This window comes from Cricetulus griseus, chromosome 2, assembly GCF_003668045.3.
Source record: "Cricetulus griseus strain 17A/GY chromosome 2, alternate assembly CriGri-PICRH-1.0, whole genome shotgun sequence".
NCBI classification, from domain to species: Eukaryota; Metazoa; Chordata; class Mammalia; order Rodentia; family Cricetidae; genus Cricetulus; species Cricetulus griseus.
In genome coordinates, this window is record NC_048595.1 from 116,190,115 (window position 1) to 116,262,203 (window position 72,089).

Genomic DNA, 72,089 nt, shown 5'->3' on the forward strand with positions numbered 1-72,089 from the left:
TTCAGTTTTGTGCATGTTTTAAAACATACATAATACACATAAACCAGCAGTTCTCAATCTGTCAGTCTTGAACCCTTTAGGGATCACATATCAAATATCCCATATATCAGATACTTGCATTATGACACATATCATTACAATACATAACTGTAGCAAAATTACAGTAATGAAGTAGTGACAAAATAACTTTATGGCTGGAGTTCACTACAGTGAAAATGACCACACAGAAAAGTCCTGAAACAAATGAAAAATGAGAATAGTCATCAGCTACATTCTAGCAACTCCCCTGAAGTGAAGCACAGAAAACTAAAGCATTTCAGTTCTAGAAAACCTGCAGTATATTTCCCCTCAAGGATCTCACCCACAAACTCTTAAGATTGTGATGCATTGAGCCCTATGTAGTAAAAGTGCACAAACCTTGATCTTTGAATTTTATTTACTTGTACATCCTATGTCGACCCCACTATATTCATTATTCCCAATTTTCTTCTTTATGCACCTGTTGATAACATATTGAGCTAGTTAGTTCTTTTCCTTATTACCATAATGACTAAGGCAATATAAAAACCATTGTTTATGGCATTCTGTGTATGATACCAGATCACAGCCATGACAAAAATAGTATTAACATCCAGAGAAATGCATTACAGATATTTATCTATAGATTCAGCCAGCATGTTATTTTGTTAAAATGTCAGCCCTAACCTATTATAGTAGCCTCAATATTATACTTTCTATTATCCGAAGTTAATACTATGAATCAATTGTTCACAGTTGTTGCATTATTATATACTTTAATTCTCTTAGTGTTAAATTCATCTGTAACAAAGCCATTTTGTCTGTAATCTTCATATTCTTATATTTCTGCTTCAGACTTTATTCATATCTTGAATTTATTCAACCTTTTCATGTTTTTCTGAGAAATAGAAAAATAATCATCATATATGATTCTGATTCTTGTCACCTGACTTTTTAAAAATAGTGTTTTTACATGATTATTTGACAGATGTATAAAATTGAAGCTGCTTAATTAAACTAATGAAATAGGCAATGAACTGGTCAAAGCCCTACCTTTAGTTCATCCACTCTATTATTTACTGACATTGTTTCTGTCTCTGTTTTATGTTGTTCGACATTTCCATCTTATACAGTCCTGAATATCAAGTTGCAGTGAGACTATGCACCTGCTTTCCTATTACAGTCAGAAAAAGTAATCCTATAGGAGGGAAGGGTTCCAAAAGCAGGCAGAAAGTGTCAGAAACAACCTCCAATCCCACAGTTAGGAGTCCCACAAGAACACCAAGCTACACAACTGTAACTTATATGTAGAGGACCTAGGTCAGTCCCATGTAGGCTCCCTGGTTGTTTGTTCAGTCTCTGTGAGCCCCTATAAACCCAGGTTGGTTGATTCTGTGGGTTTTCATGTGGTGTCCTTGACCCCCTCTGACTCCTACAATCCTTTCTTCCCCTCATCTGCACTAAATGCTTGACAGTGGGTCTCTGCATCTGTTTATATCAGTTGCTGGATGAATCTTCTGATGGCAATTGACCTAGACACAGTCTATCATTACAGCAGAATTTCGTTTTATTTACTTTTTTGCCAGTTTTCTTTGATTCTATCCTATGTCTCTGGGCTGTCCAGCCACTAGGTCCTGGATCTCCAGGCAGGGTCAGGGATGAATTCCTTCATATGATATGGTTCTCTTTTTTAATTAAACTAGGGCAAGGAGATGAACCCTCAGAGACATCATCACCTAGTTGGTTTGACAGTACCTGCCTTAGATTTTCTATTGCTATAATGAAACATCATGAACAAAAAGGCAAGTTGGGAGGAAAGTGTTGACTTTGACCAAATACTTCCACACCACTGCTCACCATCAAAGGACTCACAGGCATCAAAAGACTCACAGAGTAAGTGACACAGACTCTTACTGCTGCATGGCTGTAGACCCAGACATGGCTTTCAGCAGCAGAATGGGCTGATACTTCACCATGGCCTCTGGTGGTTTCTAAGGCTATTTGCATCAGGCTGTTCCTCTCCACACATGAGTCTCCAGATTTGCCTCTCTTCATAGTGCTCAAACTGTTCTGCTTCTCTTCCTTGCCTATCTCTCCACCCCATACTTGCACATTGTACTGGCTTGTGCTACAGGCAGGCCATGCAATGAACAGGATCTCCAGAGTGTCTTCAAGCGTTTGTCCAATCCAATACTTCCAAAGGAAATAAAGCCCTGGCCAAAGATAGATGCAGCATTATAAAACTATAATTCAACATAGTTGTCCAGTCGCATGATTGTACTGCCACTACAACCAACTGGAAATTTTAACAGATAGACCAATGGTGAGAAGTAAACACAGCAGGACATATCCAGTCATTTGTAGGTCTGCACTCTGCAATACTGATCTTTTACCTGGGCTAGGTTACAACTTTGGGAATCACAGCATCTCATAGTATGGTTGGTTTTCTCAGAGGAAGAAGGCATAGGCCCACTAGCACTAGTGTTTGTTACTGGCTCTATTGATGGGCAGTGTAGTTCACCTTTTCTCAGGGATCAACAGCAGCAAGTACCTTTGCATCTCCTGTTTTGCCTCACTTCATGGGCATACAAACATCTACTCAGGCTGTTGCAGCTACCGGTGCCATCTTAATTCTTCTACTTTCTAGATCCAATACTTCTTGTGCCAAAATATCATCCTTTTAAGTCCCCATTATGCTACATTTTAATTTAATTTACATATTATTGAAATAACTATCTCATATTACATCCAGATTCACTTTTTTCATTTATGCCTGTGTAAATGAAAAGCATCTTTTTAGACATCTTTGCCATTGCTCTGCTCTCCTCAATATTTTCCCATTGTATTTGCCCAATTTCAATATACTGTAGAATTTACCTACTCATTTTATTTGCCATCTGTCTTCCCCAAGTTGAAAGATCAAAAATAGTTTGAGAAGATCTTATTCATCTGTGTTGATCCCTCTGTACCTAACACCTAGAAGAGATGCTGACACCTGGGAGGCATTCCACAAATATTTGTTGAATGAATAAATAGATACTTTCATTTTCTTTTGTTGAAATGGCACGTCTTCTAGATAGAAGTTTGACTTACTTATATTTATTGTAAATCCCTCTCCTTACATGCCTCTATTATGCTATGTGTTGAGGGACCCGGAGTCTATAAAGGACACTTTCAACATCTCTCACCAACTGTCTCCCTATCAGCACACTGTGAATGTGTCCTGCTAGGAATTTGTATTGTGAAATGCCTTTCATCTGGCTACCAGTTTTTGAAAGATTTTAGTGATGACAGAGGCAGTGGCAGCAGTGAGAGAAGGAAAGTGGCTGCAGCACAGTTACAGTGACAACATTGATGATAGACCATCAGTTCATCAAATGATGATACTGTGTGTGATACTCAGGCTTTGACGCTCCTGTCCAGCCTGTGGCAGCAGGCAAGGTTTCAGTCTGTTTCTCTCTCTCTACCTCCCTGACCATCCTCTCTTCCCCACTTTCTCTGCCCTCTTGATATGTGCTATTAAATATTGCCTGCATTTTGCTCATCCAATATTTGAATTCCCAATTACTGCCATTAAGAGTCTTCTAACACAGATCATGATAGCACAGGTTGTAAACACTAAACTTCTGAGGTAGAGAGAGTGAAATCAGGATTTCAGGGTCATTCTTGGCTACATAGATAGTTCAAAGCCAACCTAGGGTACAGAACATACTGTCTCAAAATAAACAAATAAAATAATCTCTTCTAAATACTTAGAACATTTTCTTGATGGTATCTTAATTAATAAAATATCATATTACTAAACCTTTTTTTTTACTTCAAGTTTTATTTATTTTTTTTGGCATGGTCTTTAGTTCATTTTCCACAGGAGCTGAGATGTGATCCAAACAATCAATGAAATGTTATCTCAGTCTTAATAAATGTACATAACCATGGGAGATGTCCTAGCACTTTATTAAAAAGCAATGGTGGTATACACCTGGACATGTTTCAGTTATGTTCAGAAGATGATCCAAAGTGAATACTGAAAGTAAGCATAAAACAAAGAGTATCTCATTTACAATTCCTGATTCCATATGATACTGGTTGTGAAATCCTCCAATTAAAAGGCTATAATTCCCTCTAGGGTATGAGATTATTCAGAGAAAGATGAAGGACATTAAATGGTCTTAATATCTAGTGACAATTTTGCCCTTCACTTCAGCTTTCAAAACCAAACTAAGTTTTCAACACATCATATCACAGGTTAATACAATCAGATTTTGTTCCTACATAACTTACATGTTGTTTTCAACATTTTTCATGGGGAAAGGATTGTTTTCATTTCCCATTGTTCTTCAGGGATGATCTGAGGTCTAAACCCCCACATCTTACACATTCCCACATTTTTTTCCAGAGTCAGAGACATGAAAGAAACACCAGGGAAAAAATGGAGAGCAAGGTACATTGAACCCATGCATTCTGCTGATATAGGAGAAGTTAATTACATTGGAAGTCCAAAGCAGAGTAAGATCGATTACAATGTCATTATTAAAGGTCAGCTAATTCTGAACATGTTGACTACACAGTATGGAAGGAGAAGAAATACATAGTTTTAAATGATTCTAAAGCATTTTGCTCAATTACAGGTTGGGTGAAAGTTTGATTTGCAAAAGCAAGCTTCCAACTGTGTTTTTTAAAGAAATGATTCCCTCATGCTGCAACAATTAAAATTATTTGACAGTAGCCCCATGCTAACTTGGAATAGAACACACTGTGTACTTCACTTGTGTATTTGAGAATGTTAAGACAGTAGGATTAAAGTGCTGATTAGGAAAAATTAAGTGTATAAGGTTTTTGGACATAAAATATCAATAATTAAGTATTGAAATGATAGACAAAAAGGAAAAGGAGAAAAGAAAATCAGGAAGTAAATTATAAATGTGGAGGAGCCGGGCGGTGGTGGCGCACACCTTTAATCCCAGCACTTGGGAGGCAGAGGCAGGCGGATCTCTGTGAGTTCAAGACCAGCCTGGTCTACAAGAGCTAGTACCAGGACAGCCTCCAAAGCCACAGAGAAACCCTGTCTCGAAAAACCAAAATAAATAAATAAATAAATAAATAAATAAATAAATGAGGAGGAAAGTACAGAGATTAAAGGTATGAGAAACAGTAAAGAAAATAGTGTACAGTAGGTACAAAATGAAAAACAGTAAAGTGGTAAGTCTATTCAGACAAGATGCAAGCTAAAACAAAGCAATGAAACAAGTACCAAATTATAAACAAAAACAATAAAATAATTGAAAGTTAAAAAATATTACAGGAGTTGACAAAATGGCTCAGCAAGTAAAAGTGCTTGTTGGCAAGTCTACAAACCTGAGTTAGATACCCAGGACCTGCATGGTGGAAGGAAAGAACTTCATCGAGTATCCCCTGACTTCCCCAATTGAGCACAATCTAACCCCTCTGCTCCCACTCAGGCATGTGTGCATGTGAGACACACACACACACACACACACACACACACACTCATGAATGCACACACAGATTCACACACACAGACACATGTATACATGACTCACACCCCACATACACACAATATAATAAATTAGAAAGAAAATGATACTGTGTGTGTGTGTGTGTGTGTGTGTGTGTGTGTGTGTGTGTGTGTGTGTATGCAGTATTTCTTTCTAGTTTGTGTGAATCGTGAATGTGGCTTCTCCTTCCCACTCAGTTTTGTTGTTGTTATTGTTGTTCTGTTATTGTTTTGCTTTGCTGTGTTTTAATAGCCATCTCTGCAGCTCTGCAGGAGGGTGACTAGTTTCAGTAATTCAAGTTACTTCCTGCTGCTAGGGATTTCTGTGTACAAATCCACTCCATTATAATTTTATAGAATGGCAATTACAATTGATAATTGTACTGTTCACATGCTGGGGGTGTGGTAGGGAGGCTCTGATTCAGGTCGTGAAGGTTGGGGTAAAAGGTCCACCTGCTTGGTTTTGCCTTTGTTCCTTGGAGATCTCTTGACAACTTAAACATTATACTATCTTTCCCCTTTTTTAGTTATCCAAGGAGTGGCAGGGAGGGTGCTTTCTTGGTCAATTAACTCTAAGGAAAACAGTGTCTGAACCTGTGCAGCTCTGTCTGCTCCAGCTGCCCTCTGTGCACTCTCTGTTTAGCCTTGCCTTACCTTGTAGAGGAGGAGGTAACTCCTCCCTGTCAGCTGACCACAGCTCAGCATGAGGTGGGGTACAGGCTAGGCTGCTGTTTTACAGAAAGAAATCCCACAGGAGCTTATTTTTTTCAGCTTCCTCATGTAAGAGTGGGGTCTATTGTACCAGGCACACAGAGACTTATTATTAGTTTCCAATGCTCAGCCTAGCTTAGCTCATTCCTTTCTAGCTCTTATAACTTAACCTTTGGGATTATTACCTTTCTTACTAATGTACATCTTACTTTCACTTTTGTCTATGACTGTCTGGCATCAGAATCGTTTCTTGTCTTGGGCTTGTCCCTTGTTCTCTCCTCCTTTTTCTCTGGTTCTACTTCCCTTTCTTCTCTGGAGCCTTGATTTTTCCTCCTATTTATTCTCTTTGCATGCTAGCCCTGCCTATCTTTTCTCCTGCATAGCTATTGGCGATTCAGCTCTTTATTAGACCAATCAGATGCCTTTGGCAGGCAAGTGAAACAAATGCAACACATCTTTATACAATTAAAACACATCTTTAACATCCTTAAACAAATGCTGCATAAACAAATGTAACACATCTTTGCCTAGTTAAAATAATAGCCCAAAGCAGTCTATTACTTTTTATACTAATTCATGTTTGTTTTTAAACACAGAAGCAACTTCTTATCTGTCATATTATTCAGAAATCTCTTATCAATTAGTAGATCTTCCCCCAGTTGATAGTGTTTTATCTTTCACACTATTAAGCAATGATGGTGCATTTTTAATCACTGGGGTTGTTGTTTTGTTGAATCTGTGGCACTTTGAATATGAAGTCCCCTAAAACTTCAGACATCCTAAATCTTTTTACAGATGGTGGTGATGTTTGAGGAGACTGGGACATCTTAATACTTTGTTGCAAATAATGGCCTTGTTTGGGAAGGCTTAAGAAGAATGGTCTTGCTGGAGATGTCACTGAGGGAAGGCTTTGCGGTTTCAAAGCCTCGTGGCTTTCCCAGTTTGCTCTCTCTATTTTATGCTAACAGTTTGTCTTAGTTGGGGTTTCTATTGCTGTGAAAAGACCATGAACACTGTTATGATAAATCTTTCCACCAAAAGCCTCGGAGCCCCACTGCCATGTGTATGCTTTATGCCAGCCCACTGCCTGAGTTAGGGCCCAAATTGATACACAGAAACTTGTATTAGGTTCAAATGCTGCTTGGCCAATGACTAGGATTCTCATCTCTTAGCTCAGTCTTAATTATCATAAATCTATATATTTTATATGACTTATCTTATAGAGGATGCCTTCTGCTGGCACCCTCTCTTGCCAGTGGATCACATTGCGCCGCTGGAGGAAGAGTGGAGGGGAAAAAGGACACTTCCTGTTTCTCCTTTCTTAAATATGAGTCTCCTTGCTTTGTCACATCATTTCTCTACTACATTTCCCAGAATACTCTTTGACTCCTAATCCTGTCTAACTTGCTGTCTCATTGGCCAAACAGTATTTTATTCAATAATCAATAAGATGAACATACACAGTACATTACCCATCAGAACATGGCAACTCTTATAAAAGAAAACATTTCATTGAGGTGATGCCATATAGTTTCAGAGGTTTCATTCTTAGCATCATGGTGAAACATGGTGGCCTGCAGGCAGATTTGGTTCAGGTTACATTTTGGCTTGCAGGGAATATGAAATAATATCATACTGAGGGAAGTCTGAGTGAAAGAGACCTCAAAGCCAACCCCCACAGTGACATACTTCCTCAAACAAGGCCACATCCACTCCACCAAAGCCATGCCTCTCACTGGTGTCACTCCCATTGGGAGCCATTTTCTTCCAAACCACCACACAGTTCAATGTGTGAGCCTTCAGCTTCTTTCCGTTGCCACTATGCCTGTCACTTGCTGTCAGGTATCTCTGCCTCACAGAGTCTTATCCTTTTGGAAGCATAAGCCCAATAAACTGCTTCATTAATAAGTCACATCAGACATGATATTTCATCACACAATAGGAAAGTAACTAATCCAAATGCCTCATATAGCCTTCTTTAATTTAAGAGAATTATGTATAGTGAATTGAATTGATAGAGTGATTATAGCACAACACCCCCTCCTTGTTTTCTGAGTATTTCATACATGATTATCAGGTCGGAAAAAAAAATAATTTCAGGACAAATGACTAACTGTGGTGCCTATTAGCATACCAAAGCTTATGCTGGTCTGCAGGTTGATTCAGTATCTATGGCTACTCTCAGTTCTTCTCACACCACCCCGTTGGCTTTGCTTCCCTTTCACCAGCTTCTGATTCCTATATAAGCCTGCCATTTCATCCATGAGCTCTTTCTGAAACCCTCTTGGTCGACTTGACCCATTCTCTGGTCTCTCCCTCTCTGTTCTCCTCCTCTCTCACCCTCACCCTTCTTTCATGGCCTGGTTCAGCCTACCTGTCATGTTTAGTCCATTATTTTTCCTACATGCTCTGGGCTCTTCCAGATGCCTCCTGAATGCTCTCTCTCTTATATCTACAATAAAAACTTCCTCAACCATACCTCCTGTCCTCATTTTATTCAGCTGGTGCCATCACCAAAGAGGTGTTGAAAATGAATGCACAACATACCCATACTTATGGGATGCTTTGAAATCAGTACTAAGAGGAAAGTTCATAGTACTAAGTACCCACATAAAGAAATTGGAGAATAGTCCCACTGGAGCATTAACAGAAAACCTGAAAGCTCTACAACAAAAAGAAGCAAACTCACCCAGGAAGAGAAGACACCAGCAAATAATCAAATTGTAGACTGAAATCAATAAAGTGGAAACAAAAAAAAAAACAATACAAAGAATCAATGAAACAACAAGTTGATTCCTTGAGAAATAAACAAGATAGACAAAAGTTTATCCAATCTAAACAAAAGGCAGAGAGAGAATATCCAAATTAACAAAATCATAAATGAAAAGGAGAACATAACAATGGACACTGAGGAAATCCAGAGAATCATCAGGTCATACTTTAAAAACCTGTAATCCACAAAATTAGAAAATTTAAAGGATGCCACTCAGATTGGGATGGCCCCTGTGTTGGCATTGCCTTCAGGCATCAATGTGACCACATATGGAAGCCCAGACCCTGAGCATCTTCACAGACCATGGGTGGTAACAGGGGTCATGGATATCAACACAGAGCGTGGCTGCTGTAGAGCCAAGAACCCAGACATGGACCCTGGCAGCAGCTGATGACTGGACTTCACCATGGCTCTGAGTGGCAAGTAGGCCTCCTATATCAGCCTATTCCTGACCACCATCATGTCTTCAGGTCTACCTCTCTCTAGAGGATATGAACCATTCTTCCTTTTGTAGGGGAAGCTGTAGCCACGCCTTCTTAGGGGCTGGCTGCAGGAGTACCTGAGGGCTTGTGAGGGTGTGGTCAGAGTGAGTAGGGGGACTGCGTTTCGGTTTCGGTTTCTCTTTGCTTCTTGCTGTACAGACTACCACCAGCTGGCTGGTTCGCTCTGTAAGTAAGGCTTTTCCCTATTAAATACCCTTATATTTCTACCTGACTCCGTATTGGTAATTTCCTACTATATCTGGTGTCAGAAGCAGGATATTGGAAACCCACACCCCATTTGGGACAGGCTGTGGGTTCCATCGGGCCCTCGGCCTAGGCCGGGAAAGCACCCTCTCTCCACAGGCGTTCCCGGCTAGCAGCCGACCCACGGCAGCTGAGCTGCTCAGAGCCATCCACCCAGTTTCTAGCTGCCTAGAGGTGAGTAAGTTTCGGCTTTCAGCAGAGGCTTCCCCTGGCCGCTGCAGCTGCAAAGCCGTATACTCTATAAGATAAGCGCAGGAGCTTTTGTGACCTGTCTCCACTGCTGACCGACTGCTGCCAAACGCCTCGGAATAACTGAAGGCCTGTGCTACCTGCTGGTCAAATATATTTACTGCATCTGGAGTAGAAATCAGGTAAGATCATGGCGGAATATTTATCATTTGCTAAAATTGGTAATGTTTTTGCTTATTACGTGAATTCACTGTTTGAGGAGGATGCTAATTTGCCAATTATTGGCCTATATGCTGTCATGGCAGTTAGCTTGCTGGTACAAATAGTATTACTAGCCAGAGGACTCAGGAATAGAGATAAGGATAACCTCACCACCTGCTTACAGGAAATAACAGCTTTACGATTAGGTCAGACCACAATTGTGCAGCAAATGGAACAGAAATTGGATGATAAGCTTGGCTCTGTGTCCAATACACTAAAGACAGAGCTGTCTGATGAGATACAGCGTATTTATGATAAGATAAACACAGAGAGATCCTCCATGTCTGAGGCCTTAGAGGCTAGGCTGTCAGAAGACCATGACCAGCTAAAGAATATCTGTAGCCAGCTAGAAACTCAGATAGGCAATGTTACTCATCAACTAGATGCAACGGTGCAAAATACCCAGCATAGGGTTGAAGAATTGGACAATGCCATTCAATCAGTTATTGAAGCATCCAAGGTAGCAGATCAGAAATTTGAGTCTAGATTTGAATGTTTGGAAGATAATTTACAGTACAGGGCTGACAGATTACATAGGTCCATACGGTCGATTGCTGAGGACTCAAAATCAGCAAATCATGACCTGGAATCTAGACTCCAATACCTAGAAGGCAGTTTCCATGCCATCCAGATGCTGTCTAAGGATGATCGTATGAAAGACCTAGAAAAACGTGTAGATGAGCAGTTAGAGCAATTTACAGATTCACTAACGTGCTTGGAATCTTTTATGATTAAGGAGATTGAAACTTTTCAAAAGGATATCATTGCTAGGCTTAAAGATCAGTGGGATGCCTCAGAAGCAGAATCACTCCAATCCCAGGCACCTACTCCACCCAGGTATCGTGACTATTCTTCTAAGGTTGTTACTCGTACACCATTAGTGTACCCAGCTACCATGGTAGAAAAGCCAGCTTCTAAGAAACACCCTCATGGACGAATGGTTTATGAATGGCAACCTATACAGCCGAAGGATCTTAAGAATATTAAAGAATCAGTTGTCTCATATGGTCTCCATAGCCCATACGTAAAACAGCTATTACATTCATGGGCAACCTTTAACAGGGTGACACCCACAGATTGGGAACTATTGGTAACAGCTGTACTTGAGAATTCATGCCAAATCCAGTGGAAGGCATTGGTAAGGGAAGAGGCAAAGCTCCTTGAACGTCAGGGCATAAAGGAAGGTTTTGAAGCGCCTCTAGATAAGCTTCTTGGTCAGGGTATTTATGCTGACCCACAGGTTCAGGCTGAATATGATGACGATATACTGTCTCTATGCAGGAAAGCAGCATTAAATGCCTGGGATAAGGTTCGTGAGCCAGGAGAACGTCTAGAAGCTTATACCAGAATAGAACAGGGACCTACAGAACAGTTCCAGGACTTCTTACAAAGGTTAACTAGGGCAGTAGAATTACAGGTAACAGATCCAGAAACAAGACAATCAATTATATATACAATAGCTTATGAAAATGCAAACCCTATATGCAAAAGAATACTTTTGCCTTTAAAGATCAGATCAGCTCCGTTAGAAGAATGGGTTTTGTATGCAGCCAACATTGACTATAATGTGCAAGATACTGGAGCTTGGGTAGGAGAAGCCATCTCCAAAGTTTAAAATGCAACAGGAAATTAAAAGTTCTAGAGGTGAGGATGTAAGGGCTTGGCAAGGAGAAGCACCTTACAGAGGTCAACATAGATACCAAGAGGCTAGAGGTTACTACTACTATGAACCAGAACCTTGGGTAGGAAGAGCCTTCCCCTGGAGACCATGAAGGCTCCAGGAACCTAGATGTTTCAACTGTGGTAAAATGGGACATACTAAGAGAAATTGTAGACAAATGAATTCTAACAATGCCTCATATGGAAGGCCACTGCCTTCTGGATTGTGTAGAAGATGTGGTAAGGGCAGACACTGGACCAATGAATGTAGATCGACCAGGGACATACAAGGAAACCCCTTAAGGTCGGGAAACCCCGAGGGGGGACTCAAGAAGGCCCCCACATCGAGAAAGGTCAGGTCATTTCCAATAGCAGTGGAAGACAATCTCTCACAGGAACAATAGACAGTTCTTTGCATATTGTGAAAAAAGATATTGCTCTAGATGGTAGTTTGAATAGTGATGAAGAATCAAGTGTGAATGGACAAAATGAGAAACGCATATTTTGGCAAGCTTCTATTAATGATAAAAGGCCTCAGTTAAAAGTTAAAATTAATAATAAAGTTATTTCTGGCTTAGTGGACACTGGGGCAGATGTAACTATTATTACTCAAAAGTCTTGGCCTCAGAAATGGCCTCTTAGAGAGGCAAATGTACAATTTTTAGGAATTGGAACTCTATCTAGAGTTCGACAGAGTGTTAACTCAGTGGTCTGCATTGGACCGGAAGGACAGAAAGGGATACTGAAACCATACGTGGCAGATATAGCTATAAATCTCTGGGGTCGTGATCTCTTACAGCAATGGAATACTCAGATTAATATTCCTCCAGTGTCAGATACAAATTATGAAAAAGATCTGGTAAGACGCTATGGAAAACGGTTACCAACCATCCATGCTGTACAGAAACTAGGTACAAATGATGGACCTTCAGAGGAGCCAAAGGCCCTGCCATTGAAGTGGCTTACAGATGAACCAGTTTGGGTAGGACAATGGCCTATGACCTCTGAGAAGCTAGAGGCTTTAGAAAAGTTAGTACAGGAACAGCTAGATGCTGGACATATAGAGGAATCTACCAGTCCTTGGAATTCTCCTGTATTTGTCATCAAAAAGAAGTCAGGTAAGTGGAGAATGCTGACAGACCTGAGAGCTATAAATAAGGTAATTCAACCAATGGGCTCTCTGCAACCTGGAATGCCATTACCTTCCTTAATACCTAAAGGATGGCCTATCATAGTCATTGATCTAAAAGACTGTTTTTTCACAATACCGTTACAGGAAAATGATAGAGAAAAATTTGCATTTACTGTACCAACTCTTAATAATTCACAGCCAGTTAGGAGATATCAATGGAGGGTTTTGCCACAAGGAATGCTCAATAGCCCTACTTTGTGTCAACACTTTGTACAGCAACCTTTGGGAATAATTCAGAAGAAATTTTCACAATCTCTTGTTTATCATTACATGGATGATATTCTTTTATCAGATTCTAATAAGGAAACTTTGGAACGTATGTTTGAAATGGTGAAGGAAGTTCTGCCTCGTTGGGGATTACAGATTGCACCAGAAAAGATACAAAGAGGAAATTCTATTAACTATTTAGGTTACAAGATAGACTTACAGAGAATCAGACCTCAAAAGGTACAAATTAGGAGAGATCGGTATCAAACTCTTAATTCTCTTCAGAAATTATTAGGGGAAATCTCTCAATTACAGACAATTATTGGTGTAGAAGGACATGACTTAAAGCATTTAAAAATGGCCCTTAAAGGTGATAAGGACCTAAACAGTCCTAGAATATTATCTGCTGAGGCAGAAAAAGAGTTACAATGGGTAGAAAACAGAATATTGAATGCACATGTAGATCGGATAAACCTTAATTTAGAATGTATTCTGGTTATCTTGCCATCCAGAGAATACCCTTCTGGAATTCTGATGCAGAGGGAAGACACCATATTGGAGTGGATATTTCTGCCACATAAACAGAATAAAAAGTTAAAGACATATATAGAAAAGATTTCTGATTTGATTTTAAAGGGTAAATTAAGACTTCGCCAGCTGACTGGAAAAGATCCAGCAGAAATTATAGTACCTTTAACTAATGAAGAAATTTCTTCCTTATGGAAAGATAATGAATATTGGCAAATAGCTCTTACTGACTTTTTGGGAACAATTAGCAACAACTATCCCAAAACTGACAGAATTAAATTCATAAAAAAGACAGTCTGGATTCTTCCACGTATTGTAAGACAAACTCCCATTTCTGGAGTTCTTACCTTCTACACTGATGCCAACAAATCAGGTAAGGCAGGTTATAAAGCAGGTGAGGTAAGTAAAGTAGTTCAAAGTCCATATACATCTGTACAGAAGGCAGAATTATATGCAATTCTCATGGTACTTAAGGATTTTACAGAACCTCTTAATATAGTTACTGATTCTCAGTATGCAGAGAGAGTCGTGTTACATATTGAGACTGCAGAATTTGTTCCTGATAATACAGAATTAACTTCTCTGTTTTTACAATTACAGGAAACTATCAGAAACAGAAGTAATCCTATGTATATTACACATATCAGATCCCATACGGGTCTGCCTGGCCCACTAGCACAAGGCAATGATGAGATTGATCATTTATTAATTGGAAGTGTGCTAGAAGCCTCAGAATTTCATAAGAAACATCATGTAAATAGCAAAGGTTTGAAAAAGGACTTCTCTATCACTTGGCAACAAGCCAAGGAGATAGTGAAAAACTGTCCTACTTGTTCCTTTTATAATCAAACTCCATTGCCAGCAGGTTGTAATCCTAAGGGCATTCGGAGAAATGAGGTTTGGCAGATGGATGTCTTTCACTTTGCAGAGTTTGGAAATTTGAAATATGTGCATCATACCATAGACACATTCTCAGGGTTCCAATGGGCTACTGCTCTTAACTCTGAAAAAGCTGATTCTGTTATTATACACCTGCTAGAGGTGATGGCAGTTATGGGTATACCTGCACAAATAAAAACTGACAATGCTCCAGCATATGTCTCTACGAAATTGGAACAATTTTTCAAATATTATAACATAAAGCATGTTACTGGTATACCACACAATCCTACAGGACAAGCAGTGGTTGAGCGATCTAATAGAACACTTAAGGAGATGCTCAACAAACAAGCTTGGAAGACTAAACCCCCCAAACATAGGTTGCATAATGCTTTATTAACACTAAACTTTCTTAATGCCAATGAAAAAGGACAAACAGCTGCAGAAAGACACTGGACTACGGAAAAAACTGCTGAACTCAATCAGCCAGTATACTTCAAAGATGTACTAACCTCTGCATGGAAACCAGGACATGTATTACGTTGGGGTAGGGGTTTTGCATTGGTTTCTACAGGAGAAGAAAAACTTTGGATACCATCAAAGTTGATCAAGATTCGACTGGAAAAGGAAAAACCTCTCGACAAGGACAAATGACAGGTATTCTACTAAGGTATATCTTATAAACTAAATAGAAACCTCCCAAAGGAAAGGGAAGTGTTTTGCTTTTATCTTCACAGGAAAACTCATCTTCAGAAGGCAAAAGACACTGCATGGATAGATACTTAAGAAGACAAGGTAGCTATAACCATCAAATAGAAGGAATGTGCCATGCGGTAAACTTTACAGCTGTCTCTCAAAAAACTCTATTTCTCTTCATTTCCTAGTCCCTATTCAATTAAACCAATGCTGGATTTAGAGGTGGATTTGGCTTTCCTCCTCTAAAATCCAAGCACATTATTTAACTAAGCTTTAGTGTTTCTGTGTTGTATCAAGAAGCCAATTGATGTAATACAGAATAAAAGAAGAATTTGGGGACTGTCTTTGTCTTTTCTTGGATCTTTCTCTCAAGGTGTACACCCTTTCATAATTGTTATGCTCTCATGGTTGCATTCCTCAGCATGTGTACATACACAAGCAAACATTTCTCTGCTAACTGTTCATGTTTGAGTCCCACACAGCCAATGAAGACCTGCCTGACAGCAATCCCTGGACACCCTGGAAAGAAAATGGGCCACACCTCCTCGACTGCACTGGATCCAACTTGCTCCATTTCAGCTGACACTCTGGCCAGAGGTTCGGGTACTGACTTCAATCAAGTTGAGGATTTCAAGCGAGATCTTCAATCAAGTGAATCCCATCTAACATGGACTGGATACTAACATTTTCTTTCTACAGGACCCCACATGACTATCATCGTCCCATTTCAGCAGGAAGTAACTTGGAGAATGCTATGCCCCCTTTCCCCATTGTTGTCACTTAGGACAGTGTATATACCTAGTTAGGAATAGCTTCCTATTGTTTATGGTTCTGTTGGGAAGGAGGTGTTCAGGCTTGGACACCTCTTTCAGATGACTTTAGGGTTTAGTTAAAATAGATAGTTAGGAGGTGACATAAGCAGATTGTTGTATCTTCTTATATTTTACCTTTATACTGTTAAGTTTTAATCCTCTTTTAGACTAAAAGGGGAATTGTAGGGGAAGCCGTAGCCATGCCTTCTTAGGGGCTGGCTACAGGAGTACCTGAGGGCTTGTCAGGGCGTGGTCAGAGTGAGTAGGGGGACTGCGTTTCGGTTTCGGTTTCTCTTTGCTTCTTGCTGTACAGACTACCACCAGCTGGCTGGTTCGCTCTGTAAGTAAGGCTTTTCCCTATTAAATACCCTTATATTTCTACCTGACTCCGTATTGGTAATTTCCTACTATATCCTTTCTCTCTCTCCCCCATACTGCACCATGTATTTCCTCACCATAGTGGTCCCCAGTGGTCCCTTGGTTTCTTCTCCCAGTCCAGGGCAATCCAATTCTAATGGTGCCAAGCTGGCCTGTGTATTATTCTCCTCACTCAGGGTAAATGACAAGGACTAAGAATTTTTATAATTGTTGTTTCAACTGATTTATACCACATGATAACCTTAATCAAAATGGTGGTGAATTTACATGGCATATCCTCTTTTTAACCTTAGTAAAGATGGCTGCCAGCACATGATTGCTTTCATACTTATAAAGTCTCAGCCAAGATGGAGGTGAAGTTCCACTCTTCAGCTGTTTTCTCCTCTACTTTCTCTTACCACCTGTCTGTCTTCCTCTGCTAGGTAAGTGTCACCATAGAGCTGCCTGCTTTGTCTACTATTACTACCAAAGACACACACCAGTGTGCCTAGAATCTCCTTTTTCCCCGCTGGGCCCTTGTCATATGAAAAGGAATGTCTCTCCTTAGTGATTTGAGGCATTTCTCTCTATCAATTCTCTCAGTCCACCTGGGGATGCCCGGGATTGAAAGGTTTGTCACCACAACACATATCCTCCTCTGAGCCATTTGTTCTCAGTGCCTCCGTGGAGCTTTCTTGCCTCCCCTTAGAACCTGCAGGGATCTACACCTTTCTAGGCCTCTATGATATTGGAATCTTCCCATTCCTGCCTTCTCCCACTAGGAACTACCTGTTTGTCACTCCATCTACCTCCTTCAGTCTATATTACCTTTGTTTTTTACTCCTTCTACCAAGAGATTTCTTTGAAGTCTTACTATGTTCCTGCAAATACTTTGGTTTCAGTACATCTCAATCAGTGCTCCAAAATGGCACACCTGGTTTTCAAATTCTCTCTATGGAAACAACTTCTACCACTGCAAAAACAAATGGTTCCCAGATCTCTTACATGTAAATTTTCTCTGTTCTATACTTCCAAAAGTCTCACATCTCTAAGGTTTTTCCGCTTTCACTCGTGAAAATTTTTTTCTCTATAATTTCTTAGAACTCTGCTCTCATGAAATCTTTTAAGACTATTGTGTAAACTCTTTAACTCAGGATTTGTAAGTACACTGGATATGGCTCAAAAATCTGTAATGAAAAGTTAACCTACAGCTTATAACAAAAGGCTGATAGTTAAAATTATCTATATTCATAGGTAATCTTAAATTGTCACAGAGTATTTTATGCGGGATTCAGCTCTTGTTTAAAGTCTAACTTGAATTCAACTCTTGTTTAGTAAAATAGATGTTTTTAAATAGTACTGATTTTAAAGTGTCCCACAAGTATGGGTATGTTGTGCATTCATTTTCATTGAACTCTAGGAAGTCTTTAATTTCTTTATTTCTTCCTCGCTCCAGGGGTGATGCAATTGAGCATTGTTCAATTTCCATGAGTCTCTAGGCTTCTGCAGTTTGTGTTATTGTTGAATTATGACATTAAACATTGGTTATCCAATAAGACATAGGGGATTATTCCAATTTTTTGTATCTAATTAGGTTTGCTTGGTTGCTGAGTATGAGGTCGATTTTAGAGAGTGTTCTGTGGTGTGCTACGAAGAAGGTATATTCTTTTGTGTTTGGATGGTATGTTCTATAGATGTCTGTTAAACCTAATTGAGTCATAAACAATTTGGTCATTGCCAAACTTTTTACAAGGCTACAATTACTTTGGTACCAAAACCACACAATGACACAACAAAAAAAAAGATATATACCAATCTCCCTCATGAACGTTGATACACAAGTACTCCTTTATTTCTCTGTTAAGTTTCTGTCTACTATTCTTTTCAGTACCCTTTATTCTGAGCTAATGTCTTTCTTTGAAATTGAGGTGTGTTTCTTGTATGCAGCAGAAGGATGGATTCTGTCCTCATATCCATTCTGTTAGTCTGTTTCTTTTTATAGGCAAATCAATATCACTGATATTAAGTGATATTAATGACCATTTATTGTTGATTGATGTTATTTTTGGATTATTGTTGATGGTGATATTTTGTGTGTGTTTCCCTTTTGGTGTTTGGTAAAGTGGGATTATCTATTGCCTATGTTTTTGTGAGTACAGTTAACTTTCTTGGGTTGGAGTTTTCCTTCAAGAACTTTCTGAAGGTCTGGATTTCAGGATATATATTGTTTAAATCTGCTTTTGTCCGGGAATGTCTTGTTTTCTCCATCTATAATGATTGAAAGCTTTTCTGGTTATAGTAGTCTGGGCTGACATCTGTGGTCTCCTGGTGTGTATCCAGGACCTTCTGCCTTTTGGGAATTTCATTCAGAAGTCAGGTGTAATTCTGATAGGTCTGCCATTATATTTACTTGGCCTTTTTCCTTTGCAGCTCTCAATATTCTTTCTTTATTCTGTATGTTTTGTGTTTTGATTATTATGTGGTGAGAGGACTTCTTTTATTGGTCTGATCTATTTAGTGTTCCGTAAGCCTCTTGTACTTTCATAGGCATGTCCTTCTTTAGGTTGGGAAATTTTTCTTCTATGATTTTATTGAATATATGTGTTGTGTCTTTAAGCTGGACTTCTTCGTACTCTACTATATCTATTATTCTTTCTACATTTTATTAGTTTATTTTTTATATTCCAATCCCAGTTCCCCTCCCTCCCCTCTTTCCACTCCCCCAACTCCCAACCTCCCATCTGCTCCTCAGAGAGAGTAAGGTCTCCCCTAGGAAGTCTACTAACTCTATCCCATAACCTCATTGAGGCAGGACTAAGGCACCTCTCCACCCCACACCCCTGTGTCTAGGCTGAGCAAGGTATTTCTCCAAATAGAATGGACTCCACTAAGTCAGTTTGTGCATTAGCTTTAGATCTTATACCCACTGCCAGTGGCCTCATATATTGTCCCAGTCACACCATTGTCACCTATATTAAGGGAGTCTAGTTTAGTTTTAAGTAGATTCTTCATTTGTCAGGCCTGAGACAATGATCTCTCACTAGCTCGGCTCAGCTGATTCTGTGGGTTTCCCTAACGTGGTCTTGACTCCTTTGTTCATATTATTGCTCCTCTATCACTTAGATTGTACTCCAGGAGCTTGGCCCATTATTAGTTGTGAATTTCTGCATCTGCTTCAATCTGTTTCTGAAAGAGGGTTCTAGCTTCTCTGTGGTTGTGGATTGTAGGCTGGGTATCTTTTCCTTTATGTATGGTTTCCAGTTATGAGTGAGTACATACTATATTTGTCTTTCAGGTTTTGGGTTACCTCACTTAGGATGGATTTTTCTGGTTCTGTCCATTTGCCTGCAAATTTTAGGAAGTCATTTGTTTTCTTACCAATGAGTAGTACTCCATTGTGTAAATGTATCACATTTTCTTTATCCATTCTTTAGTTGCGGGGCATCTATGTTGTTTCTAAGATCTGGTTATGGATATCCATTATTATGGATAATGTTGCTATAAACATAGTTGAGCAAATATCCTTGTGGTATGACAGTGCTTCCTTTGATTATATGCCCAACAGTGGTATTGCAGATGGGCCCTTATATAGGATTGTTTTGGCTGTCCTGGTTTTTTTTCCTTTTTTTGATTTTCCATATGAAGTTGACTATTGTTTTTTTTCAAGTTCTGTGAAGAATTGTGCTGGGATTTGGATGGGGATTGCCATTTTTCTAAGTTGATCCTACCTATCCAAGAGCCTGTGAGATCTTTCCATTTTCTGATATTTTCTATAATTTCTTTAAAGATTTGAAGTTCTTGTCTACACCTATTATTCTTAGGTTTAATCTTTCATGGTGTCACAGATTTCCTAGATATTTTGTGTAAAAGATTTGTTGAATGTATCTTTTTTTGTTTGATGAATCTATTTCCTCTAGTGAATCTTCAACATCTGAGATTTTCTTGTATTCTGTTGGTTATTCTTGCATCTGTATTTCTTGATTGTTTACCCAAATTTTCCATTTCCAGCATTCCCTCAGTTTGTGTTTTCTTTATTGCTTTCATTTCAGTTTTCAAGTCTTGAACTGTTTGAATTGTTCCTTTCACCTGTTTGATTGTTTTTTTTCTTGGATTTCCTTGCTTTCTTTAAGAGATTTGGTGAATTTTTGAATTGTTTTGCTTTCTCACTTCCTCCATTTCTCTAAAGGAGTTTCTCATTTTCTCTTTAAGGACCTCCATTACCTTCATAAAGATATTTTAAGGTAATTTTCTTCTGCTTCATCTACATTGGAATATCCAGGTCTTGCTGATGTAGAACCCCTAGCCTCTGGTCATATTACTCTTTATGTTATTAAGTTTGTTCTTATACTGTCAGCAACCCATCCCTTCCTCCAGTGGGTGCAGGTAGAGCCTGTGGTTCAGGGTGTTTCTTTTCTTCCAGTAGGTGTAGTTTGGGCCTGTGACTTAGGTGGTCATTCTTCTCTCAGTGGGCATGGGGCTGAGGCTCCAATGGTGGAAGATGAGCTGCTGCATGGATTGGGGCTGGAGAGGATACCCCCAGGTCTCTGGTCTTTCTCTCCTTCTAGGGGCAGGATCAAGGATCCTATACATGGTGGCATATGTGATGCTGGCTAGTTTGGGACTTTCCCCAGGTCTCTCTGGTTTCAGTGGTCTGGATGGGGTTGTGACTTGCCCTGGTTAAGGGCCTTTATGGGGGACAGCAGGCTCTCACCTCTCCAGGTGGGGGTGGGTCCAATGGTGGCAGATGCAGTGCTACATGGTTTGGGGCTTGACAAAGTCAAATTTGAACACTATATATTCACAAAGTGAGCCCTACAGAAGGTAATAGAAGAAAAACTCCAACATAGGACATTAACTATGCTCACAAAGGCACAGAATATAAATAATTTCACATCAGCACAACAAAAAGAGGGGAAGGATACCCCCCACCTACTCACACAACACAACCACTATCACTACCAATAAAATAACAGGTATTAACAATCATTGGTCATTGATGGCTCTCAATGCCAATGGACTCTGCTCTCAGGCTAACAGAATGGGTAAAAAAACAGGTTCCATACTTTTGCTGCATTCATGAAAAACATCTCAACATCAAAGAAAGATATTACCTCAGAGTGAAGGGTTGATAAAGATTTTCAAAGCAAAAGGACTCCAGCAGCCAGCTGGTATAGCAATTTTAATATCCAATAAAATAGTCTTCTAACCAAAATTATTCAAAAGAGATGAAGAAGGACACTTCATTCTCATCAAAGGAAAAATCCACCAACCTGGCATCTCAATTCTGAAAATCTGTGCCTCAAATAGAAGGGCACCCAAACTTGTAAAAGAAGCATTTCTAAAGCTAAAATCAAACATAGACCCTCACACATTGATAACATGAGACTTGAACACCCAACTCTTACCAATGGGCAGGTCTACCAGACAGAAATAATGGAACTAATAGATGTTATGACTCAAATGTATCTAACATATAACTACAGGACATTTCATTCAAACACAAAAGAATATACTTTCTTTTCAGAACCTCACATTGTCTTCTCCACAGTTGACTACATACTAGGTCACAAAACAAATCTCAACAGATACAAGAAAATCAAAATAAACTTCTGAATCCTATCAAACCACCATGGATTAAAGCTGGATTTCAAAAACAATAAAAGCAAACTCATGGAAACTGAACAAGTTTCTACTGAGTTACCACTGGGTCAAGGCAGAAATAAATAAAGAAATTGAAGACTTCCTAGAATTCAATGAAAATTAATGCAAAACACATCCCAGACTTATGAGACACAATGAAAGAAGCAATAAATAAAAAGTTCATAGCAATAAATGCTTTCATAAAGAAATTAGGGAGATCTTATACTAGCAATTTAACAACACACCTCAAATTTCTAGCACAAAAAGAAGCAAACACAAACAAGGGAGTAGACAGCAGAAAATAATCAAACTTGGGACTGAAAACAATGAAAAAGAAACAAAGATAACAATACAAAGAATCAATGAAGCATAGAGTTGATTCTTTGAGAAAATCAATAAGGACAAACACTTATCCAAACTCACTCAAAGGCAGAAGCAGACTATCCAAACTAACAAAATCATAAATGAAAAGGGGGATATAGAAACAGATTTTGAGGAAATCCAAAGAATCATTAGATCATACTTCAAAAAACTGTTCCCCACAAAATTAAAAAATCTAAAAGAAACAGGTAATTTTCTTGATAGATACCACTTACCCAAGATAAATCAAGATCAAATAAACAATTCAAATAGATCTATAACCTCTAAGGGAATAGAAGCTGTCATTAAAAGACTCCCAACCAAATCAAATCCCAGGTCCAGAAGGTCTTAGAACAGAACTTTACCAGACTTTCAAAGAATAGTTAATATTAATACTCCTCAAGATATCCCACAAAATAGATACAGAAGGAACATGGTCAAATTCTTTTTATGACGTCACAAACCACACACGATTCTACTCAGAAAGAGAATTATACACCTCATGAATAATTCCCTCATGAATATTGATGCAAAAATACTCAATTAAATTCTTGCAAACCAAATCCAAGAATACATTAAGAATACCATCCACCATGCTCAAGTAAGCTACATTCCAGAGGTTCAGGGATGGTATAACATACAAAATCAGTCAATCAAATCCATCATGTGAACAAGCTGAAAGAAAATTTCGGGATGAGATTCAGAAAAATTCTTTAACAGAATCCAACACCCTTCATGATAAAAGTCTTGGAAATATCAGGAATACAAGGGACATACCTAAACATAATAAAGACAATTTACAAAAAGCATATAAGCAACATTAAATTAAATGAACAAAATCTCAAAGCAATCCCATTCAAATTGGGAACAAGGCAAGGCTGTCTACTCTTCATATCTATTGAATATTGTATGTGAATTTCTAGCTAGATAAATAAGGCAACAAAGTGATATTAAGGGAATACAAATTGTAAAGCATCATCTTTTGCAGATGATATGATAGTATACACAGGTGACTCCAAATATTCTACCAGGGAACTCCTACAGCTCATAAACATCTTCAGTGAATTGAATTGATACAAAATTACTTTAAAAAAATCAGTATCCCTTCTGTATACACATGATAAACAGGGTGAAAAAGAAATCAGGGAAACAACACCCTTCACAAGAGCTACAAGTAATATAAAATACCTTGGTGTAACTCTATAAAAGAAAGTGAAAGATTTGTATGAAAAGAACTTCAAATGTTTGAAGAAGGAAATGGGAAGATATCAGAAGATGAGAAGTGCAACCTAGATGCCCCTCAACTGAAGAATGGATGAAGAAAATGTTGTGCATTTACACAATGGAGTACTACTCAACACAAAAAACACAATGGAATCTTGAAATTCAAAGGGAAATGGATGGAACTAGAAGAAACCATCCTGAGTGAAGTAAACCAGTCACAAAAAGACAATCATTGTATTCACTCATTCATATATGGATTTCACACATAAAACAAAGGATTACCAGCCTACAATCCACACCACTAGAGAACTTAGGCAACAAGGAGGACTCTAAGAGAGACATAAATGGTCCCCTGTTGAAGGGGAATGGGACAAGATCTCCTGAGCAAACTGGGAGCATTAGGGGAGGGTAGAAGGAGCTAAGAGAATGATGAGAGGAGAGGTGAGGAGGGCATAAGAGAGCAGAAAGTTTGTTTATAGGGAAGAATTGAGGAGAGCAAAATAAGAGATACCATTAGAGAGGGAGTCAGTATAGGTTTAAAGAGAAATCAGACACTAGGGGAATGTCCAGAGATTTACAAGAATGACACCAACTAACCATCTAAGAGACATTGGAGAGGCTACCTTAAATGCCCTCCCCTGATAATGAGATTGATGACTAACTTATATGCCATTGTAGAGCCTTCATCCAGCAGCTGATAGAAGTAGAAGCAGAGAGCCACAGCTAAAACACTGAATTGGAATCCAGTTGCAGAGAAGGAGGAGTGATGAGCAAAGGGGTCCAGAGCAGGCTGGTGAAACCCACAGAAACAGCTCACCTGGATTAGAAGGAGCTCTTGGCCACCAAACTGGTCACTGGGAAACCAACATGGAACTGATCCAGACCCCATGAATGTTGATGTCAGTGTTGAGGCCTCGGAAATCTATGGGGCCTCATGCAGTAGATCAGTACCTATCCCTAGCATAGGAATGGATTTGGGAGCCCACTTTACATAGAGGGATACTCCCTCAGCCTAGACACACAGGGGAAGGCTCAGGCCCTATCCCAAAGGATAGGACAGATTCTGTTGAACCCCTTCCCCCCGCATGGAAGACCTCACTCTCCCTGGGGAGTAGAATTGGTATGGGTTAGGTAGGTTGTTAGTGGGGGGCAGGGGAGGAGGGAAGGGAGAGGGAACTGAGATTGACATGTAAAACAATCTTGTTTCTAATATAAATAGAAGAATGGAGGAAAAAAAGAAGATGGAAAGTGCCCCCATGCTCATGGATCCTTAGGATTAGCTTAGTAAATATGTCCATTTTACCAAAAAGCCATCGACAGATTAATGGCAATTCCCATGAAAATTTCAACACAATTCTTTACAGACATCAAAAGAACAATACTCAGCTTCCTACAGAAAAACAAAAACCAAGGATAGCTAAAACAATCTTTTACAGTAAAAGAACTTCCAAAGTTATCACCACCCATCATTTCAAGCTCTACTACAAGCTGCAGTAATAAAAACTGCTTTGTGTTGGCATAAAAACAGACATTTGGATGAATGGAATTGAATAGAAGATCCAGAAGTAAATCTACACACCTATGAACACCTGCTTTTCAGCAAAGAAGCCAAAATTATACAATGGAGAAAGGAAAGTATCTTCAACAAATGGTGCTGGTCTAACTGGATTCTGGTGTGTAGAAGGATGCAAAAGAAATGATCAATATCTATCATCCTGCACAAAACTCAAGTCAAAGTGGATCAAAGACCTCAGCATAAAACCAGATACCCAAATTTGGGAATATCTCTGAACTCCTTGTTCTGAACATAACTGTGATAGGCACTAAGATGAACAATCAATAAATGGAACCTCATGAAGATGAAAAACTCTGTAAGGGAACCATTAATCACACAAAGCAGCAGCAGCCTACAGAATGGGCATAAGATCTTCAGCAACCTCAGATCTGACAGAGGCTGATCTCCATAATATATAAAGAACTCAAGGAAGTAGACATCAACTAACCAAATAATCCATTAAAAATGAGGTAATGATCTAAACAGAAAATTCTCAAAAAGGAATTTCAAATGTCCAAGACACACTTAAACAAATGTTTCATATCAGGGTATTACAAATCAAAATGAGTCTGAGATTTAATCTTACATTTGTCAGAGGGCTAAGAACAAAAGCACAAGCCATATGGGCAGTGGTGGCACACACCTTTAATCCCAGCACTTGGGAGGCAGAGGCAGGCAGATATCTGTGAGTTGGAGACCAGCCTGGTCTACAAGAGCTAGTTCCAGGACAGCCTCCAAAGCCACAGTGAAACTCTGTCTCAAGAAACAAACAAATGAAAAAACCCAAAACAAAACAAAAAAAAATAAAAACAAAAAAACAAAAACCAAGCTAAAACCTGACAAGTGACAACTCATGCTAGTGAAATAAATATGGAGCAAGGGGAACACCCCTCCTTGCTGGTGGAAGTGAAAATTTGTACAGCCACTTTGGAAATCAATATCGTGGTTACTCAGAAAATTTTTACCTCAAGACCCACTACTTATAACACTCTTGGGTATATTCTCATGGACACTCTATGCTACCATAAGGACCCTTGCTCATAGAAGTTTTGCTTTTAATAGCCAGAAACTGGAAATAACCTAGATTTCACTTAACTAAGGAATAAACGGAAAAAATGTGGTACATTAATGGAGCATTAATCAGATGTTAAAAAACAATGACATCATGAAAGTTGAAAGCATATGAATGGAAATAGAACAAAATCATCCTGACTGGAGATAACCCAGATCCAGAAATACAAACATGATATGTATTCACTCATAAGTGGATAATAACTGTAAATTAAAGGATAACTATGCTACAATCCATATACGCAGAGGCTAGGTAACAAGTGGACTGGAGGTGGATCGGATGGGAACTTGAGGAATCAGATTGGGGATTAGTGAAGATGGAAAGTACTGACAGATATGACTGGAAAGAGAGCTTTTCAGGGTCCTGTAGAAAACTGATACAAGGCCAGGCATTGGTGGCACACGCCTTTAATCCCAGCACTCAGGAGGCAGAGGCAGGTGGATCTCTGTGAGTTCGAGACCAGCCTGGTCTACAAGAGCTAGTTCCATCCAGGACAGCCTCCGGAGCCACAGAAAAACCCTGTCTCAGAAAAAAAAAAAACTGATACAAAGAAAACTCCCAATACTCTACAAGGATGATGCCACCTTTCAAGTCTTCTTCTTGAAATAGTGGATTCATAGCCTAAACTGGCTATCTCCTGTGGTCAGACTGGTGACTTCCCCAATTGTTATCAGAGAGCCTTTATATAATAACCAATAGAAACAGATGTAGAGGTCCACAGACAAACCTTAGGCTGAGATCAGAGAATACTACTGAAGAGAGGGAAGAAAGATTATAAGGGCCAGAGAGGTCAAGGACACCACAAGAAAACCCACAGAGTCAAGTAACCTGTGACCATAGGGCCTAATAGAGAGATACTTAATTGATAACCAGTGAGCCCACATGGATCTGACATAGACCATCTGTACATATGTTACAGTTGTGTAGCTTGATCCTCCTGTGGGACACCTAACAGTGGGAGCAAGGGCTATCTCTATCTTTTATCTGCTTTTGGGACTATTTTCCTCACTGTGGGTTGCCATTTCCAGCCTTCATATGAGGGGAATTGCCTAATCTTACTACAACTTGATATGCCATATTTGGTTGATATTCATAGAAGGCTAACAAGGAAACAAAGATAAATAATCCTATATAGATATAAAATATATAATTCAAAACAAATCAAGAAGATGGCAAAATTTAGTTAGGGAATGTGAAAAATTAATACAAGAATTCCCCCTATTAGTTGTGCCAGGGTAGACAGGAAGATTACAGCTGACATTAGGGAAGCCTATAATAGATGATATTTAGCAGAGTGAAAATGATTCTACTGATTGTCAGTTTCAGGGACTAGAAGATGTTTAGGGAAACTGAAGTATACTTTAGTGTTTGCTGCTCTAATAAGAATTAGTATTTAAGTTTGAATACTTTGCAAAGAAGAAAAGTTTATTTTGGAGGAAAAATGCCCAGCATTTGGAAACACCATTAACTCAACTCCAGAGGAAGAGCTACTTAGCTGAGTCACATTGTGGAAGATGGTGTTATGTGCAAGCACATGCAATAGAGAAGGTTACATGACATGCTAAACAGAAAGCCACAGAACTACTCTACAATCAGAACTTCTCTTCTATAACTCACTGTTAGAGGAATAGTAGAGTCCCATAAGAGCTACCTACATCCTTTCTGAGAGCAGTGACACCAATGACTTCTCCGCTTTCTGCTGAAGTCATCTCCTGTAAGTTCCATTCCCTTTCAATATTACTATGTAGGAAACAAGCTTCCACACAAACTAGATCCAAGTAAGGAGACATGGGATGCATTGGGTATTTATATTTTAATAATCATATCTATAGCAGCATAATATGAGGAGTGATATGAAGATAGCAGCAGATTAAAAGATCACAAGATACTACAATTTCTGCCAGGTATAATGGTGAATATATATTTCTGCCTTGAGAATATATAAAAAACCATAAGAACAAGTTTGTCAGCTATATTGTGAGTTGAAGCCTGGGCTATATGAGGTCCTGTCTCTAAAGGCAGTCCCAATAATGTATACATAGATACATAGATGGTAGATAGATAGATGAAAGATGGATATATAGATAGACAGATAGATGATAGATATCAATAGATAGATAGATAGATAGATAGATAGATAGATAGATAGATAGATATTATGTACATAAAAAGTAGAGAAAGTTTTGATGATTAATGAGATATAGTAGTGCAAGAAATTTGAAGAAATCATTTACCTGTGAACATCTTTTGAGTAAGAGTTCCAATATAACATTCAGCATTAGACCTTAGAAATAAAGCATAAAACTACTTGAACAAGTAATTATCTCTCCTCTGCCCAAGAAAGTGTCACATGAAAGTCCCTAAATAAGGTATGCTGCTGCCACTCATAAGCAGGCTTAGGAGTTGCCTATTAAGTAAGAAATTAAATACTCTTTGCATAGTGCACATCTTAAATTAAACAGTGAAGTGTCACTATAGATAGAGACATTGCCATAGAAAGGTGAAGCTGAAAAAATACACTTCTCAATAATAATGAAATGGGAAGACTTTTATTTAAATTTGCTCTGATATGAAAGTAATAAGGTGACTTTCAAATAGCTCCTTAGAGTCTCTCATCAATTCCTTCCCAGCTACCTTTGGAGCTATTAAAACTTAGGATTTACTTGTCAAATCCTGACAGGAATTGTGTCCTCTTAACAGGGAATTGAAGCTTCATGTAAAGATAGCAATGTCATCAAAGATCTGGTGTTTGAAAGTGATCCTGTCATGAATTCTAAGTGTGGCTCAAAGGAAATCTTTCTCTGTTCTGTCAAGGAAGGCCTGGGATCCCAGCAATGCTTAACTGTGGTCAATGGGGCTTGGTGTTTTGTCAGTCATTTATCTGCACACTTAAAATGTACTGTCAACCAGAAGAAAATGTCCACTAAACTGAATTACAAGCTTCCAAAGGAAAAAGTGTGTCAGCTTCCTAGCTGTAAAATGTCCAAAAGAATGGGTTGTTGTCCCCCTCCCCCTGGACACTTAAGAAGTGAAAAAATTCAGTACTCAGGAATTCTGTTTAATGTGGTTGATTATCAAGCAAATTTTCTCTCCCAAGGTGTAGATTTTCCTTCTTTTTAAGGATATGTGTAATGTCATACAGCTTAGTCTAACCTTGAATTCCTGGTGCTTCTGACTAATCCCCTAGTTCTAAGATGAATGCATGTGCCACTATGGCCATATTCCCAAAGTTAATTTTCAAAGGAGATGTTTCTGACTTACTAATACTTATGTAATACTTAATAATTAGAAGCAAGAAGTATAGTTAATGCACTTATTAAAATGCAAATAGCCAACAAACATATACAAATGGCATTTAGAAAAATATTAATGGCCTAGAGCAAAGTTAACTTGAAACTTCATGAATTTGAAAGAAAATGGCCTGCACACAGCTCTGAAGCAAAGATATGTCTATACATTAATTAACAAAAGCTCGAATATTGTCAAGATCAGCTACTGCTGCTGCCATTACAGGTGAATGGAAGGCAGTGAAGAGACAAGAAATAATATGGAAAGGAAGAAGAGAAGTCATATAAATGTCTGCTGTGGCCATCAGGAATAACAGGATCATATCTAAATATGATTAAAGCAATATATAGCAAACCAACAGCCAACATCAAACTAAATGGAGAGAAACTCAAAGCGATTCCTCTAAAAATCAGGAAGAAGACAAGGCTGTCCACTCTCTCAATATCTCTTCAATATTGTACTTGAGGTCCTAGCTATAGCAATAAGACAACAAAAGGAGATCAAGGGGATACAAATTGGAAAGGGAGAAGTCAAACTTTCACTATTTGCAGATGATAAGATAGTCTAAATAAGTGACCCAAAAAACTCTACCAGGGAACTACTACAGCTGATAAACACCTTCAGCAAAGTAGCAAGGTACAAAATTAACTAAAAAAAATCAGTAGCCCTATTATACACAGATGATAAACAGAATGAGAAAGAAATCAGAGAAACATCACCCTTCACAATATCCACAAACTACATAAAATATGTTGTGGTAACTCTAACCAAAAAAGTAAAAGACCTGTACAGCAAGAACTTTGAGATTTTAAAGAAAGAAATTAAAGAAGATACCAGAAAATGGAAAGATATCCCATGCTCTTGGATAGGTAGAAGCAGCCTGTAAAAATGCCAATTATGCCAAAAGCAATTTACAGATTCAACGCAATCCCCATCAAAATCCCAACACAGTTCTTCACAGACCTTGAAAGAACAATACTGAACTTTATATGGAAAAACAAAAAACCCAGGATATCCAAAACAACCCTGTACAAAAAAGGAACCTCTGGAGGCATCACCATCCCTGACTTCAGGCTCTATTACAGAGCCATAGTCCTGAAAACAGCTTGGTATGGCACAAAAATAGATAGAGCAATGGAATCGAGTTGAAAATTCTGGTATTAATCCACACACCTATAAACACCTGATTTTCGACAAGGATGCTAAATCAATACAATGGAAAAAACATTGCATCGTCAACAAATGGTGCTGGCATAACTGGATTCAGACATGCATAGGAGAAAGATCTGTCACCATGCACAAAAAATAAATCCAAATGGATCAAAGATCTCAACATAAATCCAGCCACACTGAACCTTATAGAAGAGAAAGTGGGAGATACCCTTGAACAAATTGGCACAGGAGACCGATTCCTGAACTTAACACCAGTAGCACAGACATTGAGATCTACAATTAATAAAGAGGACCTCCTGAAACTGAGAAGCTTCTTCAAAGCAAAGGACACAGTCAGCAAGACAAAAGGACAGTCCACAGAATGGGAAAAGATCTTCACCAATTCCACACCTGACAAGGCTGATTTCCAAAATATACAATGAACTCAAGAAGCTAGCCAACAAAACACCAATTAATGAAATTAAAAATGGGGCACAGAACTAAATAGAGAATTCTCAATAGAAGAATCAAAAATGGCTGAAAGACATTTAAGAAAGTGCTCAAAATCTTTGCCCATTAGAGAAATTTTGCAACTCAAAACCACTCTTAGATACCATCTTACACTTGCCAGAATGGCTAAAATCAAAATCACCAATGACAATCTATGCTGGAGAGGATGTGGAGAAAAAGGAACACTCCTCTATTGCTGGTGGAAGTGCAAACTTACAACACCACTCTGGAAATCATTGTAGCAGTTGCTCAGGAAAATGGGAATCAGTCTATCTCAGGATCCAGCAATTCCTCTCTTGGGCATATACCCAAATAATGCACGTTCATACAACAAGGACATATGTTCAACAATGTTCATTGCAGCATCGTTCATAATATCCATAACCTGGAAGTAACCTAGATGCCCCTCAACTGAAGAATGGATAGAGAAAATGTGGTACATTTATACAATGGAGTACTACTCAGCAGAAAAAAGCAATGGAATCTTAAAATTCGCAGGCAAATGGATGGAACTAGAAGAAACCATCATGAGTGAGGTAACCCAGTCACAAAAAGACAAACATGGTATGTACTCACTCATATATGAATTTTAGACATAGAGCAAAGCATTATCAGCCTACAATCCTCTTCACCAAAGGTACTAGGAAACTAGAAGGACTCTAAGAGAAAAATGCATGGTCCCCTGAGAATGGGAAGGGCCTGGATCTCCTAAGCTATTTAGGAGCATGAGGGGAGGGGAGAGGGAGCTGGCAGAATGTGAGGAGTAGAGGAGGGGAGAGGAGGAAATGGAGGAACAGAAAGGTTGAGTTGGGGGAAGAATAGAGGAGAGCAGGATGAGACATATAACAGAGGGAGCCATTATAGGTCCGAGGAGAGATCTGGCACTAGGGAGATTTCCAGAGATCTACAAGGATGACACAAACTGATAATCTAAGCAATGTCAGAGAGGCTATCCTAAATGCCCTTCCCATATAATGAAACTGATGACTACTTTATATGCCTTCCTAGAACCCTCATCCAGTGGCTGATGGAAGCAGAGACAGACACACACAGCTATACACTGAACTGAACTCTGGAACCCAGTTGCAGAGAGGGAGAAATAAAGATCAAGGGGGTCAGGATCAGGCTGGTGAATCCCACAGAATCAGCTGACCTGAACAAGGGGGAGCACATGGCCCCCAGTCTGCTGTCTGGGAGGCCATCATGGGACTGATCCAGACCCCTGAAACTGGATGTCAACTAGGAGGCCTCGGCACCCTATGGGGCCTCTGGTAGCGGATTAGTATTTTTCCCTGGTGTAAGAAGGGACTTTGAGAGCCCATCCCAAGAGAAGGGATGCTCTCTGGGCCTGGACACATGGGGGAGGGCCTAGGCCCGGCCCAGGATGATGTTGTGGAATTTGGGGAGCCCAGAGGGCCCTACTCTCTGTGGGGAGTGGAGAGGGGGATGGGGCTAGTGGGGGTTTGGGGGACGGGGGAGAGAGAGAAGAGTGAAATTATAATTTTGTAAAACTATAAAAATATATAATTACATAATTTCCCTCAAAATAAAAGAGAAGTTAACTTGGAACTTAAGAGTAGGTAGCTTGAGAGTAAGTAGCTTTTCCCTGGCCCTTCATGCCTCATTTTCTTTTTCTTGTAAGCCATAGAGTGGACAGTTTCTATCTTGACATACCCCTTCCATATTGATGCTTTGCCTCAGCATGGGCCCAAAAATCAATGAGGTCAAAGAAGTTGAACAGACATCTCTGAAAATCTGAGACAAAATAATGCTTCTTTCATCCATTTTTGTCAGATGTTTCATCATGGTGATGAGAAAAGTAAATAGTACAATTCTAAATCCACTAGAGTTTTGAAGGAGAGAGAGCAAGTTCTAGAGATGGGAGGACAACAAGGAATCCTGGAATATTAGTGGTGGGGCACAGAATCCATATTTGTACAGAAGCTGTCACTCAGTAAATGCTCTAAACAGTTACACATAAGTCATCTGTAAAGGTAACCCTACTTATCTGCACTTGACCCAGGAATATGGGTGACAGAAAAGTAGAATATGAATTTTGGACTCAGGCTTTACACCCTGAGTCAGCAAGAGCTCTGTGCCATCCTCCACAGTCACTTGCTGTGCCAACATTAGTTTTCCTATGTGTAAAGTGGGGTTAATCATAGATGTTCAGGGGCACAATTAGAGGTAGGGCACAGAAACTACTAAAGTATTTCACAAACAGTAATCTGTTAAACAACTGTAGCTAAAAATGCACAGGTGATTTAAATCAAATAACCTCTCAAAACTTTGTTACAAACTTATTTTCTCCTTATGTGAAACTGACAAAAAATAACAGATGGGTTATTGTTATACCAATTCATCCTATACAATGTCAGGTACTAAATACTTGAAGCCCATCAGGATAATGGCCTCCATCACAAGCACTCAGCTCATCATGTGAATGCTGTTAGACATGGTGCAAAGTAGGCATGCTGCTGTTTCAACAAAACTATGAAAATCAGCAATGTGCTAAATTTCTTCACAGGTTGTAGGTTGCCAAAATCAAGCTGTAAGTGTTATTCACATATAACATTTGTTCACAAATATCTTTGTGCTCCAAGACCTAATCCAGAAGTTCTATTCCCTTGTTATACTCCAATCTGACTATTTCTTCACCTTTGTGAACAAGACATCCCTGAAGAGAAAGGCCAAGAATTTTCTGAATGTCCAGAAACTCATTTTTCTTTGTCTTCTGTTATCAAAATGTTGTGCTTTGGAGGCTGAGAAGTATCTGTTGGTTTTTGGAAGACTTCCAAAATAATGACAACATCTCCTCTAATCTGATTCAGTTGTGTGGCTTACTAGCTCTCATACTAACTGTTAACCTTGTCAAAGTGGTATGTTACCACTTCTTTTAAGATATGCAATCTCTTTTTTCCCTTTTCTATACATTATCAGTTGGCAGCACAACTGTAAATCTGCCCCCCCAAAGGGAAGGGATCTAAACTATATCTTGGGCAGAAAACTATCAGAGAATGTATGTATCCATGCTGTAACATCCACAGCCATCAGTGTTTTGTGGAGTTGATGTCAAATTTTTTTTGTTCTTTACTGTTTCTTTGCAGTGGTTTTCACAAGCAGCTGTTCCTCACCTATAATAGCTGTTATGGTAGTTTGCTAAGAATCATTCCCTATTTCATGCTTGTGCAATTATTGATTGAAGCTCTTCAAAGAAAGTTTATCATTTCTCCAATTTTGTTCCTTTCACACAATTGTTAATATATATCAGAATGCACTTAAGATATGTGTTTTGTTCCTTGGTTATCATGAACACTGCCATTGCTTTTTCTAAAGCTCCAGTTTTGTAACTCAGTCTCCTCTATTCTCTTTCAACATGACTGCAGAACAGCTTGATAAGGTTTCTTTGTACCTTTTATTAGTGTAGTTTACCTAATTTATCTTAGTTATTAAGTTTAGTTTAATTTCAGGAACTTAGCAGTAGTAGGACACACTCCAGGCTCAGGTTTACTTCCCTACCTCAAATCTAGAATCTGCCATTTTTCTCAGGGGACCTTCTTAATTTTAGTGGAGAATCAAGAGAAACCTTACCTTTTAGGAGGAGTGGACTGGGAGTGAACTAATGGGGAGGTGAGGGAGGGTGGGAGGAAGCAAGGGATGGGAGAAGGAAAGGGGTTAAGAGATGTTAAGGTGGTGGGAGGAGGTGAGGGGGGATGGGGTGATAGAGGTAGGAGAAGGTGAGTGGGGTGAGAAGTTAGGAGGGGTGGGGTGGGAGAGGTGGGAAGGAGAACTGTGGTTGGAATATAAAATGAAATCAAAAAATAAAAAATGGAAAAGAGAGAGAAAGCAAACTCTGAGTGCTGTGTGTTGCCAATGGGCTTTTGTGTTTTTGGGCCCTCTGAGAGATTATAATAGCACTGAGAAATCTCAAAGCCCAGGAATTCAACTATGTTCATCTCACTAAATACAGTTATTTTAACCAAATAAAATATATCACATTTAAAGCTTAATTTCAAATAAACAATTATTTATTTCCACATATATGTGTCTCAAATATTCCTGTGAATCCAGCTCTAAAGTTTTAGATGTGAGTATATACCTTGGAATAACTGCACATAATAAGAATTTACTTATTCTTATTAGGAGAAAAGAGGAAATTCCAGAGAGAATAACAGGACATAGTCCTATGGAAGGGAAATAGGGAAAATTGAAGGGGAATTACCTGAGAAAGGGGAAAGAGTACAACACTGAAGGAGGGGGTGGACAAATCACTCTAACAATGTTTGCAAAAGCTAAAGGGAATTGTATTATTTGGTGTTTATTTATATTTGCATATGTTTAAATGAAGTTGCACAACTTGCGGTGATAAAGCTTTCCCTAAAGCCAAAATTAGCTAACAAAAATCCCAGTGCCAATCAATAGAAATCTCTTTTCAAGTTGTTTGCTGTGGGAGTCCAAGATAACCTCCAAAAGAATATAGGCTACTGCTGTGGACCTTGTTTTCCTATCGAGAACTGAATGTAAGACCCTATTTCTGAAAACACACATGACAGATCATTTGGAGGACTGGAGCTGGAACCAACATGGAAGTCTTCTGCTTGAGGAGAAAGAGTTCTGTGTGCTGGTCTCCTAACCATAAAGAGTTGTGAAAGCTGACAAGGGAGAAAGACAATCAACAGTCTTACTTATATCATCTTACCACCTATCCCTTTTAAAGAATATTTAATGATTTTTAATTGAAAAAATATTATACACTATATTATCATCACACTTTCTCCTTTTCTTACTCCTCCCATAAGCTCCACACCTATCTACTCAACTCCACACCATTTCTTGTTCTCTCTCTTTAAAACACAACAAAGTAAGAAACGCACACACACACACACACACACACACACACACACACACACACACACATACACACACACACACACAGCCAATCTAATTGTTTTCATGTAGCTATAGAGCTTAATTCTGTCAAGAAAACCAACTTCCATCAGAACACAGACTTCCTTTTCACACATCTTATTTTCCTCCTGGAGGATGTAAGAATGATAACCACCCTCAGCTCCAGGAAAGTGAGTATCATACTCTCAGATGCTTGAAGGAACCTATCCTACCAAGTAGAAGGCTATGATGACTACATCAACAAAATTATTGATACAGAGGTCCTTCCCAGGCTTGTAGAGTTCATGACAAGACAGAAACTCAATGTCGTGATCTCTGTTCACCACACCATAGGCAACATTGTCACAGGAATGTACGATCACACTCAGATGGTCATCAACAGAGGCATGCTGAAGGTGTTGCCCCAGTTTCAAGAACCTGATCCAAAAAGAGGCTGGCTGGGCCCTGGGAAAAGTAATAGTCAGGTCCCACTGCCACATCCAGAAGCTAGTCATGAGTGACCTGCTGCCTTGTTTGGTGGCACTCCTAAAAATGCAAAGTATAGAAAGAGGCTGTGTGGATCATGGCTAACTTTGCAACAGAGGCCTCCTTTGACCAGTTATTTCAGATTGTCTACTCAGAAGTCCTGAGGCCATTGTTGAATCTGTTCATTGTCTCAGAGAGAATTCTTCTGGACCTGATATAAGTTGCAGAAATTGTCACTAGAACAAGACTTCCTGAAGCATAAATCCTGCTTCAGCGGCAGCCATGAAAAATACTCAGAGCAGCCAACTTTTTGATGACAGTCAAACTGGTTGCCAAAGAGGAGGCTGGTGTTTGATTGACATCTTCCTGCTCATGGTAGAAAGAAAATGTCTGACAGCTATCAATCAAAGGGTCAGATAAGCACAGTTCCAACAGCTTAGATTATTTGAAGGAAAGATAAGTGTTAAAGAATGACTATTAGAAAATTATGATAATGAAATTCTCAATAGTAGCAAATTGTATTTAACTCTCATCCAAATAACCCCAGGGAGAGATAAGGGCCTCTTACTTGTCTCAGGTATAGAAGAACATCCTGTCTCCTCCCAGAGGTAGAGTGTCCCACCTCATTCTCTATATAGTAGTGATTTAAGGTAAGTAAGTTTTTAATAATACTTCATAACTCTGCTCTCCATGCATGAACCAGCATTGCAATTTCAAAATCAGAGCAACGGTGATTTTACACATAATGAGACACAAGATTGAGCCCAATAATATTTGTTGGAAAAGAAAGAGCTCATGAGGCTCACAGTACATATAAATCACATGAGGTCCCTTTGTTCCTCAAAAATATATAAGCTGTTAATATTTGTTGGAAGGAGAGAGGCTTCTCTTAGGTGGATAGCTGCCATGCTCCTCCTCATCCATACTCCTGCACATAAACCCAGTTTAATTCACTTGTTTACATAACTAGACAGAGGTGCAACTGTTTCTTTGGAGAGTCATTGGTAGCCTATCTTCAGGGAATAGATGTTTCTCCATGTATCACCAGGAAATGTCACACAGCATTTGGCTCCTAGTTAGGAACATGACAGAACAAGTATGTCTGAAAGGAAGCATATTGCTGTTTTTATAGATTTTAACACACGAAACTGAAACTAAGCCAGAAGGGAGTCATCTCTAGGAGCAATGTGTTGTGACTGTTTGCCCCATGTTGTGTGCATTGCCATGTCTTCTTGCTGTCCTAGAAGTCTCATTATCCCTGTTATGAGTGATAAGATATCAAAGTGAAGGGCCTCCTTAGGAATGATAGTGACTGTTGGGAGGAAATCCCAGCATTGACAGGTTATTCTAAGCATATGAAGAGCTGTGCCCCTGATAAGTAGAGTCCATCATGTATTTATAGGGATGCCCCCAATGACTAATGAACCAGAGAATATATATCAGTCTCTGAAAGTAACAAGTATGGATCAAAATCAGAAGCACAAACACAATCTGCTCCAAATTCTAATTGAATTCATGAAATGCTTTTTTTTAGAAATATGTTATCTTCAATAATTACTGAGATAGAGTGTCATGACTAGACACCACAAGGCTGACAAAAATGAAATGATATATTCTACTATGAGACCATCCATATCTTATTATTAGCAATATGTGATAGCATTAATGTACTTATTTACTCATTAGGGTCCTACTACACTAATCAAATAGTATGCAAGTTCTGGGTATTTACATTCTTAGCTTCACAAGTAATATTTCTTTTTTGTAATTTTAACCACTCTAGTAACTTTATATCAACAATGTGATGTGGCAGCAGGTACAATCTGTGTAATATCTGTTTAATCTCCAATAAAATCATGTGGAAGGAGTCATTAATAAATGTCAAGCTAGAATTTGAATATGCACTGTCACACTGCAGAGTCCCAGCTCTTAACCTTACCGGTGGACCTGCCTCTGCAAGTACATCAATCCTCTTTCTCTGTGTCTTCACATCACTGCACTGGCAGAGTTATTTTAGTGAAACAGATTAAAATCTATCATCCTTTTCCTGTTAGCTCAAAAATATTAATCAAACTGATGTTGCATTTTTTTTTCATTTTAACCTGTGACATTCATAAAGCTGCCTCTTAGGTATTAAGAAATTAGTGTTCACACTGAAACATCAGCAGGCATGGCTGTATAACAAAATAAAACTAGAGAGCAGCCACAAAGGTGTAATTATGCACAGTTTAAAGTTTTAAGTGATTATGTGGGACAAAGTCCTCCACTACGACACCTGCCAATACCTGAGTGGTACACTTAGGAGCCAGGCTCAATATTCTTGTGAGCATTTTCTTTGTAATAATATGCACAGATAAAATCAATAACTGCTTCCCCCATCTTTTTCATTCTAAAATGGCATTGAAAAATTGTTACATGTATTTATAGAGTATGATTTTTGAGATACATATACAGGGTTCAGAGAAGCTTTCAAGAAACATGATATGTAGTGGATTTATAACAGTTAAAGGGAGACTAAAGCAAGAAAATTAACATATCCTTTACCTGACCAACTTATCATTTTCGAAACTGGAAATTCTGAAAAGTTATCTCAGTCCATAACATTTGGATAAGCTACACACAGTGACGAAGTGTCATCACCATGATATACAGCAGATCACATAATCTTTTCTTCTATCAAAAGTAAATAAGCCCATTTTACATTCTGACCAACATCTTCCTTTCCCACAACTCTCTCTTGCCAAACATTCAAACTGCTTTTTACTCTCTTGGCTTCAAAGTTATTATTTTTAGATAAGTAGACTCATGAAGTATTTGTCTTTCTGAGCCTGGCATATTTATGCAAATAACAATGCTTGCTTTCTTTTTAAGGTTGGATTAGTTCATTTGTGTTACTAATTATTTCTCTTGATATATGTTAAAAGACATGAAATCTTAAAATTATCCAATGTTAGCAAATTGTATCATGTATAGTTATTTACTTGGTCATTCAGATATCTTCTACTAATTCATAGTTATTTACGTGAGTCTGCGATAGAAGATTATAATTGGGATCTACTAAGCATTCTGTATTTTGGGTTTCTAGAAAATAGCTAATTTCAAATGCAATTCTTAATTTAAAGACAGAACAAAATATAGTACCTGTTTTGTCATGTTTATTTTGGATTTTCATTGATAGAATCTGTGTGAAGAAATGATACAAGTTAATATTCCAGAAGGCAGAGGTCCTCAAAAGTATACAAAAGTAGGAGGAAAGAGAAATACAGAACTTCAGGACAGAAGTTAGAGAAATTGTTTCCATTTTAAGCCTAAAACCCACATGTCAACAACTGTGCAGTTTTTACTTATTCAGAATGCACACAGACTAAGAGCATTTGCTATCATAAACTATTGTAACTCATGTATGATGGCACATACTTATAATCCCAATATTGGAAGGTAAAGATAGGAAAAGCAATGGTTCAAGGACAGTTTGGGCTACAAAGCTAGTTTGAGATCTAATACTAACTTTTTACTGAAACTCTCTCCCAAAAATACAAAAGCTTTTGACCTTGTAAATTGGAGGAAAGTTTATCTTTGCTTCACAGTATTGTGATTCTTTTGAGGACTTGCCCAATAAAGGCCAGTACATTGTCCCTAGGCTTGAATGTACATCTTTATGAGATGCCTCAAAGGAAGTGATGCATAATGCTGGTCACATAGCTTATTCCACATACCAAGTTAGAAAATGATACTGAGAATAGCCCATCAGATAAGGAAACCACTAAAATCAACATGATTATACTGAAGAATGGCAGTGTTCTCTTCTGGTAGAGAGAAACAAAGGTCAAATAATAATTGGAAAGTTAAGTTTCACTATGAAATACCCGTCTATAATAGTCTAATATAGTATTGAGACCACCATAAACAAAATTGATTATTTAAATAAATTCTTCATTTTTATTTTATATTTTGAATAGAATCCTAAATAGTGAATTAAATCTAATTTCCACAGTGGCATATATGAATGACTCTAAAATTTTTGCACACTAAAGTCCACAATGCATTCTATATTTGATAAAATATATCAAAGCAGAAATTTTATATAATGTTTATTTGTAAATACCCCAAAACATTCTTTAACTATTATGATAGATAACAAATAGAAATAATTCTAATGTTAGTAAGTATAAAAATACATTTTATATATACCATTATGTCTTAAAATTAAATTATATAATCAGTCATTGATACTTTAGTTTACTGATCTGCATGGACTTCATGACCTCCCTTTAGTCATAAAGCTACATTTGCTTACCAAAACTTATAAGAAAATTTGCAACTTTCACTTATCTTCTTTCTACTGTAGACACAAACTATCTGTCATTAATCAATTATAATGATAGGATATTAAATATAGCAAGAACAAAGATTATGCTTAATAAATAAACTAAAGTTTTTAGACAGTATCTATACAGTGAAATATTTTCAAACAGTGACATGCATTAGTGAGATTTTCAACAGTCTTTCTCTCATCAGCAAAGCCTATTTGACCTAAATCTATCTCCTCATTCATCATCAAATACTACTATTCCTGAGTGAGTTAATAAGCTGCACCATACCTGAGCCATTAATATATGACCAGACAACAACTCAAGATACTTATTACTTTTTAAAACTTTGAACTCTAAAACAAATGGAAATTATATATCTTTAGCAGAAATTTTATTATTGTTGGACCAAATAACATAAATGTTTTCAAGAAAAATGTAAAAGCAAAAGTTGTTCTTACAAAAAAAAAAACCAAAGATTTCTCATTGCAGTCTAAACTATAAGTCATTTTCAAGGAAATCCCTATGTCTGGTATTTGAGTCCCTTATATAATATATCTTTCTTAAACAGATGGAAATATCTCATGGCCTTGCTAATAGTAAGCTAATAGCTGATTATTCCACAACTGTAGCATTTTTATACTTTTTGCTTCATATCTCTATAAACCGTGTGTCAACATTGTTCTGACATTGACAGCATGCTTACCAATGCCTAGTAATGTCTTTTTAACAGAAATAATTCATAGTTTAAGATGGTCCCACTGTTTTATACACTACATGAAAGATATAAACATAGGAGGTTATTTTGTGCTACTGCCTCAGTTTGAATTATGAAGTATGCTACTGTTAGAAAATAAGATGAGAATATATCCCACCTTTATGATAGACAAAAAGATATTGGATTGGTATGCAAATTATCCATGTCACAAGTGTTCAAGAGAACCAAGACGACATTATGTTCCCACAAATTTCACTGGGGCTTTTATTGGAGTCTTTTTTTGCTTTTGCTGCAGCTATTTGTATTATCTGTGTAGAAATATTGAAAATTAAAAACATATACACATTAATTTCATAGTATGTCAACACATAGGCATATGAAAGTACACACACACACACACACACACACACACACACACACACACACACTCCAAATATATTAACACTCAACATAATAGCCTGAACAATATACTGCTCTGTTTAAAACAAGACCCATTATCAGAGTGCCTGGGTTTAAATGCTATGATTTGAAATACAGTCTTGCTTTTTACTAAAGAAAAGAGTTTGGGCAAACTGTTTTATACCTTTAAGCCTCAGTTATCCCTCTTAGTTACTTTTTATTCCTGTGATAAGATACCATGACCAGGATAACTTAGAGAAGAGAAGGATTATGTGGTTCACAATCTCAGAGGGCTAAGAGTCCTTTGTAGTGGGAAACCCTGGCAGTGAGCAACACACATGGTGGCTGGAATAGACAGAAGAGGGTTCACATCTTAACCTACAAACATGACTTAGAGAGGGTGAACTTAAAATGGTGTGGGTCTTTAAACTCTTAAAGAGCACCTCCACTGACATACCTCCTCCAACAAGGCTACTCCTTAAACTTCATTAACTGCATACCAATTATTCAAATGCCTGGTAACATCTCATTTAAAGCACCACACTCCATTCTCTGTCCCCCACAGTCTTGTAACTATATCTTAATATAAAGTGCATGTAGTCCAACATTAAAAATCCCCATAGTCTTTTACAAATGGGGTGCCATTTAAAAGTACAAATTGAAGCTCTTCTTTGGAAAACCCAGGCACTCTCTTAACTGTAAACCTCTGTAAAATCAAAAAGCAAAAAATTTCAAACAGAATATTTATTACCATTATGAAATGGAGGAATGAGGGCATATTGGGGAAATACCAGACCAATCAAAGCAAACCCCAAATCCTGTAGATTCCTTTCCAATATCTGAGTCTTTAATTTCAGAAGGCTTACATAGCTATGCTCTTCCAGCTTTGCTGTCTGCAGCATACCCCCCCTCTCTCTCTCTCTCTCTCTTTTTCCTCTAACCCATCTCCAGGTTATATCTGCTATCTGTAGGCAGTTCTATTTGTCAGATCTCTCACAGCTCTACATCTCCAACATCCTGGGGTTCTTCCATGCAACCCAGGCTTCTTTTGAGGACTCTTGTGCTTCAGGGGTCTTCACACAGCAACTCCCCTGCCACACACTGCCAGGCAGCAATCTAAAACTGCAGAAGAAAATTAAACAACCCCTTATCTTTTGTGATTCTAAATCCCACACCACTTGCTTGTCTCTGTCAAGTTCAGCCACCAGCCAATTTCAGCCACCAGCTTTGGATAGAACTATATTAGCAATAATTTTTTATTTCAGTTGCCTTCCATGAGCAGAAAATAATTCCCGTTTTATCTCACAAGTTGGAGGTTGGGTTGGGTTGGTTTGTTTAAGGCCTGACCCTGAGGCCATCCTTTTCATTATTCCAGTCTAAATCTATTGTCTCCTTAATGGCACTAGTGACCTTAATTTCAGCCTCTCTATCAGCACAAGCAATGGCTGTAACATGAAGCTTGCCAGTGTCTTTTTCGGTACAAACCATACATTTTTTATTTCTTTTTGTCCCATTTGCCATTTTTTTCGTTATAGATACACATAAGAATAATTATTAAGAATAATATTAATTAATTAACTAATTAATTAATAATTGCTGTATGGTAGAGTCAACTTTAGAGTTTTTTGAAAACCCCTCTTCTAAGGAAATTATTCCATTACTTTTAAATTCAGCCTCATGCACGTTCTGAGGACAAGGACAGAAAGCAGCCACAGATTGTGACAAATTATCCCAAGAGTAGTCTCTAGCTCATTCTTCGTATGTTCTACTCTGAAACTGCTTGAGTTGGGTCTCCAATGCCATGTTTCTCAGCACTAGTATCTTCCATGCCCTACTAGGATGGCCCATCAATCTCTGTTAATAGTGTCTAATCACCTTTCTAGTTCAAACTTTCAAAGCATCCCAAAAGTCATTACAGAGATACTCAACTCCCATACCAGCCAGCTTTCCTATTAGTTACATTTAAACTACTTCGACAAAACACCATGAACAAGACAACTTACAGGAGGAAAGATTTGTTGGTACTATGGTTCCAGTGAGTAAGAGTCCTCATAATGGTGAAGTGTGGCAGCAAGCAGGAGACAGTGGAACAGAAGTTGTCAGCTCACTTCTTTTGAACCACAAGTTCAAAAGTTTAAAGCAGAGAGAGTGAACTTGAATGGCAGGAGTCCTTTAACTCTTAAAGCCAACATCTAGTAACATATTACCTTTGGCAAGGTCACACCTCCTAGTACTCCATAAAAAGTACCACCAAACTGGGGACCAAATATCGAAATACATGTGATTATTGAGAACAACTACAATATCCAGAGATAAGCAGAGTTGACTTGTTTATAGCTGCTGAGTAGAGTTTTAATAAAAATTCTTTCACGAAGTCTTTCAAATTCTGATTTCTTATCCACCTATCTAATAATAACCATTCTATTGAGTACATATAAATTAAGCTAACACAGTATTTTTCAATGCAATGGTATTTAAAGTCAATTCAAGTGATCTAATGTGTCTGTATAGATGGCTACATCATATCAATCTTATGTGTTTGCATGCTGTATATATTCATTTTCTCTGTGTGTGCTTCAGTTTTAAATTAATAAAAGAAAGATATTAATACAGTGTACATTTCAGATTCACTATGAGCTTCAATGATAGTTTTATGTCAACTTAGCCAAGTTAAAATCCTCCTAAAGGAAGGAGCCTCATTTGAGAAATTGTCTCCTTAAGATCAGGTTGTAGGCAGTCCTATAAGGATTTTTCTTTAGCTATGGTGGAATACGATCTAGCCCACTGTGGGTGGTACCACCCCTAGGCTGGTTGTTCTAGGTTGGATGAGGAAGCAATCTGAGAAAGGCATGAGGAGCAAGCCAGTAAAGCAGTACTCCTTCATGGCCTTTACATCAACTCCTGCCTTGAGGTTCCTACAATTTGAGTTCCTACCTTGGATTTCCACAGAGGTCTTTGATTCAGCATGTGTATGCCAAATAAACCTTTTCACTGCAAGTTCTTTTTTGCTCATGGTGTTTCATGATAGAAAAGTTAACTATGATAATGAATTAATTCCCCCTGAGGAGGTCAAGCCACTTCTGAACTAAACTGAGGGTATCATTCATTTCAGCAGCAGATGCTACCACTACTATGATGTCAATTACTAGCATTTATGGAGAATTTGATATATTTTAAAAGCTTCTCCAGATTCTAGATTTTATTTCTTGAGTATAGAATTGATTTGTTCTGTTTCTCCTGGATTTTGCTACTTTTTCCTTTGTATTGCTTAGTTTGTTCTTAGCTGTGTTTATTTTCCACCTTTACTCATTAATAAATTAAATAGTATGCCCTAAGTTAGAGTAATCAGGGACTTAGCAACTAGTGACTTAATAAGAAGCCAAATTCCCCACTTTCAGGTTGGAATTAAGAATGGGAGGATACATTGTGGAATAGAATATTTGTTTAAATATGTAAAGATGTGTTGCATTCGTTTGTGATACAGAATAACTGTTTAACTATGTAAAGATGTGTTGCTGCTTTACCTTGACTACTTAAGACACCTGATTTGTCTAATGAAAAGCTGAACAGTCAATAGCTAGGGAGAAGAGGGATTCATGGGACTGGTAGGCATAGAGAAAAGGGGAGCCAGCAAGCTAGCTGGGGGCCAACCAGCAGGTGTCCAGATGCCTGGGGACAGTGACCCAGACACAAAGGAAACAGGAAAGCAGAATAGACAGTATGCAGATAGTAAAACAAATCTTGGGGCAGCATATAGATTAATAGAAATGGGTTAATTTAATTTTTTAAAGCTAGCTAGAAACAAGCCTGAGCTAAGGCTGAGCATTCATCATTAATAAGTCTCCTGTCATGATTTGGGGGCTGGAAGTCAAAGAAAGCCTGCTACATAATATTCTACTGTATCTGAGTGTTAGTTCTTTTAAACAATGAAAAAAATGAAAATGTTCTTTGTAGGACTGATAAAGGGTTTTAAGTCTCCAGAATACATGTCTCAACTCAAGGTTCCTAACTTAGATTTAGATGAGGAACTGGGATATAGCTTAATGGTAGAGTACTTGTCTAAAATGAGCAAGACCCTTGGTTTAAGTTGTAACACCTCAAAATTATTAGAGTTTGTCTTATAATGGTTTTTTATTGTTGGTGATGTTTTGTTAATTTGATGAAATATTTTTAAAAATCACATTTTTATTAATACTCACCTACATGTCAAATAACTCTTGAAATATTAGATAAAAAACAAGTAAAATATTTGTCTAAAAACACACACTAATTCTACCTCCTTCCATGCGCACATATTCTAAAGCTTTCTACCTTGCTGCTACCACCCAAAAGTTCCCACCAAAAGGTCAGGTTGTTTTGTTGTTTATGACTATGAATCTGTTGTTTCATATCTTTTATTGCAAATTTCTCTATGTTAACTAAGCTCGGTCCATTCCCATGTTCTATTTTAATATTAAACTGGATAATATACCAGGGTTCCTCTTTTACTGCTAAATTCTCTACATGTGTCATTTTAGTGAAAGACAGTAAGGAACCAAGGAACCCAGAAATAAAATTGATGAGCTCTAGATGTGCATAAACAGTCTAAATGTTTCTCAATGTATCCTTGAAGAAAATCTTCTCTCCAGCAGCCAAGGAGACTAATTTACTGAAAATCAAGCTGAAACCCTCCTTATAAGGGTGGCTGAAGTACAGCTAAAATTCAAGTTCTATCCTAAAGGGTGTCAGTGGTTAAAGTAAGGTCATTATTGGGTAAAGAATGAGGTCATGTAACTTGGGATGAAGAAATGTGGGAGGAATGTACTGATGATGAGAACCTCAGATTCCCAAGGCTTTTTCTGACCCTCAGCAGGAGATGTATTTTCTTGGTACCTGTTCATAAGAACAGCCAAAGTAATTTGCTTTTAGTTGGCAAGGCCAGCAGTAGACCCATACAGTTTTACCCCAAGGATATAGTAACTCCCCAGCCCTGTGTCATGAATTAGTTAGAATGGATCTGGGTTGCCTGTGGCTTTTACAAAATACCACAGTTGTCCACCATATTGATGATATTATACTGACTGGACCAAGTGAGCAGGAGAGACACCCACTTTAGACTTGTTGATAACACATGTGAGCATCAGAGGATATGAAATAGGTCCAGTTAAAATTCAAAGACCTTCTACCTCAGTGAAAATTCTGAGGAGCCCAGTGATATGGGGCATATAGAGATGTTCCTTCTAAGACGAAGGATAAGTTATTGTACCTGGCACCTCCACACCAGGAAAGAAATATGCTATGGGCCTATTTGGACACTGGAGACAGCACATTCGTCATTTGTATTTGTTACTCGAGCCCATATACCTAGTAACTCAGAAGGCTAGCAGCTGTGAGTGAGTCCTGGAAAAGCAGAAGGCTCTTCAACTGCCAAGGCTGTTTAGAAAGGCTGTTCTACCACTAGAACTATATGAAACAGCAGACTAGATTGTGCTTGAAGTATCAGATAAGGATGGTGTTTGGAGCCTTTGACAAGCCCCTATAGGTGAATCACAGAAGAGACATTTGGGATTTTTGAGCAAGGCTCTACCATCATCTGCTGAAAAATTTCTCCCTCTCTCTCTGAGAGAGCACTTGGTCTGCTTTGAAGCTTAGTGGATATTTGACAATGGGCCACAGAGTGCCATGTGACTTAAATTGCTCCTTTTGGGTGACTGTTTAGTATGCCACCATATCATAAAGTAGGATGTGCACAGCATCAATCTGTTACCAAGTGGAAGTAGTATATACATGATTAAGCCTGAGCAGATTGTGAAGGCACCTGAAGCAAGTTACATGAAGAAGTTGTCCAAATGCTTATGGTTTCTACTACTTGGAAGCAGTACCATCTGCTACCAAGCATGTAACTATAGCCTCAATGATTGTGTCATATGATTGATTGAGAAAGAGAAGGCTGGAACCAAGTTTCTAATAGTTTTGAATTTTATACAGACACCACCAAGAAGTGGATAATTAAAGCATTACAATCACTTTCTGGGATAACACTGAAAGACACCAATGTAGAAAAATCTTCAAAATAGGCAGATCTTTGTGTAGTATGCATGGTCATACATTTTGTTTTGAGTGAGAAATGGTAAGATGTGGGGTTGTTCACTGATTCATGGGCTGGAGCAAATATCTTGGCTGGATGGTCATTGAAAAGACCATGATTGAAAAATAGTGAGAAATATATCTGGGGAAGAACTATGTTAAAAGATATCCCCAAATGGTTGAAAGTTGTAAAGATATTTGCATCCCAGGTCAATACACACCAAAGTGTGACTTCAGCAAAGGAGATCAATAATCAAGTTGGATGACCCATTCCGTGGATAGTCTTTTTCTCCAACCATGTCTGTCCTTGCACAATGGACATGAACAAAGTGATCATGGTTACAGAGGTGAAGGTTATTCACGAGCTCAACAACATCGACCTCCATCTACCAAGTCTAACCTGGCCACACCTGTTGCTGAATGCCAGATCTTCCGACAGCAGAGACCAACACCAAACACTAAATATGGCATCACTCCCCAGGGTGACCAGCCAGTAGCTTGGTGCAAGATGACTACACTGGTCTACTTCTTCATGATAAGGGCAATGTTTTGTTCATACTGGTAGATTCTTCTTCGTGATATGGATTTGCCTTTCCTGCACATAATGCTTTTGCCTAAACAACCATCCGTGAATGCATAGAATGTCTTATTACCATCATGGCATTCCACATAGCATTGCTTCTGACCAAGAAAATCACTTTACAGGCAGAGAAGTGTGACAGTGGGTCCCGATCATGGAACTCACTGGTCTTACCATGTTTCCCAACATCCTGAAGCAGAAGGCCTGATAGAAAGATGGAATATCCTTTAAAGACTCCATTATAGTGCCAATTAGGTGGCAAAAGCCTCGAGGGCTGGGGCAGGGTCCTCTAAAAGACAGTGATTTTAGTAAGTATCCAATATATTGTTCAATTTCTCCCATAGCCAGGATCCTTGGGCCCAGGAATCAAGTAGTAGAAAATGAACTAGTTCCACTCCCTACCACCCCTAGTCACCCACTAGGAAAATTTTTGTTTCCTATTCTAATAACCTTAAGTTCTGCTGAACTACAAGTTTTGGTTCTAAAGTGCAGAGTGTTTCTGAGAGGAGATATAACAAAAATTCCATTAAACTGGAACTGCTCACTTTCACCTGGCCATGTTTCCTCTGGACTTGTGAAGTCCTTAAGCCAACAAACTGAAAAAGAAATTTCAGTGTTAGGAGGGGTGATTGATTCAGATTACCTAAGGGAAATTGGATTGCTTCCCCACAATAGACATAACAAAGATTATTCTGAAGTGCAGGAGGTTCTTAAAGTATCTCTTAGTGCTACCATGTCTTGTGATTAAAGTCAATGGTAAACTGTAACAGCCTAATCCAGACAGGATGACAAAGGCACTGACCCCTCAGGAATGAAGGAATGGGTGTCACTTTTCCTGGAAAATAGCTAAGATCTGCTTAGGTGCTTGCTGAGGGTAGGGGATACACAGAATGGGTAATAGACAACAGTAGTTGTAAATACCAGCTCTTACATCTCTTGTATTCTATAGTTCCTAATCATTTACCCAGGTTTTCTATTTCCAGAATTCTCTCAGTTTGTGTTTTCTTTATTGTCTCTATTTCAGTGTTCATGTCTTGAACTATTTGAATTATTTCCTTAATCTGTTTGATTGTTTTTTCTTGGGTTTCCTTGTTTTCTTTAAGGGATTTGTTGATTTCTAGTATTTTTTGGTTTGTTTTTTTTCTTCTATTTCTTTCAGGGATTTTCACATATCCTCTTTGAGGGCCTCTATCATTTTCATGAAGTTGCTTTTAAGGTCATTCTCTTCTGCTTCATCTGTGTTGGGATATTCAGGTCATGCTGGTGTAGAGTCCCTACAATTTGGTGGTGTCATATTGGATTTTCTGTTGTTGAATATGTTTTTATATTATCTTTTTCCCATCCCTTCTTACAGTGGGTACAGGAGAAGTCTCTTCTTCTCCTGATGGGTAAGGGTCCAAACTTCCCTTCAGGTGGGTGCAAGCAGGTCCAATACTCCAATGGCTCTCCTCTTCTCATGGACCGAGTAGAGACTAGTACCTGTTCCTTGGTAGTCTCTAGGTGGGCTGCACCACTGGGATGGTGCAGGATGGTTCAACATATGAAAGGCCATCAGTGTAACCCATCATGATAGGTCTTGGAGAGATCAGGAATAAAAGGAACATATGTAACATAATAAAATCAATAAAAATATACAGCAATTATCAAAACATTAAAAAACAACAGCCAATATCAAAAAATGGAAACTCAACACAATTTCTCTAAAATCAGAAACAAGACAAGGCTATCCACCCTCCATACCTCTTCAATATTGTTCTTGAAGTTCTAGCTAGAGGAAAAGGACAACAAAAGGAGATCAAGGGGATACAAATTAGAAAAGAAGCAGTCAAATTTCACTATTTGCAGATGATATGATAGTTTATATAAGTGACCCAAAAAGCTCTACCAGGGAACTCCTACAGCTGAAAAACACCTTGAGGAAAGTGGCAAGATACACGATTAACTAAAAAAAAAAAAATCAGTAGCTCTACTCTATACAGATGATAAACACGCCAAGAAAGAAATCAGAGAAACATCACCTTTTACAATTGCCACAAACAACATGAAATACTTTGGGATAATGCTAGCCAAACAAGTGAAAGATCAGTATCATATAAGAATTTTGAGTCTTTAAAGAAAGAAATCTAAAAAGATACCAGAAAATGGAAAGATCTCCTATGCTCTTGGACAGGTAGGATCAACATAGTAAAAATGGCAATCATGCCAAAAGCAATCGACAGATTCAATGCAATCCTGATCAAAATCCCAGCACAAGTCTTCACAGCACTTGAAAGAACAATACTCAACTTTATATGGAGAAACAAAAGCCCCTGGATAGCCAAAACAACCCTGTACAATAGAGGATCTTCTGGAGACATCACCATCCCTGACTTCAAGCTCTATTATAGAGCTATAGCCCTGAAAACAGCTTGATATTGGCATGAAAATAGACAGACTAATGGAATCTAATTGAAAACCTTGATATGGAACCACACACCAACAAAGACCTGATTTTTGACAAAGAAGCTAAAATTATACAGTGGAAAAAAGAAAGCATCTTCAACAAATGGTGCTGGCATAACCTGATGCTGGCATGTAGAATACTGCAGAGAGATCCATATCTATCACCATTAACAAAGCTTTAAGTCCAAATGGATCGAAGTCCTCAACATAAATCCAGCCACAATGAAACTCTTAGAAGACAAGGTAGGTGATACTCTCAAACAAATTGGTTCAGGAGACTTCATCCTGAACATACATAACACCAGTAGCACAGACACTGAGATTGACAATTACTAAATAGGACCTCCTGAAACTGAGAAGTTTCTGTAAGGCAAAGGAAACAGTCAACAAGACAAAATGGCAGTCCACAGAATGGGAAAAAGATATTCACCAACCACACATCTTACAGAGGGCTGATTTATAAAACATACAAAGAACTCAAGAAGCTAGTCACAAAACACCAAATAATACAATTAAAAGGTGGGGTACAGAACTAAATAGAGAATCATCAATAGAGGAGTCTAAAATGGCTGAAAGACACTTAAGAAAGTGTTCAACATCCTTAGCCATCAGGGAAATGCAAATCAAAAAAACTCTGAAATATAATATTAATCCTGTCAGAATGGCTAAAATCAAAAACACCAATGACAGTTTATGCTGGAAAGGATGTGGAGAAAGTGGAAGACTCCTCCACTACTGGTGGGAGTGCAAACTCATACAGCCACTTTGGAAATCAGTATGGTGAATCCTCAGAAAAATAGGAATCAGTCTACCACAAGATCCAGAAATTCCACTCTTAGGCATACACCCAAAAGACGCACATTCATACAACAAGGATATCTGTTCAACCATGTTCTTAACAGCATTATTTTTAATAGCCAGAACCTGGAAGCAACCTAGATGCCCCTCAACGGAAGAATGGATAGAGCAAATGTGATACATTTACACAATAGAGTACTACTCAGTGGGAAAAAAAAACAATGGAACCTTGAAATTCTCAGGCAAATGGATGAAACTAGAAGAAATCATCCTGAGTAAGGTAACACAGTCACACAAAAGACAAACATGGTATGTACTCACTGATATATGGATTTTAGACATAGAGCAAATGATTACCAGCCTACAATTCACACCGTCAGAGAAACTAGGAAACAAGGAGGACCCTAAGAGAGACATACATGGTCCCCCAGAGAAGGGGAAAGGAACAAGATCTCCTGAGATAATTGGGAGCATGTGGGATGGGAGAGGGAATAAGGAGAAAGAGAGGGGGAAAAGAGGAGGGGAGAGGAGAACATGAGAGAGCAGGAAGATCCAGTCAGGGAAGAATAGAGGAGAGCAAGAAAAGAGATAACATAATAGAGGGAGCAATTTAGGTTTAAAGAGAAAACTGGCACTAGGGAAATGTCCAGAGATCTACAAGGTTGACCCCCCACTAACAATCTAAGCAATAGTTGAGAGGCTATCTTAAATGTGCTTCTCTTACTATGAGACTGATGACTACCTTATATGTCATTCCAGTAGCTGATGGAAGCAAAAGCAGACACACACAGCTAAACACTGAGTTGAATTTCTGGAATCCAGTTGCACAGAGGGAGTAGTGATGAGAAAAGGGGTCAAGACCAGGCTGGGGAAATGCACAGAAACAGCTGACCTGAACAAGGAGGAGCTGATGGACCCCAGACAGATAGATGGGAATCAAGCATAGTTCTGTTACAGACCCCATGAACAAGGAAGTCAATTTGGAGTTCTGGTTAATTTATGGGGCTTCTGGTAGTGGATCAGTTTTTATCCCTAGTATGTGAATGGACTTTGGGAGCCCACTTCACATAGAGGGATACCCTCTCAGCTTAGATACATGGAAGAGCGACTATGCCCTGCTCCAAATGATGTAACAGGCTTTGAAGATCCCCCATGGAAGACCTCCCCTTCCCTGGGGGAAAGGAAATGGGATAGAGAGTAGGGGAGTGTCCAGGCAAGAAGAGAGGAAGAGGGAACTGGGATTAACATGTAAAACAAGCTTCTTTCTATTTTAAATTTAAAAAATGAAAGAAAAATACCAGCTCAAGCCACATGACCAGTTTCAGAAATGAAAATTATAATTAACATGTCTACTTCTGTCATATTTTTCTATGAATGAGTTTGTACAGGTTTTTGTTTTTTTGTGTCTTGAATTTTTATTCTATAATGGACCATCAATTAAGTGAATATCAGTGATTACTTTATTTAAGTTTGAGATATTAAAGGATGTCCCTCAAGGGACATTGACACTTATCCTAAATTTATAATGTGATCGTGGTTGCATTAGGGATAGTTATATTATGTTAGGCATAATTATGACCTGGTTAAACATACAATGCATTTGCAATTATATGTGGTGTAGTTATATCATTTGGGGTATAATTATAACCTTGTTATTGTCTTCATTTGGAATTTAAGCATGATATAAGGAGATACAATAGTGGAATTATGGAATTATTGGATACAATAGTGGAATTATGATGGATAGTCCTGGTTGTCAACTTGACTACATGTGGAATTAACTAAAACCCAAGCAACTAGGCATTCCTCTGGGGGATTTTTTTCTTAATTCATTTGAATTGGGAAGACCCACTTTTCATTTCAGTCTTTTTAAATGGTAAGAAACACCTTTGATCCAGATCTTTTGAGGTGAGAAGGAACACCTTGAATGTGCCCCATTCCTTCTGCTGGCAGCCTATATAAAGGACATGGAAGAAAGAAGCTTGCTTTCTGTGTTCTTGCTATTGCTCTCACTGACAAATCTATCCCTTCGCTGGCATTGTAGCCTACTTCTTCAGGATTCCAGCATATACTAAAAACTAGCTGAGACATTCAGCCTTGAAGATTGAACAACTTCTGGATTCTTAGACCTTCCATTTGTACACAACTATTGTTGAAGTAGCTGAACCAAAGCCTGTAAGCTAGCAGTTCACAACCTCTTGTTTGAGACCCCTTTCAGAGTAGAACAGCCCTTTCACTGGGGTTACATATCAGATATCCTGCATATTAAAGATTTACCATATAATTCATAACAATAGAGAAATTAAAGTTATGAAGTGAAACATGGTGAATATAATTAATAATACTTCATTGTGTGACTGAACTTTGATAATGAAAAAAGACCTTAAAAGTCTTATACAGAAAGAATGTAAGGTAATGTACTAATTCACTTGGTTGTTGTAACTTCATACACACACATATCAAATCACCCTGCTATGCCCCTAAAATCTTAAAAGTGTTCTGCTTTTGTTTGTGAAAACGAAAATAATAGGTATATATTCCTTTGTGAAAACTAAAGATTATTTGTATTTATTTAATATGAAAACATCTACCTTTTTTGCTAACATTTATTATGTTTGGTTCTCTTAACATTTGTGTTTTCAATTCTTGTTCTAATCTGTGCTGATAAACTCAGGCTATGAAGACTCAAATAAAATTTAGGGATATCGGATGTATGTGTAGCATCCTGTTCAGAGACATTTCTAATTGGACAAGATAGCACATGCTGAAATAGAACTATATTTTTCAGAAAGTATCACAGACATGGTTTTGTCAGGATCTTATTAAGTGACCTTCAGTAAACCACTTATTCTTAGACATTAGGTATAGCACTTGCTTGGCAGCCTGGTCATAGTTTTATTTCTTTAATGAGTAAAACAAGCATAGTGGGTCATACATTAGATTTTTCTATCCCTCATGTCGTCAGTGGTTAATTTTCTATGAATCTTCATATTTTACAGATATAAAAGTAGTAAGTACACAATGTATGTGAGTCGGGTCTATTATAAATTCCACAAATCAGAGGAAAACCAACCCAGCTATATGGTACCACCACTATGAATGCTGAGCAGGCTACTTTGCATGAATTTCAAAAAGATTAGTCAGTGAGCTGAATTCTAGTTGTTCATATCACCAAGCTCTCCCTACTTTCTTGGTATTCTGTTACCCTACTTCTCTTGAGCAGTGTTTTAAATAGTAGGATTAAGGCTCCTTTGTGAAACTTCCGCCTAGTTTATTTTCATTATTCCCTTTTGGACCAGAAAACATCTCTTTCCAATCTTGATGTACATCAACTTAAAAGAATTTATAGCAATGCTTCTCAAACTGTAGGTTATGACCCCACAAGAATCACATATTATATGTTTACATTATGATTTCATAACATTAGCAAAATTGTAATTATGAATTAGCAGTGAAATAATCTTATGGTTGGGAGTCACCACAACATGAGGAACTGTATTAAAGGATCACAAGATTAGGAATATTGAAAACCACTCTTTTATAGTAATGTATGGTGTCGTAGTCACTTTCCAACCTAATATCAAATCTCTAGAACTTCATGGAAATTCTGTCACATTTTATAGAGAAGTAGAATACAATCAGATTATTAATATTTCATGTCTCACTTCATGATACTATACTTAAAATTCCACTTTAAAAATAGAATAACTCCTTCACATATTCTATTTCAAAATGGTGAGGATGAATTCTAAGGGGACAAAAGTCATGCTTCCCACTGTGCTCTGTTTACTGAAGATAGGAAGCAATTCTCACCCAGCTAGTTCCCTGTTTGCTGCTTCTGATAGCCAAACTCAATTTCCATGCTTTTCCTTGCCTTCATGTCACATTATGTATGCTCACCTAATTTCTCTTTCATTATGAGCATTGGTTATTTTATGTTCCATGAAATACAATTTCTTTGCAGTTTGAAAATTAGCATATTATGCTCTCTTTTGAAGTGTTTACTTCCTCATTTTCAAAGACATTTCATTACATTTTACACATTTATAAACTCTGTCCATGATTTGTACAAGACTCATTCTTTCAGCTCACATTCTTGTGGAGAACAGATATTTGCTGTCAGTATATTGTATGGCTTTATATCTTGCCTGTTTTGTTATTAGGGGAAACAACAATTCTCCCTGTTACTAAATAATTTTTAATGTTCTAATGAAACAATTGCTTTAGAAATTCTCTGATATGTAGTCAATAAAAACATTTAAGTATTGGTTCATACCTATGCAAATATTTAGGAATCAATAATTAATTTTGAGCAAGTGGAAGAAAATTTTTCATGACAAGTCATGACATAGTCCTGAATATCTCACTATTTCAGCTTCCTTTATTGTTTTTGTGTGAGAGGTCTTTTTAAAAAAAACATTCATGCATCATATCCTGTTCAATTTAATGATTGCTCTCAGTGTACCCAGAACATTAGGATCCCAGTAAATGTTACTTGATTTATCTTCTACACAGAGACCGAAGTAGATTCTGTCCTCCTGGACTGATCACTTTCGGTAAATTGACATATTAATTAATGGAACATAAAGTATGAATGGATTTCTTATATTATGCCACTGAGTAGAATTCTCAGTGATGCCAATTCTGTCTCTGCCAAATACAAGGAACAAACAAGCCTGTACATAGTGATAAGAACTCAGTATTTGTAAAGGTCAAAGGGAAGTACAATGAATATGCTAGACTTGAGAGAACAAAGCATACCTTAGAAATTCAAAGATAGTTTTAAAAAACTGAAACTTGAGTATGAGAATTGGTTTCTACAAAGGGAAAACAATATGGATAGACAGAGTTCTGAAAAACTGAGACAAGCAGCCCATGGAAAGTCAACAATCATAAATAGCAACAAAGTAAAAGCCTCTTAAAGTATGTGAATGACTGTATTTTAATCACACATATGTTTTTCAAATCTCAAGAAAATACGCTATCTAAAGCATAGAAAGTGTGGCAATTACAGAAGCTGCATGTTCTTTGGTATTCATAAAGAAGAAACATACCTTAAAAATAGAGGACTAATGTCTAAAATATATAAAGAATTCAAGAAAATAAATATCAAAACAGCAAATAATCCAACCAACAATGGATTACAAACTTAAACAGACAATTTTCAATACAGGAAAATCAAATGGCCGAGAAACATATAAAGAAATGTTTGGTATCCTTATCCATTAGGGGGAAATGCAAATCAAAACTACTTCGAGAGTCCCTCTTATACTAGTCAGAATGGCTAAGATAAATTATACAAGTGACTGCTCATGCTGGCAAGGATATGGCACAAGGGGAACACTCTTCCATTGTTAGTAGAGTGCAGATATGTGCAGCCACTATGGAAATTAATATGACAGTTCCTCAATATTGGAACCAGTCTCCCTCCAGACCCAGATATACCACTCTGAGGCATATGCCCAAAGGATGTTTCACTCTACCACAAGTGTTGAGTCATTTTCTTTCTTTCTTTTTTTTCAATAGAAGTTTCCTTTTATTTTGAGATGGAAACAGTGGAATGAAATTGCTTTGTGGCTGAAACAACATTCACCAGGAAGGACTCCGGGTATTCATCCATTGAAAGAACAAACTTGCCAAGTCCAAGCCAGGTGCCCACCTCCCCCAGCTTCAAGAACAGATAAGGATGGGAGAAGGGTACAATCAAATTCAGGGTTGTGACAGCTGGCAGGGTTCTACAATTTCAAAGTTGTCATGATTACAGAACATAACAGTCACAAGAAGCTGCCCTCCAAGCCCTCCTAGATTTCCACTCAGAAAACTTAATTCCTCACTGGAAGCCATCTTAGAACTGCATATCAATCCACTTTGTCTTAGGGGAGCGGGCTCTTTTGACTTAACTCTGGTTTTGGGAACCAGAATAAGATTCTGATGGGAGACTCCAAATGGTGATGCTTATTCATTATGCTAATTTATGATGCCATTAAATTCATCTCAGAAGCACTTATTAGCAGTGGTTCACATAAAACCATAATGTTACCAGTGGTCCCCAACCTCCTGCCAAGAGGAAACAGAGTCAGGACTGAATCACCCCAACCCAGCGTTCCTTCTTGTGGTCTTGAAGTCACCTGGTTAAGGGAGTAGTGACAGGAAGCACAGGTGGGTCTCATTGGCAGCCAGGGGGTGGGGATGTGGCAGGCCAAGGAGCACACTGAGAAAGCTGTAACTGTTCGTAGCTATCACATTGTCTTAAGTGAAGAAGATTGCCAAAATGAAAATTATGTATGGGAGGAAAAACTGTTTAGAAATCAAACCATTGGTTACTGGAAATTGTCTCCCTCCTTTCAAAGAAACTTTTTTTTTGGTTTTTAAGTTTTTAATATTTTTGGAAGGTAATTTTTAAGGTAATATTTTTTCCTTTGGAAAACAAAACTTCCCTCAACCCTAACCTAAGAAAGTTGAGTTGCCACTACCTAATTTCTCTATATTATTTTACTAAGAGGTAGATTTAAAGCAAGTGAAATGGGGCTTCTAGAAGGTACTTCAGAGCATGGGGAGGGGCTAGGTCACTCAGTGGAGTTCCCCAACTACAAAGATGGCCTGGGTGAGCCTAATAGACTAGGCTGGCCCCAGGGCAAAGGATCCTGCTCCATCTCTTCTCCTCCTAGAGCCAACTGCTCCCCATGGAGAAGGGGGCTCAGTGGAGGTATTGCAGGTTTATTCATAATAGCAAAGAATGCAAAAAAACTCATAGATGCCCCTCATAATAAAAATGAATAAAGAAAATGTAGTACATTTACACAATAGAATATTACTCAAATATTACTCAGCTATTTTTAGAAACAGCAATCATGAAACTTAGAAGCAAATTAATGGAACTAAAAGAATATCATCCTGAGTAAAGTAATCCAGACTCAGAACTTTGAATATGATATGTATTTTTATTAGTGGATGTTAGCCTTTGAGTAAATGATAACCAAGCTACAATCCATAAACCCAAAGAAGTTAGGAATAGGGGTGAGGTCTAAGGAGGATGGTTGTATCTACATGGAAGGAGGAAATAGAATAGATTCTATGGGATGATGGGGAGTGGATAGGGGTAGAAATGGGGTAATCAGCTGGGGAAGGAAGATGAGGTGGAGAGAAAGAGTACAGGCAGAGAGAGCATGAATTGGTAGGATTTATGTGGGTGGTATGGAAACCTAGTGCCTGGAATCTCTGAAGGTGATCTTAAAGAGGACTCCTTCTAATGGTGGATACCAAGTCTCAACTGGCCATCTCTTGTTGCCATATGAGGCTTCCAGTGGTGGGACTGCATTGCATTCAATTGAGTTGGATTGCTATCTGCAGTTGGGTTGTGCTCTGCAAACTAACAGTGGGGCTGCATTGCAAGAGGGCAACAAACATACAAATCATTGAACATGACGAAGTCTAGCTGCAGCCTACATGGAACCCTGAACCCTACATTCTAGTCTCTTTGGTGCCAGAAGGAACTCTACAGGCTACCTAAAGAGAAATGTGAGCACCAATCCAGACTTTTGACTTTTGACCTACAGTCTGTCCTACCTACAAAATATGCTAAAGCAGCGGTGGTGTAGAACTTGTGGGAGCAGTCAACTTTCTCAGTTTGGATTTCTTTTCATTAATTTTAATTAGAAAGATTATTTTACATGTTAATCCCAGGTCCCTTTCCCTCCCCTCCTCCCCTGCCCCCCCCGCAACTAATACCCTACCTATCCTATACCCTATCTGCTCTCCAGTGAGGGTGAGGCCTTCCGTCGGGGATCTTCAAAGTCTGTCATATTCTTTGGGATAGGGCCTAGGCCTACCCCCTTGTGTCTAGGCTCAGGAAGTATCCCTCCATGTTGGATGGGCTCCCCAAATCCATTCCTATGTTAAGGATAAGTACTGATCCACTACAAGAGGTCCAATAGATTTTCAAGGTCTCCTCACTGACACTGACACCCACATTTCCTAGTTTGGATTTCTATTGCTTCAATGAAACACCAGGACCATAAAGCAAGTTAGGGAGGAAAGAGTCTATTGGGCTTATACTTCCACATTGCTGTTCACCACTGAAGGAAGTCAGGACAGGAACTCAAACAGGGCAGGATCCTGGAGGCAAGAGCTAATGCAGAGGCCATGGAGGGGTGCTACTTACTGGCTTATTACTCCTGGCTTTCTAAGTATGCTTTCTTATAGAACCCAGGACCACCAGCACAGGGGTTGTACCACCCACAGTTGGCTAGGCCCTCCCACATTGATCACTAATTGAGAAAATGCCTTACAGCTGGATCTCAATGGAGGCATTTCCTCAACTAAGGCTTCTTCCTCTCTAATGAGTCTAACTTGTGTCAAGTTGACACACAAAACCTGCCAGTACACCAACCAGTGTCTGATTTGACCTAAGGCCCACTCCATGAGAAGGAACCCATAACCACCACTTCTAGCATGTCTAAAAACCAAAGACTAGTTATCCCAGAGACCTATGGTAAAACCAAACACTACTGGTCAAGAGAAAATTGAATCAATAAAGTGATCCTAATAATATTCTACAAAACTCATAGCTTAGTGTCTCATCCAGTCATCTTCAGTGAGCCTTCAATTGGTAGCAGATGGGAACAAATACAGAGACCCATAGCCAGACATTACATGGAGAAAGAGTCTAAATGGGATGTCTCCATCAAATCCCTCCTTTCAAAGCTCATGGAATCCAATGGAGATTGTAAGAGCCAGCGGTGATGGAGGATCCTAGGAGAACAAAGCCCTCTGATTCAACTATGCAAGGTCCATATGAGCTCACAGAGACTGAAGCAGCAAGCACAGGACTTACATGGGTCTGTACCAGGTCCTCTACATATATACTGCATCTTTTACCTTAGTATTTTATGGGTCTCCTGACTGTGAGAAGGAGTGGGTCTCTGACTCTTCTGCCTGCTCTTGGGACTCTTTCCCTCCTGTTGCGTTGCTCTTTCCAACTTCAATATGATAGTTTGTGATTCATCTTACTTTATTTCACTTTGTCACGTTTAATTGTTATATCTTAAAGGCCAGTTCTTTTCTAATGAGAAATAGAAAGGAAGTGGATATGAAAAGAAGGGAAGGTGGGAAGGAACTGGGAGGAGCAGAGGGAGAGGAAACTACATGCAGGATATATTATGTGAGAAACTAATCCATTTTCCATAAAATAAAAAAAGAAAAAAGTGTTGGTGGGTATGTCTGTGTAAGTCTGACTGTTCCAACACCTGTTGATGCTGTGTCTCATCACACATAGTTTTTACCCCTTCTCAAGAGGGGAGATATAGGGAAAACTAATGGAACAAAAGGTGAATTCATTTATACTTTGAAGATCTTAGAGTGAGGTTGTTGTATAGAAGACTCTAGAGGCGAAAGGAGTCTTCAGGGATTTTGTGAAATGAGACTATAAGAAAGCTTGGCTTTGTTTATAAGATGATGAAGAAATAATAACAAAGCATTTGAAGAAAGGAAATTGGTGACTTTGTATGCCTTTCAAGGTGTTTAGGAAATAAAGTAATGGGTTTGTGTTCATTTGAATTCCACTAACTAATTTATAAGCACTGGATTATAGAAGATACCAGGACGTGCACAACAGGAACCCTCATCCCATCTGGGGAGTCATGCCAGAACCCACTAAACTCAGGTTTTAAAAGGAACATAAGGCATAGATGATGACAAAGTGAGAAGAATGCCCTTTAAGAACCCATGAAGAATGTCTTTAAAATCTCCACACCAAGTAAAATAAATCTTATCTGCTGAAGGAAGCCATAGCCATTAAAGAATATTCTGGTTTGTTCTCTTCCTATCTTTCCTGATCTTTTGGCCTGCTGATAATCTATCCTACTCACTCTTCCTTCTGACTTTTGATTGGCTTTGACTAAGGGTCACTGAATGGTCGCTAGAAAAGAAAGAGGTCAAGTTCCAGATGACCCTGCCTTCTAGACCATGTGACTTATGGATTTCCAAATTTATAATCGTATGAAAGTGATACAAATTCAGTAGAAACTGTAATTTTAATTTTTTTCTTTTTCTTGGATAAAAGTGTGATACCCCTTATAAGGATAGTGTCAACAAGGTGAAGTTTTCAGTTAGCCCTGAAATCACAAGGGGAATGACCAATATACCACAGTACACACTATAGTGTATGGTGTTGACAACATTTGCTAAGACATCCAATACTTTACTATAAAATTGTCACAATGTAGATGACTTCACTGGACAATAGGTTGATGCAAGTGTGTTAATCACACTTAAGGTAGGCCAGGCTACACTGTGATGCTTAGTAGTCATGTGGCAAGTGGGATTTTCTAGTAAAGGTATTTAAGCCTACAGTAGATTTAGCAGATATAACACATTCAGATGGCTTCTGAATTAAAAATGTATCCTTTAAAGACACAATTCTTATAAAACCAAGCATCACACCAGTCCAATGGGCTTCAGAAGAACACTTTGTTTTGCCTGACAGGCTACATTGGTCCCTTTTCTACTTTTGTAATAAAACACAATGGCCGAGTTGATTTATAGTAGACAGAGTTTATTTGGGCTTATGATTCCAGAGGGATATGAGTCTGTCACAACAGAAAGAAATGACGGCAAGCAGAAAGCATGGTGGAAGGAAGCTGAGAGCTCACATCTTTCACAGAGCAAATTGGAAGAGGGAGAGATAGGGAAAACTTGCACAGAGCAAAAAGCTACTCCAAATTATGGGAGTCTTTAAATTCTCAAAGCACTCCAAGTGATATACTACCTATAGTAAGGTCATATCTCTTAAACCTGCCAATGTGCCATCAACTGAAAAACAAATGTTCAAATACAATAGCCTATAGGTAATACTATCATTCATACCTCCATATTCAAATACCAGTAACCGTAGAGCACTAGTTTTCAACCTGTGGGTTTTGACCCACATGGGCTTGAAGAACCCTTTACCAAGGGTCACCTAAGACCTGTATGCCATCACCTAAGACCATCCTGTATACCATCACCTAAGATCATCCTGTATATTTAAATTGATTCATAACAGTAACAAAATTGCAGTTGTGAAATAGCAATGAAAATAAAATTTATGGTTGGGGAGTCACAACACCATGAATAACTGTATTAAGGGATCACAGCATTAAGGTTAAGAACAATTCTCCTAGAGTGATGGCCATTTCATTATGTAAAACTGATGTAGTCCAACTTCAAAAATTCTCATAATCTTTCACTCCCAACACTGTTTAAAAGTTCAAAAGGCACTATATAAAACTCAAGGCACTCTTTTAATTGTAACACCCTGTAAAGTCTAAAAACAATTCACACGGTTCCAACATATAATGGCACAGAATATGTGTTATCATTCCAAAAGGAAGGAGTGAGGGCATAGTGAGGAAATACAACAGCAAAGCAAGACTAAAACCCAGCACTACAAACACCAAATCTTTCCTCTCTATGACTGATATCAAAGGGCTTAGATGGCTCCACTCCTCCAGCTTTTATGACTCCGCTCCAGCTTTTATTTCTTTCTTGGACTGGTTTCACTCCCTCCCCCTATCTGTAGATCTCCTTCAGAAAACATCCTACTGATCTGCCTTCTGCAGTATTTTGGGACAAGCCAGGCTGTGCTTTTAAAACTTCATGCAATACACATTTCAGAGCTTCTTGTCCTCTCATGCACAGATTCCTCCATCTTACACTGCCTAGCCTCAGCAGCTGTCTGAAACAATGAAAGAATTCTATACAACCCTTTCACTCACATCCTTCATGATTCTAAAGTCTGCACCATATAGCTGACATCTGCTAAGCTAGTCTGTCAGTTTGGAATAGACCTTGAACTCCTTGAATCATATTAACAGCAGAACTTTTATCTAGTGTTTTCCAGGAGCAGAAAATACCTTTGCCTTACTTTTACAAGCTGGATGATCAGTTGGGTGAGGTCTTGCTCTAAAGACGCCCTGGCCTTTATTCCAGTATTGAGCTGGCCTCTCCTTACAGGCTCTGATATCCTTGATCTCTTTCTGCACAAGCATTAGATGCAACATTAAGCTTCCTGGTTCTTTTTCTCTTTAAATGGTACATTTTGCATCTCTTTCTGCCCCACTTGCTCTTCCTCATTGTAGAAGTTCATAACAGTCATTAATAATAACCATGGTTCAATACTATGCTGTCATTAAATTGCTTCCCAAAAAATCAGTTCATTACTTTTTAATTTAACTGCAAGTAGACTCTTAGGAATTTATTCTCAGGGCTTGCCTCTAGCAATATTCATCTTCCAATAAAGTCACAGATCCTAAACCTGCCTATGGCAGTATGAATATAATTGGTCCCCATAATCCAAAAGGGAGTAACACAATTAGGAGGTGTGGCCTTATTGATGTGGTCTTGTTAGAGAAATTGTGTCACTGTGGAGGCAGGCTTTAAGGTCTCATATATGTGAAAGATACTGCCCAGTGTCTCAAAATATTTCCTGTTGCCTGTACAATGTGGGACTCTCAGCAACTTCTCCAGTATCAAGTCTCCTGTACTTGAACATGATCCCCGCCATGATAATGGATGGAACCTCTGAACTGTAAGCAAGCTATCCCAATTAAGTATTTTCCTTTATAAGAGTTGCCATGGACCAAATGTTTGAATACACAAGCCTATCAGGAATTCTTATTCAAATCACCACATTTATTTCCTGTGGTTTTATCCCTTTATGAAATAAGAGTTCCCTTGTTTTCTCCTTAAGTGATCTCACTTCTTTTCAAAGATTATTCAAAAGTGTTTTTTTGTTTTGTTTTTGTTTTTTTTTTAGTTCTTTTTTACATTTTCAGTGAATTTTATGTCCAGGGTGAGATGTTTAGTGCTGCATGGTCCATACAATCCAGGATGGAAATAAAAAGAACAAAATTATACAGAAGCATATAGGCATAGAAAGAGCAATTGTTTCTGCGTGTACATATACAAAACACAGAGCCACTATCTGCCTTCTATGTTCTCCATTTTATATCAATAAACACATATTTATGTGATAAAATAGGGTCTCCAAAATTAGATGAACTCATCTTAAATTTATTTCTTACAAAAAGTACATTAAGTTTCCTTTTTAAATGTGTTATGCTCTTCAATTGATATTTTCAATTTTTTCTATATTATTTTATAAAATATTCATAGTCTCTCTCTTTTTTGAAAACATGATAGGGTTTGAACCCAAGGTATTTTGCCACCTAAGTGAACACAGTGCCACAGAGCTACATACTCAAAAAACTTACATTTAAGGAGGCAAGGATTCCTGCCAGGGTGACCCTTTGGTCTGCAATGGAGAGCTCCAGGACACTGTCTCCTAGGGTTATGGCTGTGTCCTGCCAGATAATCCTGACATGTCTGCAACTATGTGGACTGGATTCAGGACACAATTGCTGCCAACCAGAGATTCCCTGATCCATCTGCAGTCACTATGTCAATAAACTAACTTTTTCCTCACACAAAAAGTTAAATTTTATATATTTTGTTCATGTTATTCCCCTCCTCCTAGTCCTTCTAGATCCTACCCCCCCACCCCGTCTACCCATCCAACTTTAAGTTCTTTGTAAAAACAAACAAACAAACATAAAACACAATACAATAACTAAAATCCCCAAACTAAGAAAACTAAATAAAACACACCAAAAACCAAACTGTAACCAAATAAAAGCACTCACACACACACACAAAAAAAACACTGGACTCCATTATATGTTGGGCAAGTACTGCTGACCATATTATGCCCAGTGTCACTCCATTGGATGAAAAATGACTGTCCCTCTTCCAAGAGTTATAAATGGCAATTATATTGTTAACCTTTCTCCAAGTGGTTAGGTTTTCTTTCTTTCATTAATTCATTCATTCATTTTTAAATTATAACAAAGAAAATATAGTAAGATAAATAAAAAACTATCACATCAAAGTTGGACAAAACAAACCGGCAGAAGGAAAGGAGCCTGAGAAAAGGCACAAGTATCGAAGACTCATTTGTTCACACACTCGGGAATCCCATGATAACATTAAACTACAAGCTTCAACATATACACAGAGGATGTGGTAGACACCCATTCAGACTCAATGCATGCTGCTTCAATCTCTGTGAGGTCAAATGAGTGTTTCTTGTGTTGATTTAGAAGGTCTTGTTTTCTTGTCCTCCATCCCCTCTGGCTTTTATATTCTTTTCACCTCCCTTTCTGAGGGATTCCCTATGCTCTGAGGAGAGGGAATCGATTGAGATACCCCACGTAAGACTGAGTGTTCATAGATCTTGCACTTTCTGCATATTGTCTGTATTTGTTCCCGTCTTCTGCAGGAGGAAGCTTCTCTGGTGATGGCTGAACAAGGCACTGATCTATGAGTATAGCAGAATACCATTAGGGGTTGTTTTATCACTACATTTTTTTAAACTTTTAGACCAGTATTATTTGGTTTTACCCTCAGTTCCTGTATTATCTAATCTCACGTTCTTGGTCACTTAAATAGTGCCAAGTATGTGTTCTAACTAGTCAAGTATACCTTAAGTCAAATGAGTTTTTGGTTGGTTACTCATATACATTTATGCCACCATCACCCTAGCATATCTTTCAGGTAGCACACATTGTGATAAAAGGTTTAAATTTTTTTAATTTGTTTTTTTAAGGGGAGGTTAGGAATTTAATCCAGGGTAAGAAGCAAATTTCACCACTGTCCTAAATCTACCCCAAAAGGCATTTTGTTTTTAACCGTCACTTTTAACTTAGAGAATTGTACTTACAAACATAAAGCAGAATCCCGTTATGAATCCCAGGTTGGAATCAAACTTACTATGCGTTATTAGCACTATCCCAGGATGTTCTAGACCTGTATAAGCAACTTTGTACCCACTCTTGGGGTAAAATCTTGCTTCTAAAAAAAGTGTTCATGGGGTTTAACTGGGGGAGCATCTTATTTCTCTCAGCATTGTACTTACATTATTCAACTTATGTAATCTTGTCATGTATGTTGTTATTTACTCTTTTTCTCCCTAAGAAATGAGATGACTCTTCTAACTGGAAGTATAGGAATAATGGAGAAAAACTGCTTTTTTCTCTTGATTCCAGCATCCCATTGAGAGACCACTTCTTGCTGAAAATTACACAGGAATCGTCCCTAAAAAGTGTGATTAATATATTCTTTCCCCATATTCAATGTTTTTGCAGTGTGTGGATTCTCCTGTATGTTGAATTTAGCTAGCAAACTTATTTACCTAAAGGATCTAAAGCCGTGATGTGCTAATTCCTTTTTTTCTATATAATCTACCAATTATCATGGTGAGGGGTTCCTAATTTGTTCTCTGTTTCTTAACGAAAGCACGGCTGGAAATTCAGGTGGGAACCAGTATTAGGACAGAAGCAAAGACCACTGAAGAACACTGCATGCTGGCTTGTTTCCTCTGGCTTGCTTAGCTACTTTTCTCATACAGTTCAGGAATATCTGACTAGGGATAGAACTGCGCCACAGAGTGTGAAGCCCTCCTACTTTAATCATCACCAAGAAAATGTCCCACAGATATGTTCACAAGCCAATCTGATAGAGGCAAGTCCTCAACTGAAAGTCCCTCTTCCCAGCTGTTTGAGTTTCTGTCAAGGTGACAAAAACCATCCAGCAGAGGGAGGAAGAATGGTATTTTTGGTGGCCCCTTCAGAAATCCTAGCAATTAATACATAGGGTTTTTTTTATTTTTTATTTTTTTATTTTTGGTGCCGTAAGTATAACTGGATAAATTTTAACTTATTGATCTAGTGTTCTTGTTATTCCAAGTTTTACTTTATGTTACATTAATCTGATATTCCAGAGAGTCTCATGTTATTCTCATCAAGCAACCCATAAGATCCACATGCAGAGAGAGGGAATTACAGAGCTAAAAAAAGTGACTGACATTGATTGTACTGGTAGCCTCCCACATCTCAGGACTACAGTGAAAGTGACTAAGGTACATCCAGGACTTTCCTTACCTTCTAAATTTTTTATGCTTGAATTACCAAATATGCTGAGAAGATAAAAGTCTTTTATCTTTATTACTGGCCTTAAATTTTTCGTTTTAGAAAACATTGAACTGTCACATTAAAAGATAGAGAAGAATACTCTAGTCTAACAGGTATTTCTTCTTATTATCAAGTTAGCAAAGTAGAGATATTTCTGCCTTTCCACTTCACTATCTTTAAGCATGATTTGTTCAAATAATCATTAAATTTTCTTAGTAGTATTATTTCCACTTGAATAAAACATTTCATGAGTTACTATGTGCACATCTTCTTAAATAAAAACCTAATGTAATAATTTCGCATTAGTCTGTATTTTGCGGTTACTGTCACTGCTATGTTTAATTACATCATTATGTGATCTGTTAGTAAAATTCATATACTATGAAAAATTATCTAACTGATAATTTTCTTGTAAAAGGTAAAATTTCAGCATGAGACATACTTCATTCAATGTGGTTTATAATGAATAAAATCTTTCATTAATTCTCCACCTAAATATTTAGTATATGTCATGTTTGTAGCACTGTTAGTTACTGAGATCATGTTTTTCTCTACTTTTGTGGAGTCTGGAAAGAAATTCATACTATCACATAAGCACTTCTAGAATTATAAATTGTGAAAATACTATAAATAAAGCTGTGTAGCATTGCTAGGAAGGTCAGAGAAGTGTGGGAAGTGTTGATAGACAACATAATGATCAATTACCCAGTTGGTAACATTAGTCTTCTCCACTGAGCACAATATCTCATCACTGTTGAATTACTCAGCTCTTGCTAAAATACAAGCAAACTTCATAGATTCTAAGAATATATAAAATATGCTTCTTTTTAAAGGACATTTTATATATATTAGTTTTATATATGGATGTTTTCCTAAAGAATCACAGGACAAACTCAAACATCGACTAGGTTTGTAACTCAATGTCAGGGTGGAACAGTGAATTGAGACTCACCCATCTCTTCACTTTCAAAACCTCCTGTATTCCAATGCAGCTTTTGTTCCCAATCAATTCTACTGTGTGGAGTTTTTCCTATCAAGTTTCCTATCCAAGCCTTTAATCTCCTCTATCTTTATTTCTTTCATCTCATTTTACAATGTGTGTTGTGCATATATACGTGGAGCTCTGCATGTACAAGAAAGAAACTTAGGAAATGACCAATTCCAAGACCAAATCATGACTTTCTGCCTTTCCACCCCAACCACAAAGCCCACCATCTATACATTATTACCTTGATGTTCCTCAATGCTCCTAAATGCAGACTGGAAGATTAAAGAGAAATATCAGATAAAGATGCCTTACAGAAATTGTCATCTCTGGAGATTATCATGTCTGAGAGCATCACTTAGATATTGTTTAATTACAGATTCTTTGGATCCATTTCAGAGTTTCATTAGGTATGTCTTGTAGATCAATTTAGAGTTTCAAAAAGATGCCTATGGGGTCTTGATACCTTCCATAAATACTTTGGAATGTTTCTAGTAACTGGAGGAATAAATTCAGAAGGAAGATAGATGTCCAGGCAATCATATATATGAAGAATAAAACAAGGTCAAAAATCATATCTCAGCCTTACTACCTCATATTTATTTATTTGTTTGTTTGCTTCAGGTTCCCTTCCCTCCTCTTTTCCCTATCCTTCTCCTAACCCCTCTATGTTCCCACCCCCCCATCCACTCCTCCTCCATTTTAGTTCAGAAAGGTCAGGTGTCCAATGGATATCAACAACACATGGCCTATCAAGTTGCAGTAAGATAAAGCACATCCTCATGTATTAAGGCTGGGCAACACTACCCAGTATGAGGAGATTTAACATGAAAAGGTAAATTTAAATGATGGGAATTGTATTCTTTTTGTTTTCTTCCATATGCACTGCATTAGTTAATACAGTAGAGATAACCTCAGAGGTACCATAAAGTATCATTGTCACATTAAAGCATGAAAAAAAAGCACTTCCACTTAGAGTAATTTGACAACATTGAATCCAAATTTGAATTCTCAACTTCTTTCACCATGTCTTCTGTCTGTCTGTAGTCAGTTGGTGCTGGCCAGTCTGGTGTCTGCCTGTTGTATATGTCTGTGCCTGCCTGAATGCTGTCTGATATTTGATTGTCCCTAAGAAAGATATTTGTTTTTTATTCATTAAACAACACTGAACACATGACATGGGAAAGGAAAGAGGGACCATTTACTTAAAGCTTTAAGAGAGTTTTTACAAAGGAAGAAACTGTGACCTCTGCAAACAAACCTTATCAAGATGTATCCATGCTGCTTCCAACATTTCTTTCATTAAGGTTTCTTTCAACTTGCTGGCTGTTTTAAGCCAATGATTGCCACAACATAATAAACATACACACATAGATTACTCTGGGTCAGGGACATGTAAGAGCATATACTTAAGATTAAAGCTATGTATTGGATTACATTACAAAAGCTGATTGCATGGAAAACCCAAGACATAGTAAGGTAGCTTACATTGTTCTCTATAAGTACACATTAGGAGAGCAGGCTAATTCTGAACTGATCACAGGAATATTATTAATTTACTGTGTGGTCCAGAAAAATTAGTCTCTTTAAATGCTGGAAGTATTTTTATAAAATTATGTTCCTATAATATATGAAAAATATATTAGATTCTTCAAGTCTCAATTTTGAGTCCTCACTTGATTTTTTTCAGCTCTTTCAATTTTCATTATGTGCATGCAGTCTTTCAACTTCCAGTTGATTCATTTGTCACTTTGCTTGTATTGTCTGTAAGACTTTGCAGGGTTCCCTGTCATCCCTGAGATGCCACTCTTGGACACCTTCCTTTATCTGTCACATACTCAAGGTTTTTTCCCTGCTGTCTTACAACACACATGCACATGCCTACCCAGTACATACATAATATTTTCACTCAGATGGACTTTTCATTCCCTGGCAATCTTTTCACATATTTTAGTCAACACTGTCTCTTTGTCATCAAAGTAGTTACTGCAACTTTTCATCATTTTGATTGAGCACCTATTGGTTTTACTCGCCAACTACATAAAATAGATTCTATTTCACATGGCTGACTCAACTTTCCATTACCCTGACTTATGAATATTCCTGTCCACATCACTTACTGAATACCCAAATCTGTATCCAAAATTGTGCAAATTTGCCATTCCCTGCTAGCCTAGAAAAGTGTTTGTAGTCAAAGCTAATGTGCTTATCGAATTTTCTCCAAGTCTTTTTCTCATCTCTGTCTAATTAATTTTATCTTCTTTCAATCCTAACAGTGCCTCTTCTCTCCCCTTTCCCCTTAACAGTTCAATGGCTTTATTTAAAAATACAAATGGAAATCTTCACCCCATTGACAGCTATGTTTTTCTCTGTGATCTTGTTGTTATTGTTGCTGGAATACTCATTAAATAATGACTTCCACCATGTTGCACATTCCACTCTGTTATTACTTCTCTAAGTCATTCTTAATTACTTATTCCTCTTGCCCATGTTGTCCTTACTAAGAATAGCAGTGAAGTTCAGTACAAATTCGGAGAATATCTCAATATCTGTGCCACTGAGTACCTTTGTGGCTCTTCTGTCTACTCCTGATGTATTCTTTTCCTCCAGTCTACATGACAGCAGAGACCCTGTCTAGCCTTTCATTTGGAGGCTTTTTTCATAATTTTGGCATGGGCTTTCAGCCAGACACTCTTCACTATTTATAACTGGCTGGCTTCTCTTGACCCTGTTTTCTCTGCCTGTAAAAATAAAATGATGGTTAATGTATAATGCACAAGGTGGTGGTGCAAGTCAAATGACAAAATATAAAATGTTTCAAAATATAGAGTTTTAAAATAGTAAGTGGTAGACAACATTGATCATTATATTCTGAAGTTGTTATTGTTATAATCACTATCATTCTCTTAACCATGTCTGTCTGAATACTTTTCTAAAGCAATCCTTTTTGTTTTCCTTAAGATATAGAGTTCTATGACCACTCCAAGGCAATGCACTAAGATTTTCTGAGCAATGCATATTTTAAGAAGTCCCTGGGTGAGCTGCATTACATCTATCATCTCAGCACTTG